Here is a 72,089-nt window from a genome sequence, read left to right as displayed (position 1 = left end):
CACAAAATTTTGATGTGTTGTAAACCCACACGGCAGGAATAACAATGTCGTAATCTCTCACTAAAAAGCTGTAGATTCGAGTGATAGAATTCCGTGTTGTGTCGTAAGCTCACACGATAAAGCCCTGTTTGTTGAGTTGTCACGGGACCAATGGAAGCTTCATTATGAGCAGCAGGCGAGACAGAGGGCTGGTGGTGGTGGTATACGCCCTCACACCCCATCACCAACCCTCCCGGGATGAAAGCCGAAGCAATTTCCGTTTTGTAAGCGACGACTAAATTGATGTCTGTTCTGTGCTTGCATGCATGTGTCACTCCAATTTACCTCTCTGTGCGTGCTTGTGTGCGTGTCTTGCCAATTTTGCCTTTGTGTGTGCTTGTGTGTGCGTGTGTTCGTGCGTGGTTTACCAGGTTTACCTCTCTGTACGTGCTTGTGTGCGTGTCTTGCCAATTTTTCCTTTGCATGCGCTTGTGTGTGCGTGCTTAGTCAGGTTTACCTCACTGTATGTGCTTGTGTGCGCGTCTTGCCAATTTGCTGTCTCTGTACGTGCTTGTGTGCATGACTGTCTGGGTAGGCCGCTTCTCTGTAGTGCTTGTGTGTTTGCCTCAGCATTCTGCCCCGATGACCGTGCCTTTAGTGTCACTATAACAACACCGCCATGTACTGGACGTGCTTGTATGTCTCACTAATCTACCTCCATGTACGTGTTTTCGTCATTCTTCCTTCACGTACAGTACGTATTTATGTGTGTTTGTCTCAACGTGCTTGCGTGTGGGTCTTTCTAGGTGCTGTGATTCCTGTAAATCTCTGTGCTTAATACTTTTACTAGTGATTTATTTACTGTGCTTGCATGCGCAGGAATCACTGGGAGTGACTGTATTCGTGGTGCGTGATATATAAATGCGTTAAACATGCTTTGATAAGAACGCCTGTGAATACTCTCAGTTCTTGCTTGTGCTTGAATGCGCATGAATGCTTGGCTGTACTTCCTTGCGCTTCCATACCTATGAGTGCTTGCTGGTGTATGCAGTTCAAGGCTAACGGGGTTTATTTATGTTCACATGCGCATGAGTAGTTTCATGTGTCGGCAAGCAAACAATCAACTGTCAGCACTTGTATGCCAATGTCACTGATCACACACACACACACACACACACACACACACACACATGTTCTTGCACGCATAGGTAATTAATCGCATGGCAGTTATACCCCATGCATGCGTGTGTACCTGCATGATTTACCTATAGAGGTGTGTGCGTGTGCTTGCATGCTTACACAATGCATGAGGCCTCAAGGGTGAACAGAGAGCGGAAGGACATCACCCAGGGGTCACGTAGTTATGTCGTCTGTGTCAACACGTTCAGCAGTGTTACAGCTAAAGTGAGATATATATATAATGCAAGAGAGGGAGGAAAGAGGGAGAGAATGGAATAGAGAGGAAGGAGAAGAGAGGGGGGAAAAGAATGGAATAGAGAGGAAGGAGAAGAGAGGGGGGGAAGAGAAGAAAGAAAAGAGAGAGACTGGGGGAGAGAAATGAGAGAGGGGGGAGGAGAGAGAAGAGAAAGGAGAGAATGGAGGAGAGAGGACAGGAGAGAGAAAAGGGAGATGAGGGAGAGAATGGATGAGAGAGAAGAGGGAGAGAGAGAATGGAGAAGAGAAGATAGAAGGAGATAATGGTAGAGAGAGTCGAGGGATAGAATGGAGAAGAGAGAGGGAGAGAGAATGGAGAAGGGATAAGAGAGAAGAAGAAGAAGAAGAAGAAGAAGAAGAAGAAGAAGAAGAAGAAGAAGAAGAAGAAGAAGAAGAAGAAATAAATATTAAAAAAGGTAAAAATTCAGAAAAAATGAACGCAGGACCAAAAGAACTTCTCCCACACCCAAAAAACAGCTACTTTTATGTAACTAACAAATTCTTTTCCATAAAAAAATAAAAAAACTCAACAGAAAAGAACTCAAGGTAATAAACTCCTCACCTTAAAAACTTATTTAACTAACAAATTAATAAAAAAAGAAAAGAAAATCTACCCTGGATAAAGAGCTTTCGAAAAGTAAAAACCACAAGCTTTTATTTAACTCTCATTAAAAAGTTTTCATTATGAGTTTAATAAAAATTCTTAGTGAAAAAGACAAGAAATTCCGAAATCAAAAACAAATCGAAGGAAAAACTTTTAACATTATTTCGGCTAATATGGAGGTTAAGTTATACTGGGTTAGGTTAGGTTAGGTTAGGTTAGGTTAGGTTAGGCAGAGGAAAGACAGAATAGATGACAGGTGCGTCGTCAGGGACCAAAATGTCTGAGTTAATTAAAGGGAAGAAATACTTAATGACTCTTATTAGTTTTAATGGCAACATCAGACTTAATGGCGGTGATCTGTTGTGTGGCGCCAACCACCAGGAAGAAGTAAATATTCTGGTTTATAAAGTAACAAATATACCAACACTCTTTAGATGTATGTATGGATGTATGTATGTATGTATGTATGTATGTATGTATGTATGTATGTATGTATGCATGTATGTATGTATGTATGTATGTATGTATGTATGTATGTATGTATGTATGTATGTATGCATGTATGTATGTATGTATGTATGTATGTATGTATGTATGTATGTATATATGTATGCATGTATGTATGTATGTATGTATGTATGTATGTATGTATGTATGTATGTATGTATGTATGTATGTATGTATGTATGTATGTATGCATGTATGTATGTATGTATGTATGTATGTATGTATGTATATATCATCTACCTTTAAAAAAATCAACCAACCACAAGCATAGACCAAACACTGACCCTCACCTTAGTTTACATTCAAATATATTCCCACTCTTCACTCCTCCCCCTCAGCAGGTGACCAACACCGTGGATGGATTCAATGGCCACCCTCCTACACTGACCTGAACCCTTAACACGAAGCTTCGATCAGTTTAGTTATAATAGACAGTTTGTATAAATCGTTTACCTCATCAGAGAAGATTTTGTTTTTAGCAGAAAGTTTATTGATTTTTTTTTTTATAATACAAGATTTGCATATTGTCTAGTACTTGTGTGTGTGTGTGTGTGTGTGTGTGTGTGTGTGTGTGTGTGTGTGTGTGTGTTTTATTAGTCGATGTTACAGGGTGCCTCATAGATGCTTTACCTGGGGATAATTGAATAATATTTCCTCAACCTAAAAAATAAGAAAATGTCTGATCTACAAAAAAACACACATACACATCGGGCCTCTACCACAGGTCACAGCTCCACCACAGGTCACAGCTCTACTCCACATGTCACAGCCTGCACTTCCACAGGTCACAGCTCTACCACAGGTCACAGCTCTACCACAGGTCATAGCTCTACCACAGGTCATAGCTCTACCACACAGGTCACAGCTCTACCACATGTCACAAAGCTCACCACAGGTCACAGCTCTACCACAGGTCACAGCTCTACCACATGTCACAGCTCTACCATTATGCTAAAGCTCTACTCACATGTCACAGCTCTACCACAGGTCACAGCCTCCTACCCACAGGTCACAGCTCTACTCACAGGTCACACAGCTCTACCATAGGTCACAGCTCTACCACAGGTCACAGCTCTACCACAGGTCACAGCTCTCACCACAGGTCACAGCCTTCCCACCACAGGCCTCAGCTCTAACACAGGTCACAGCTCGACCATAGGTCAAGCAGCTCGACCACAGGTCACAGCTCTACCACACAGGTCACAGCTCTACTCACAGGTCATGCCTACCACAGGTCACAGCTCTACCACAGGTCACAGCTCGACCATAGGTCACAGCTCGACCACAGGCTTACATTACCATAGAGGGAGACAATGAAGAATTATAATCCTCACACCCCCCTACATATGACCACAGCACCTCCCACCCCTACATATGAATCACAACCCCCCCTTCCCTCCCTCTCTACCAAGACAGGCTCAGGTATTAAACAAACAAACACATTAATGACTTATCTCACCTGTGCAAGATACTATATAAAACAGGTGAGAAAAATACCTGTAATTTATTTCCTTGAGTCATATTCTTCTAACATAGAGACAGTAAACCACCACGAGACGTCGAGGAAGTTAGGTTAGGTTAGGTTAAGTTAGGTGAAGTTAGGTTAGGTTAGGTGAAGTTAGGTTAGGTTAGGTTTGGTTAAGTTAGGTGAAGTTAGGTTAGGTTAGGTTTGGTTAAGTTAGGTGAAGTTAGGTTAGGTTAAGTTAGGTGAAGTTAGGTTAGGTTAGGTTTGGTTAAGTTAGGTTAGGTTAAGTTAGGTGAAGTTAGGTTAGGTTAGGTTAGGTTTGGTTAAGTTAGGTTAGGTTAGGTCAGGTCAGGTCAGGTCGAGGAGGTTAATCTGTCAGAAAAAGGTAAAAGAGAGACTCAGCTCACACAGTATTAGGACACTAAACCATCAGGTACAGGTAGCGTCACGAACCTACCTGTGCCTGGCCTGTCTCCCCCCTTACTAACTTGAGTTTTTGTCGTGCTGAAACGATAATGGTTCTTGTGTACGACAGACAGACAGACAGACAGAGACAGACAGATAGATAGATAGATAGATAGATAGATAGATAGATAGATAGATAGATAGATAGATAGATAGATAGATAGATAGATAGAAAGACATATAGATAGATAGATAGATAGATAGATAGAAAGACATATAGATAGATAGATAGATAGATAGACATATAGATAGATAGATAGATAGATAGATAGATAGATAGACAGACACAGACAGATAGATAGATAGATAGACAGACAGACAGACACAGACAGATAGATAGATAGATAGATAGATAGACAGACAGAGATGGATAGATAGATAGATAGATGGATAGACAGACAGACAAACAGACACAGACAGACAGACAGAGAGACATAGATAGATAGATAGACAAATACATTTTTTACCGTGAACGTAAATATCTCTCGCTGGTAAAAATCGTCAGTACACGTCCCAATATTTATCAAAACCTCTCTGAGTTAGACCATGACATCAATCACCTGTGGCCGCCCCCTCACCCAACACACACACACACACACGCATACATACATACATACATACATACATACATACATACATACATACATACATACATACATACATGCCCTTGCCTGACCCCACTTAGGTACACCCACTTTAGCGCCTGGATATTTGTATATGAAGTTCACACGGGTGGGTGAACTTGTTGCTGGTACTTGGTGGAGGTGGAGTGGGTGGAGGGAGGTGGAGTGGGTGAGTGGAGTGGGTGGAGGGAGGTGGAGTAGGTGAGTGGAGGTGGAGTGGGTGAGGGAGGTGGAGTGGGTGAGTGGAGGTGGAGTGGGTGGAGGGGTGGGTGGGTGGTGGGTGGGTGGGTGGAGGGTGGGTGGGGAGGTGGGGAGGGGTGGGAGGGGAGGGGAGGGGTGGGAGGGAGGTGGAGGGGTGGGGAGGGAGGGGAGGGGTGGGAGAGGGGGAGGGGTGGGGAGGGGGAGGGGTGGGAGGGAGGGGGGAGGGGTGGGAGGGGAGGGGAGGGGGAGGGAGGGGGAGGGGTGGGAGGGGAGGTGAGTGGGGTGAGTGGAGGGGAGGGGTGGGAGGGGAGGGGAGGGGTGAGGGAGGGGAGGGGTGGGAGGGAGGTGGGGAGGGGTGAGGGAGGTGGGAGGGGTGGGGAGGTGAGGGGTGGGGAGTGGAGGTGGGAGGGGTGGAGGGTGGTGGGGTGAGTGGAGGTGGGAGGGGTGGGAGGGAGGGGAGGGGTGAGTGGAGGTGGAGGGGTGGGAGGGAGGTGGGAGGGGTGAGGGAGGTGGAGGGGTGGAGGGAGAGGTGGAGGGGTGGGGAGGTGGAGGGTGGGGAGGGAGGTGGGGGGAGGGGTGAGGGAGGGGGAGGGTGGGAGGGAGGTGAGGGGTGGGGAGGGAGGGAGGGGTGGGAGGGAGGTGGGAGGGGTGAGGGAGGGGGAGGGGTGGGAGGAGGTGGTGGGTGGGAGGGAGGGGAGGGTGGGAGGGGAGGGGTGAGGGGTGAGTGGGGAGGGGAGGGGTGGGAGGGAGGTGAGGGGTGAGGGAGGGAGGGTGGGAGGGAGGAGGGGTGAGGAGGGGAGGGGTGGAGGGAGGGAGGGGGTGAGGGGAGGGGAGGGGGAGGGAGGTGGGTGGAGTAGGGGGAGGGGGTGGGAGGAGGTGAGGGGTGGGGAGGGAGGGGAGGGGTGGAGGGAGGGGAGGGGTGGGAGGAGGGAGGGGTGGGAGGGAGGTGAGGGGTGAGGGAGGTGGGAGGGGTGGAGGGAGGGGTGGTGGGTGAGTGGAGGTGGAGTGGGTGGAGGGAGGTGAGTGGGTGAGTGGAGGTGGAGTGGGTGGAGGGAGGTGAGTGGGTGAGTGGAGGTGGAGCGGATGGGTGGTAAAGTAGAAGTGAATTGGGTGGATGGATGTGAGGTAGGTGGAGTGAGTGGTGGAGTGGGTAGGTGGAGGTGGAGTGAGTGGTGGAGTGGGTAGGTGGTGGTGGAGAGGGTAGGTGTACTCAGTAGCAGGTGGATCTCTGCGCTTGTGGTGGCCGTTTAGTGCTGTATGTACCTTAAGTCACGGTATTCTAGTGTGACACCTGAGGCATCTCTCTCTAATCGTCCATCCCTCCCATCATTCCTCCAATACCCTCCCCCCACGCTGTTCCTCCCTCCCACAACGTCCATCCTTTCAGTTTTTCCATATCTTTTTAACAGGGTCCGGACAAACCAATTTCAGGACAAAACCCCCTTGGACAAAACCCCCTTGGACAAAACCCCCTAGGACAAAAAACCCTTGGACAAAACCCCCTAGGACAAAAGCCCCCATTTGTCTTTTTTCAGACTTTAAGCCCATTTTAATAATTTTGGGTTAGGTTAGGTTAGGGGCTTTTGTCCTATTTCTTTACTCTAAATAAGGGGGATTTGTCCTACTTTGCACTTTACTTGAGGGGGGGGGGGTTGTCCTACACTCCTTTTAGCAACCACCATCTTCCATCTTCCGTCCCTCCCTTCTCTCCACCTTTTGTCCCACCATTCACTCTTTTCTTCCCTATCGTCCCTCTTCCATCATCCATCCTTCCCTCCCACAACGTCCACCACCACCACCACCTCCATGCCTCTCCCTTGCAGAATCCTATCCTTCCGTCCGTCCCTGTACCCTAACCTCCTAACATCCTATCCTCTTCCCTCCCACCCTCCCTTCCGGCATCCCACCCCTTCCCTACCTCCCTCCATTCCAGCATCCCCTCCTTCCCTCCCGATCCCCTTCCATCAAGCCTTTGCGCGTCAGCTTCAAGATGATTGATGGCGGTGCGCTACCTGCGATATGGTTAGCGACCTGAAGAAGGAAAATAAGACTAATCTAACAATTTTTTGCTTAAGCTGCCAGTAGAATTTTTCCCCTTAAAGATGTTACTATGATTTAACTTTTCTTGAAGTTGAGGGAATAATATTTGTTTTAGCTCTTCATCAAAAAGAGATTCATAGGATATATATATATATATATATATATATATATATATATATATATATATATATATATATATATATATATATATATATATATATATATATATATATATATATATATGCAAGCAAATCATATATATATATATATATATATATATATATATATATATATATACATATATATTTGTGTGTGTGTGTGTGTGTGTATGTGTATAACTTTTCTGTTCTCTCTTGTCTGTCTGTCTGTCTTTCCTTTCTCTCATAATTCTCGTTTCTTTTCTCCCACTCTTGTTACTAGTTCTCTCTCAGGGTGTATCACCCCTGAGGTATATATTATCTTAAATCTATTTTCAAATGATGAAGGAAAACGACCGAGAATAAGTAGGTGTTTACGATATGTAGGTGAAGTTGGGAGAAAAGTACCAGACAGACAGACAGACAGACAGAAACTAATTCTATCTCTACAATCTATAAAAAGCTAATATTACAAAAAAAAGGCATTCTCATTATATATTTCTGCATACTACAAAAAAAGTTCAATAAAATAAAAATAAAAATAACCAAATAAATAAAAATCAACAATTATTAAAATTCTATTATTTGCTTTTACAACACGGAAACAAACAATAAAACAAGTATATTTTGTTATGCTCCCCCGAGTCATATTTTCGAGTTTAAAAAAGAAAATGGTTGGGAGGCGCCGGGGAGACTTGTGCATTTTTTTTTCTTCAATTTACATATGAATTTTGAGAATGCCAAGAGGTGCGGTGTGATGGCGCCTAAGATGATGGCACAAGACGTTTATTTAAATATATATTTATGTACTAGGAGTTAAGGCTGGGAATGGTGTGTAGGAGAGAGAGAGAAGAGGAGAGGCGTAGGTAAGGAAGGACATGTGTGTGTGTGTGTGTGTGTGTGTGTGTGTGTGTGTGTGTGTGTGTGTGTGTGTGTGTGGCTGGCACTTATTTTGCCGCCTTTGAATGCTTCTATGAGAGCTTGTACGAAGTTTTGTTAGTGAATGAGTCAGTAAGTGAGTGAATGAGTAAATATTATCAATGCTCACGGGATTAATTATATCTTCCTTGTGTGGAAGTCTGTATGAATATTTGTGTGTTCATCTCATTCCCTGACCACAGTCTCTCTCTCTCTCTCTACCACATCATAAAATAATGTCTTACGGGTCACCTGAAGATTAGCCTCCCTAAGGTTATTTTACTTTAACATTAACCACCCTAATGCTATCGTAGGTAAGATAAAGCGAGGTTAGGTTAGGTTAGGTTAGGTTAGGTTAGGTTAGGTTAGATTAGGTTAGGTTAGCTATAAGATAGATTCAATTGGGATAGGTTAGGGGAGGTTACGTCAGCTTTCGGTTACGTTGGCATTACGTTAGGTTAGTTTAAGTTCAGTTGGGTTAGGTTACGTTAGGTTAAGTTAGCTTTAGGTTAGATTAAGCTAATTAGCTTTGGTTATATACACTTTCGTCTAGGTTGGCTTTACATTAGGTTAGTTTAACTTCAGTTAGGATAGTTTAGGCTTGGTTAGGTTGGCTTTAAGTTAGGTCAGTGTCAGGGTGATTAATCTTAAGGAGAAACAAACAGGGGGCCTAGTCCTCAGGTAATACAACTTATTTTCCACATAATTAAGCAAAACATCCATACGAATTTGTGTTATTGGGTCGGTCGGTCGGTCGGTCGGTCGGTCGGTCGGTCGGTCCGTCCGTCCGTCCGTCCCTTTCCCCCAACATGACATGAGCAAACCTACGGACGTTGCCAGTCGCTGATGGTAAACAGTTGGTATTGAGCGATGAGTTACGAGCCAAACAGGGGAGTGGGGCCAGGGGTGTGGCAGAGGGGTGTGGCAGAGGGGTGTGGCAGGAGAATGAGGCAGGGGGGTGTGGCAGGGGTACGTGGCAATTGAGTGTGGCAGGAGTCAAGCAGGGAGGTGGCAGGAGGGTGTGACAGGAGGGTGTGGCAGGGGTGTGTGGCAAGAAGGTGTGGTAGAGGAATATGGCAGGAGTGTGTGGCAGGGGAATATGGCAGGGGATGTGGCAGGAGAATGAAGCAAGGGTGTGGTAGGGTGGGTAACAGAGTGTGGGTGGGTGTAGGAGGAGAGGATGTGGCAGAGAAGTGAAGCAGGGAGTATGGCAGGAAGTGTGGGAGAGTATGACAGGAGGGTGTGACAGGAAGGTGGTGAAGTGTGGCAGGATGTGGCAGGGGGTGGCAGGAGAGTTTGGCAGGAGCATGGCAGGGGTGTGAGATAGAAAAGTGAGGCAGGAGACTGTGGCAGCAGAGTGTGACAGAGGAGTGTGGCAGGGGTGTGGCAGAGGAGTGAAACAGGGGAGTGTGGCAGTTGTAATGATTGTCTATCAGACAAAGCTTACAGCCCAGACAAGAACAACACATAACAGTAACCAGATGAGCAGGTGTACAGTACACCACCTAAGGTGATACACCATATAGTAATTAAAGTGAGATTAAGACATGACGGTCAAGAAGTGGAAAGGAGTTCTCACCGCCGTGTGATGAGAGACCGGGCGACATGATCTTGTTAATTCAAGAAACTGGCCTCCAGCCAGTACACTGACACCTGACCAAACACACCTGGCCAGATACACCCAGGGTGGTAATAATTAGGAAGCATTACCGACCAGTGTAGCACACTAAGCGACATGACCATGTGACCCACCAAGCACCTGATGAAACTCACCTATCTAGACACTCCCAGATTAGTGATAATTAGGAGACGACACCTGCCGGCTGGAGACCTCTAATAAAAGGGCCCTACAGCTCCTTCCAGGAGTGAGACAGAGAGAGAAAAAGAACCCAGAACCAGATGGAGTCTCACTCAGTCACAAGTCGAGGTCGGGAGGGGGGACTTCCCTTCCAAGCACCGTGTCCCCAACTGGCTGAGTCTCCCACAGGAGACAGAGTCCAGTCCCCACTCTCACCGGCAGTACCAGCCCCTGCAGACAGACTCTCAGCCACTGGGCCTCCCTCAGGTCATACGTGAGTCATTGTCAGAGCGATCCATAGGGTGAGTTACTTACGGTGGGATGTATATCCATGTCATGTTATTGTCTAGTAACGTCAATATAATGATCTATTAATGTGTTCATGCCATTCAGTTACAGTAACGGTTAAACAAGTATTCGGCCACACTACCAACTTTCATCACTTTACAAGCTATTACCAATAACTCTACCTATATCTTCTATAGGAGATTTTTCTCATTACACAGGAGATGTGGCGTGGGAGTGTGACAAGGGAGTGTGGCGTGGGAGTGTGACAAGTGAGTGTGGCAGGGGGTGGCGTGGGGTGTGACAAGGAGTGTGGCAGGAGTGTGACAAGGAGTGTGGGGGGGTGACAAAGGGGGTGTGAGGTGTGACAAGTGAGTGGCAGGGAGTGTGACAAGGAGTGTGGCGTGGGAGTGTGACAAGTGAGTGTGGCAGAGTGTGACAAGGGAGTGTGGCAGGAGTGTGACAAGTGAGTGTGGCAGGGAGTGTGACAAGGAGTGTGGCAGGGAGTGTGACAGAGGTGTGAGGGGGGTGTGACAAGTGAGTGTGGCAGAGGTGACAAGGAGTGTGGCATGAGTGTGACAAGTGAGTGTGGCAGGGGGTGACAAGGGTGTGGCGTGGGAGTGTGACAAGTGGTGTGGCAGGGGAGTGTGACAAGGGTGTAGCGTGGGGAGTGGTGACAAGTGGAGTGTGGCAGGAGTGTGACAAGTGAGTGTGGCAGAGGGTGTGACAAGTGGAGTAAGGAGGTGACAAGTGAGTAAGGCAGGGAGTGTACAGTGGGTAAGGCAGGGGAGTGTGACAAGTGAGTGTGGCAGGGGGTGTGACAAGTGGAGTGTGGCAGGAGTGTGACAAGTGAGTAAGGCAGGGGAGGGTGACAAGTGAGTGTGGCAGGGAGGCTGACAAGTGAGTATGGCGGGGAGTGTGACAAGTGAGTGTGGCAGGGAGTGTGACAAGTGGTAAGCAGGGGTGTGACAAGTGAGTAAGGCAGAGAGTGTGACAAAGTGGTGTGGCAGAGTGTGACAAGTGGTAAAGGCAGGGGAGTGTGATAAGTGGGTAAGGCAGGGGGTGTGACAAGTGAGTAAGGCAGGGGTGTGACAAGTGGTAAGGCAGGGAGGTTGACAAGTGAGTAAGGCAGGGGAGAGACAAGTGGTAAGGCAGGAGGGTGACAAGTGAGTGTGTGGGGGTGTGACAAGTGAGTGAGGCAGAGTGTGACAGAGAGTAAGGCAGAGTGTGACAAGTGAGGTGGCAGGGGAGTGTGACAAGTGAGTAAGGCAGGGGGTGTGACAAGTGGTAAGGCAGGGAGTGTGACAAGTGAGTGTGGCGGGAGAGCGTGACAAGTGTATGGCGGGGAGTGTACAAGTGGAGTGTGGCAGAGTGTGACAAGTGGTGTGGCAGGGGGAGTGTGACAAGTGGTAAGGCAGGGTGTGACAGAGTGAGTGTGGCAGAGTGTGACAAGTGAGTAAGGCAGGGGAGGGTGACAAGTGAGTGTGGCAGGAGAGTGGACAAGTGAGTGAGGCAGGGAGTGTGACAAGTGAGTGTGGCGGGAGAGCGTGACAAGTGAGTGTGGCAGAGTGTGACAAGTGAGTGTGGCAGAGTGTGACAAGTGAGTGTGTGGAGGTGTGACAAGTGAGTGTGGAGGGGGTGGTGACAAGTGAGTGAGGCAGGGGTGGGACAAGAGAGTAAGGCAGGGGAGGTGTGACAAGTGAGGGCAGGGGAGGACAAGGAGTGGCAGGGGAGTGTGACAATGAGTAAGGCAGAGTGTGACAAGTGAGTAAGGCAGGGAGTGTGGACAAGTGAGGAGCTGGGAGGGACAAGTGAGTGTGGCAGGGGAGGCATGTGGAGTGGCAGGGGAGGTGACAAGAGAGTAAGGCAGGGAGTGTGACAAGTGAGGGCAGTGGACAAGAGAGTAAGGCAGGGGAGGTGACAAGTGAGTGTGGCGGGGAGGTGACAAGGGTGGTGGGGGAGGTGACAATGAGTAAGGTGAGGGGAGGTGACAAGGAGTAAGGCAGGGAGGGTGACGTGAGGTGTGCTGGGGAGGTGACAAGTGAGGTGGCAGGGAGTGGACAAGTGAGTAAGGCAGGGAGGACAAGTGAGTAAGGAGGAGGGGACAAGTGGAGGGTAGCTGGGGGAGTGGACAAGTGAGTGGTAGGAGGTGGAAGTGAGTAAGGCAGGGGAGGTGACAAGGAGGTGTTGGGGGGTGGACAAGTGAGGTGGCAGGGGAGGCGACAAGTGTGTGTGGGTAGGGAGTGTGACAAGTGAGTGTGGCGGGGGAGTGTGACAAGTGAGTGTGGCGGGGGAGTGTGACAAGTGAGTGTGGCAGGGGAGTGTGACAAGTGAGTAAGGCAGGGGAGTGAAACAGGGGAGTGTGGTAGGGGAATATGGCAGGTGTGTGTAGCAGGAAGGTGTGGCAGAAGGGTGAGGCAGGGGAGAGCGGCAGGGGAGTGGTGTGGCAGGGAAGCAACAGTAAGTGGTCCCGTCAATCAACACTCAGTAAGTATCAAAATTATTCATGTCATTTATTATTAAAACTTTCAGAGACCAACGTCGACCAAAAGTTCTCGGAGAGCCTTGAGCAGAAGTTCACCACAGAGTCGGAGAACTAGAGTACACTATTATCTGGACGACACCTGCTACAGTAAAGCCCTTATTTAGCGGACTATATATTGAGAAGCGAGTTTGTTATATCGAGGGTCCGTTAGATGTGAATCCCCCTCTAACGGACTATACAGAGACGAAAATCCGTTATATAGAGAGTCCGTTAAATGTGAATCCCCCTCTTACGGACTATATGGAGAGACAAGGCCGTTATATGGAGGTTTCACCGTACACTATCAATTGTGACCCCTTTAATATGACGTGTTTTTAATGGGGTTCCGCCTTTAGGGGTAGAGGGAAGGGGGACCAGCAGAGCCAACCCCAAAGAATTTCTCCATCAGGTAACCTTCAAACAAACGAACAAACAAAATCTGTGGTCAACATGGCCTTCATACCAAGTTTAATTTAATTCAACCAAAAACTAAAAACAGTTACATTATGTATGGTAGCAGCTGTGTGTGTGTGTGTGTGTGTGTGTGTGTGTGTGTGTGTGTGTGTGTGTGTGTGTGTGTGTGTGTGTGTGTGTGTGTGTGTGTGTGTGAAGACAAAATCAAAAAAATTACTTGAGCAAAAATAAATCTTGGGTTGAACCAGTGAAGTAATAGAGGTTATTGGTTCATTAAACACTCACTTAGAGATCAAGATCAGTTCATTTACTCCCTTGTGGTTACAGGCAGGTGAGGAAGTGTGAAGGAATGCCTCATCAACACGGTGTATAAATATATCACAACCAAATTAGAGTTTGGAGCCTGTCGACGGCAGCAGAGAGAGAGAGAGAGAGAGAGAGAGAGAGAGAGAGAGAGAGAGAGAGAGAGAGAGAGAGAGAGATAGCACTCTTTTTTGCCTAGCTGCCTGCCTGTCAGTCTGTCTGCCTGCCTGCCTAGTTTCCTGCCTGTCTGCCTGCCTGCCCGTTACCTGCCTGCCTGTCAGTCTGTCTGCCTGCCTGCCTAGTTACCTGCCTGCCTGTCAGTCTGTCTGCCTGCCTGCCTGCCTGCCTGCCTGCCTGCCTGCCTGCCTGTCAGTCTGTCTGCCTGCCCTTAGTCTGTCTGCCTGCCTGCCTAGCTACCTGCCTGCCTGTCAGTCTCCTGCCTGCCTGTCAGTCTGCCTGCCTGCCTGCCTGCAGTTACCTGCCTGCCTGTCAGTCTGTCTGCCTGCCTGCCTGCCCTTGCCTGCCTGCCTGTCAGTCAGTCTGCCTGCCTGCCTGCCTAGGCCTGCCTGCTGCCTGCCTGCACCTGAGTCTGCTGCCTGCCTGTCTTGCTGGCTCTGGGTGTGTTGGTGAGGGACGCCTGGCACTGATAACAGGCCGCGGCTCGTGTATTTATACCAGGTGTGTCCTCCCTGGAACCACTTCTCCCTGAAATATGGTGAAAAGGACCAGCGTCTGTTGTGGTGTGTGTGTGTGTGTGTGTGTGTGTGTGTGTGTGTGTGTGTGTTGTGTGTGGACATTAGTGTTGTGATACAGCGGCTGTGTGGTCCAGGTGCTGAACGTCACTATACTGTGTTATAACTACAGTAGACCCTGGAAGGTGTTTAGGCATTCAAAAACCTTAGATAAATCAGGTGAATAGGCCAGAAAATGTGTTAATTTATAAGTAAAAAAAAAAAGACAACCCACCAAAAAGTTCTCATGAAAGAAGAACGCAAATTACATCACTATTATCATCTATCGAATAAATTATTGTTTCGTTATTTTCTCAATTGAAGTTTTTTGCCTCTTAGAACCCTGATGTGAACAAAACAGTAGACAAGGCAAATATACGCGGCAATTAGCATTTGGTATTATTTTTTTTAATTTCCAAAACTCAAACATCATCATCATCATCACCATCATCATCATCATCATCACCATCATCATCATCATCATCATCATCATCATCATCATCATCATCATCACCATCATCATCATCATCATCATCAACGGTCAGGAGGTCATTTTGCACACCTGTCTGAGTCACCTGTAATTACCTGATGGCTCGGTATCCAGGTTGTCAAGAGGCAAATTTGAGGCAAGATTTACGGCTCGTTGTCTTTCCTTCCTAACACATAAGAAGCATACATGTGTGTGTGTGTGTATTTATTTTATATTACCTACATATGTGTGTCTGTTTATCCATAAATCTAGTGAACTCTACACAGGTATTTTTCTCTCCGTTCTTTCATCATTTACTTAATAATGGAGTCAGGTGAAGTCAGCAGCGGAGGTATTCATCTGGTACAGCGGACGGACATTGACATTAAACTATTGAGACAAAACTAATTCCCAGCCAGCGGGCCTTACTAAATATTTAAGCTCCCTCCCTCCCTCCCTGACTCCCTCCCTTACTCCCTCCCTTACTCACTCACTATCTCCCTCTCTCACTTCCTTACTCACCCCAGCACACTCCCTCCCCTCCCTTACACCCTCCTTCACTCAGTCTCTCACTCACAAACTCCCTCCCTCCCTCCCACACTCCTTCCCTCTCTGACGTCATCACTCTCTCACATTCACGGCCTTTATCAATACCAGGAAAAAAATAACTTTTATTATTGTACACATTCTGGAGTTGGGTTGAGTGTGTAGGAATGTGTCTGTCTGTCTGTCTGATTATATATCATATTGTCCATTTGTTTATTTGCTCGTTTATTTGTCTGTATGTCTTTATTTATCTATATTTTAGTTTGTGTGTGTGTGTGTGTGTGTGTGTGTGTGTGTGTGTTTTAGGTTAGGTTAGGTTAGGTTTTGTCACGTAAGAAAAAAATAACTTGTTGAACTCCCTAAATTGAATTAAAAGTTTATAATGACACTACGAGATAGACTAAAGTTCTGAATTACTATTAACATTTTTTCTCTCGGCTAAACCTTCCCCCTCGTTATTAAGACTCGTGTGTGTGTGTGTGCGTGTAACTAACGCACTACCCTCCCTCCCGTCACTTAAAACACAGTAACTAACGCACCCCCCACCCTCCCGTCAGTTAACACACAGTATCTAACGTACTTTCCTCCCTCCTTCCCTCCCCTGTCACTTAACACACAGTAACTAACGCACTCTACCTCCCTCCCCGTCACTTAACACACACAGTAATTAACGCACCCTCCCTCCCTCCCGTCACTTAAAACAGAGTAACTAACGCACCCTCTTTCCCTCCCTCCCGTCACTTAACACACATTAACTAACGCACCCTCCCTCCCTCCCTCCCGTCAGTTAACACACATTTACTAACGCACCCTCCCTCCCGCCACTTAACACACAGTAACTAACAAAGGGAAAATCTTGTCTAACAAATCTGCTGACGTTTTTTAGGAAAGTCTTCGAGGTAGTAGATAATGACGAAAATTACGGTGTTATTTACTGAGACTTTAGCAAGGCGTTTGACAGAGTACTGCATCAGAGGCTTCTGAGAAAAGTTAAGGCTCATGGTATCGAGGGGAAAGTTTTAAATTGGATAAAATCATGGCTCACCGATAGGACACAGAGGGTCAGCGTAGATGGTGTTATATCTGAGTGGGGCCGTGTAACCAGTGGGGTTCCCCAGGGGTCAGTACTGGGCCCACTCTTGTTCATAATCTACATAAACGATGTAGATACTGGGATCAGCAGTGACATAAGCAAGTTTGCGGATGACACCAAAATAGGGCGGCAGATTAATTCAGGGCAGGATGCAAATGCACTACAGGAGGATTTAAATAAACTGCAGGAGTGGTCAGAAAAATGGCAAATGAAATTCAACACCAGCAAGTGCAGCGTACTTAATATTGGAAAAACAAATACTGTCAATGTATACAGCCTTAACAACATCAACCTAGAGAAGTCGACTTGTGAAAGAGACTTAGGGGTATTCGTAAGCCCGGACCTACGGCCTAGAAAACAGTGCGTTAATGTTCGAAATAAGAAGCAATTATGGTTTATATCAGAAGAATAATATAAAGTGCGAAGATCGTGCAACTTACACTTTAGTCAGGCTACGCACCTCGATTATGCGGTTCAGTTCTGGTGCCCTTATTATAGAATGGATATCAATTCACTGGAGTCGGTGCAGCGAAGAATGACAAAATGATTCCGGACTTAGAAACCTTCCATATCAAGATAGATTAAAATCTAAACTTTTCATTCCTAGAAAGACGAAGAGTGCGGGAGATATGATAGAAGTATTTAAGTGGGTGAAAGGAATCAATAAAGGAGATATAGAAAAGTTCTTATAATATCCGGGCAGGACAGGATTCGTAGCAACAGATTTAAGTTGGATAAGTTCAGGTTTAGGAGGGAGATAGGAAGGAACTGGTTTACAAATAGGGTGGTGGACGAGTGGAACAAGCAACTGTAGTAAGTGCTGGAACGCTTCAAAAGGAGGCTAGATAGATTCATGGATGATAGAGAGTAACTCTCGACAGGAGCTGCCATGCACAGGCCAACCGGCCTGTGCAGACTCTTATTTTCTTTTTCTTATGTAACACCTCTTTCCTTCCCTCCCTTCACTGAACACACAGTAACACACCCGCCCTCCCTCCCTCCCTCCATCACCTAACACACAGTAACTAACGCTCCCTCCTCCCTCCCATCACTTAACACACAGTAACTAACACTCCCTCCCTCCCTCCCATCACAACACACAGTAACTGGCCTCCTCCTCCTCCATCACTTAACACACAGTAACTAACGCCCTCCTCCCCCTCCCATCACCTAACACACAGTAACTAACGCACCCCTCCTCCTCCCTCCCATCACAACACACAGTAACACGCACCCTCCCTCCCTCCCTCCCATCACTTACACACAGTAACTGCACTCCCTCCCTCCCTCCATCACTTAACACACAGCCAGCACTCCTCCCTCCCCTCCCATCACTTAACACACAGCTAACACCTCCCTCCCTCCCTCCCATCACTTAACACAGATACTTTAACACACCTTCCTCCCTCCACATCACTTAACACACAGTAACTAACGCACCCTCCACGCCAATCAACTAGACACAAACCATCGACCTACAGCCAGACTAAGGCGTCAGCTGTGAGGTTAAACTTTATATATAAAAATTAAATAATAATCAGTTGGGTTTCATAATCATTAACACTTCCTTAAGATTAATCCCCCAGATATAAAGGATCGTATAGGATTAATTTATATATTATATCTTATACGAGTCTTTGATATACCATGTAGAGTATGGTCAGTTAGCGAGTCAGGTTAAATAACGGGGTCTTACTCTGCTAGATATCTGACACACCACACACACACACACACACACACACACACACACACACACACACACACACACACACACACACACACACACACACACACACACACACACACACACACACACACACACACACACACACACAAGAACCAGGGAACACCATGACCCATAAGGCACAAATCATCATGACAGACGAATTCCACCTGTGACCTCGCTCCAATGTTCGAGCTCAATTTCACACGTATCTTTCCTCTTGGTGTGATTTTGAGGAGGGAGGAGGAAAGGTGGCTGAGGAGGAGGAAAGAGGATTGGGGAAAAGAAGGAGGAAACTTAGGAGGAAAGGAAGAGATTAGAAAGTTTGGGGGTTTGAGGAAGAATTTAGGAAGAAGAAGAGGATTTGGAAGAAGAAGAGAAGGAGGAGGAGAGGTCTGGGGAGGAGCCTACGTCTTCTTCCTCATCTTCTTGCCTTATCTACGTTTCCTTACCTTTCTCTCACTTCCTCTCATCTTCCTAACTATCCCTCCTTCTAACTCCCTCCGTCTCTCCCTCACCCTGCCTTCCTCCCCACCTCCACAGTTTATCGCCCCAGGGTCAATCACTCTCCCCACACACCACGATCAACATCTGTTAATGTGACTCATGATGAAGGGTGGGAGGGAGAGGAAAGAGGAAGAGGGAGGAAAGGAGGAGGAGGGAAGAGAAAGGAGGGTGGGAGGAGGAAGAGGAGGAGGGAGGAAGAGGAAGGAGAAGGAGAAAGGAAAGAGAAGGAAGAGAAAGGAGGAGGGAGAGGGAGAAAGGAAGGAGGAAGGAAAGAGAAGGGAGAGAGGAAGGAGGAGGAGGAGGTCAGTGTTGCGACGGACGGTTTAATAATTGTCTCACTTCGTTTGGATATGATCGTCAAAAGGGAGAAAGGGAGGGAGGTGGAGGAGGAAGGGGAAGGGAATCAAGAAGGGAGAGGAAGGACGAGAAGATTGAAAGGGAAGGTGAAGGGATTGAGTGTACAGGAAGAAGAGGCAGGTGGAGGGACAGAAAGAAGGGAAGAAGGAGGGGGAGGGGATGAGGTGGAGAGTTGAAAGAGGAAAAATGGAAGAAAAGAGGAAAATTAAAAGGGCAAGAAGGAAGAAGAGTTAGAGGAAAAAAGGGGAGGAGGAGGAGGAGATGAATGGTAAGAGATGAATTCACCCCTAAACTATTACTCTGTGTTAGTGATCGAAAACCCATTGGAGTCCTCTCAGGACACCCTCATTAGCCACTGTGTCTAGTAATTATGTTTGTCACGTCGCTAGATTTACAGGATTGGGAGGAGGAGGAAGGAGGGAGAGGGAAGGAGGAGGGAGGGAAAAGGAGGGAAGGAGGGGGAGGGAGGGAGGGAGGGAGGGAAGGAGGGGGGCAGGGGAAGAGGAGGAAGGAGGGAAGGAGGGAGGAAGGAGGGAGGGGGAAGGAGGAGGGGGAAGGAGGGAAGGAGGAGGGAGGGAGGAGGGAGGGGAAGGAGGGGAAGGAGGAGGAAGGAGGGAGGAGGGAGGGGAAGGAGGGGGAAGGAGGGAGGGAAGGAGGGAGGGGAGGAGGAGGGAGGGGAGGAGGGAAGGAGGGAAGGAGGGGAGGAGGGAGGGAAGGAGGGAGGGGGGGAAGGAGGGGAGGGGAAGGAGGAGGGAGGGAGGGAGGGAGGGGAGGGGAAGGAGGGGGAGGAAGGAGGGAGGAGGGAGGAGGGAGGGAGGGGGAGGGAAGGAGGGGGGAAGGAGGAGGAGGAGGGGGAGAGGGAAAGGAGGGAAGGAGGGAAGGAGGGAGGAAGGAGGGGGAAGGAGGGAGGAGGGAGGGGAAGGAGGGAGGGAGGGAGGGAAGGAGGGGAAGGAGGGAGGGAGGAAGGAGGGGGGGAAGGAGGGAGGAGGGAGGAAGGAGGAAGGAGGGGAGGGAAGGAGGGGGAAGGAGGAAGGAGGAGGAGGGAGGAGGAAGGGGAGGGGAGGGGGAGGGAAGGAGGGAGGAGGGAAGGAGGAGGGAAGGAGGAGGGAGGGAGGGAGGGAGGAAGGGGAAGGAGGAAGGAGGAAGGAGGAAGGAGGGAGGAGGAGAGTGTATTAGATGATCGTTTAATCATAATTGTCTTTGTATTTCTGACCTATCAAACAGAGACAAAGTTGACTACTTGTCAATAGTCAAATGAGATTCTTCCATTGTCATTTGTGTGATTTTCCTTGTGGTCAAATAAATATCCTCCCTGGGTCAGGTGAAGGTTAGGCACCCCAGCTTACTTCACCTGATAATTAAACACCTATCGCTACCTGGGGGTTAGGTTAAGGTAGGTTGGTTACGCGATATGGTAGGTTGAGTTAGGTTAGGTTAGGTTAGGTTGCGGTTAGGTTAGATTGGGTTATGTAAAGATGGGCTAGGTTAGGTTAGATTAGGTTGCAGTAAGGTGAATACGTTAGGTTAGGTTAGGTTGGGTTGGGTTGGGTTACATTAGGTTAGGTTGCGGTTAGGTTAGGTTAGGTTATGTAAAGATGGGTTGGTTAGATTAGATTAGGTTAGAGTTGGGTTACATTAGGTTAGGTTGTGGTTGGTTTAGGTTAGGTTTGTAAGATGGAGTTAGGTTAAGTTAGGTTAGGTTAGGTTAGGTTACATTAGGTTAGGTTAGGTTAGGTTAGGTTAGGTTAGGTTACATTAGGTTAGGTTACGGTTAGGTTGCGGTTAGGTTGGGTTAGCGTCACAGTCAGGAGGTGTGTGAGTGAATGTTTCCTCTTTAGCGTCTGGATAAAAATACTTCCAGAATTAAGTTAGAGTAAAAGTTATTATTCACACCTTCAGACCCACTGGCCTGACCACCATCATCACTGTCTCGTTTATAAGTGGACGAAGTAGAGTGAAAAATACAACTCAAATCTATTTCTTACTACTGAAAATAAGAGAAACTAAGTTAACTGAAATTTAATCCAATCTATTTCACTATAACTAAAAAACATATATATAAAAAACAATAATAGAAAAATAAATAATTGGGAGTTATATTTAATTTAATAATAAAATTACTTGGTGGTGAGATTATTATTGGTAGTCTTTTTTTTTCTTCCTTCCTCAACCTCTCCTCCTCCTTCTTCCCTTCTCCAATCCTCCTCCTCCTTCTTCCTTCCTCCAACCCTCCTTCCTCCTTCTTCCCTTCTCAACCCCTCTCCTCCTCTTTCCCCCTCACTTTCTTTTATCTTCTCCTCCTCCTCCTTCTTCTTCCCTTCCTCAACCCTCTCCTCCTCCTTCTTCCCTTCCTCCAATCTCTCCCCTCCTCCTTCTTCCCTTCCTCAACCTCTCCTCCTCCTTCTTCCCTTCCTCAATCCTCTCCTCCTCCTTCTTCCTTCCTCAACCTCTCCCTCCTCCTTCTTCCCTTCCTCAACCCTCTCCTCCTCCTTCTTCCTTCCTCCTCCCTCTCCTCCCTCCCCGTCGTGGTCATAATCCGACTAATGCAGCCACCTCCGACCTCTGAGTTGTGCTTTAATATTTTTGCCAACACCGACCTCCAGCCTTCATATCTTCCCTTGCCTCCTATATCACCTCTCTCTCTCTCTCTCCTCTCTCTCTCCTCTCCTTCTCTCGTTATCCTTCTCTTCCTATTTTTCTATGACTTTCTGTCTCTTTCTCTTTTTTATGTTTCTCTCTGTCTCTCTCTCTCTCTGTCTTCCTCTCTCCCTTTCTCTTTCTCTCACCTTTTATCTCTCTTGATCTTTCTTATTGTTCTATCTCTATTTCGCTCTTTCTTTCTCTGTTTATCCCTTTCGTAATAGTTTTCTCTCTCGTTCTTTCTTTAACACTCTGTTTCTTTATCTTTTCCTCAACCCTCTCTTATTCCTTCTCTCTCTCATTCACTCTCCCACGTTCCTCTCTCTCTTTGTCTCCCTCACCATCTCTCCTGCCTTTATCATAACTCTTCATCACTCGCTCCACATATAGTCTCTTTTTTATCTTTCTCTTCATCTCTTCTCTTCAAGGTCTAACTATCCCATTGGAAGCCTCACTATCCCACTCGAAGCCTCACTATCCCATTGGAAGCCTCACTATCCCATTGGAAGCCTCACTATCCCATTGGAGCCTCACTATCCCATTGGAGCCTCACTATCCCATTGGAAGCCTCACTATCCCATTGGACCTCACTATCCCATTGGAAGCCTCACTATCCCATTGGAAGCCTCACTATCCCATTGAGCCTCACTATCCACTCGAAGCCTCACTATCCCATTGGAAGCCTCACTATCCCATTGGAAGCCTCACTATCCCATTGGAAGCCTCACTATCCCACTCGAAGCCTCACTATCCCATTGGAAGCCTCACTATCCCATTGGAAGCCTCACTATCCCATTGGAAGCTTTACTGTCACCTTTAACTAGTGAGGCGAAACTTAACTACCACGAGCCTCCCACAGTCACTCGCTGGCAGGGGGAGAGATGACAGTGAGAGTTATATATGCAGGGAGGAAGAATAAATGTGACAAGTGAGGACAGACGAACAGACAGACAGACAGACAGACAGACAGACAGATAGACAGATAGACAGATATATACCTAAACAAAGAATCTAGACGAACACACAGACACCAAATACACACAGGAATCATTAACTATAATACATAAACAACTATTTAATTAACACCTAACTACATAATGTCTCTCTCTCTCTCTCTTGTTTGGGTTTAAATAAGGTCCTGTATTTGTGGTCACTAAGGCAGGTAAACTCACTCAGGTGTTGGTCACTACCTCCTGTGACGTAAGTAGCCTTCTGCAAGTGGGTCGTGACGTCAGTAGCCTTCTCCAGGTAGGTCGTGACGTCAGACAGGTAATGATGAAACGTCTTCCTTGTGTCGGGAGAGTATGCGATATTCTTCTTCCTTCGTCTTTTTATCTTCCCTTTTTTTCAATTCTTCTTCTATTCCTTCTTAGTATCTTCTTTCCTCTTCGTTTTCTTAATTTTTTTGCGATTCTATCAGTTTTCTTTCTCACTATCTTCTTATTTTTAATACATTTCTTCTCTATCGTATTCTCTTTCTCTTCCATATTTCTTCATCTCTCCTATTCTTCCTTCATTCATATCTTCATTTCTCTTCTTAGCCTTACCCATATTATTTAATTTTCTTGTTCCTCTTTTCTTTATCCTTCTCTTCCTCTCATTCCTCTCCTCCCTTCTCCTTATCTAACTTCTTTCATCTCTCCTTCTTTTCTAAACCCATCCTTTACTCTCCTTCCCTTTACTCTCATTCGTTTATCCCCTCTCACTACTTTTACTCCTTACTCCTTTCTGTCCCTCCATTTACTTTTCTCTCTCCCTCTCCACTTACTCTTCCCTCCTTTATCCCTCTCTCCCCCTTCCCTTATTCTTTGCCTCTCCCCTCCTATTCTTCTCCCCTCGCGTGTGTGTGGTGGGGGAGTGGGGAGAGTGGGAGTGAGGTGGGGGTGAGGGGGAGTGAGAGTGGGGGTGAGGAGTGGGATTGGGAGTGGGGGGGTTCAGGTGTGTCGTACACAAAGGCGGTGGCGTCGGGACAAATGCCTGGCGTTAAGGGTTGACCGAGAGGGATGGGTTCGTCCCTTACTAGGTCTCCCCCTGATGATCAGTGGCTCTCTCTCTCTCTCTCTCTCTCTCTCTCTGTCTGTCTATCGCCCTCTCTCCTTCCCCATTTCCCCCTTCAGCCAACTCCTCTCCCTCTCCTCTTCCCTCTTCCTCTACTATAGTATAAGCCTCAGGTCAACACACAGTGACATGTCATCATCCTCTCCTCCTCCGTAAACTCATGTCCTCATTACCACCTCAGGTCAACACACAGTGAACATGTCATCATCCTCTCCTCCCCTTAAGACTCATGTCCTCATTCCACCTCAGGTCAACACACAGTGAACATGTCATCATCCTCTCCTCCTCCGTAGACTCATGTCCCCATTACCACCTCAGGTCAACACAATGACATGTCATCATCCTCTCCTCCTCCGTAAGACTCATGTCCTCATTACCACCTCAGGTCAACACACAGTGAACATGTCATCATCCTCTCCTCCTCCGTAAGACTCATGTCCTCATTCCACCATATTACCTACACCTGTACACTGCTTACCTGCTGGTCTGTATACATACTGAACCAATTGTGACCTTATGTCTGTCTGTCTGTCTGTCTACCTGCCTATCTGTCTGTCTGTCTGTTTTACCTTCCTTTCTGTAATTAATGCTCTCGGTATGGTGGATTATGTTGGAGTCACTCACTGTCCGGCTTCCAGTACACACACGGTAAAGAGCAAAAAGATAGCTGACAGTCACTCCCTGTTAAACTGACAGTCCTCCCCTGTTAAACTGACAGTCACCCTGTTAAACTGACAGTCCTCCCGTTAAACAGTGATCCTCCCCGTTATATTACTCCCCCTGGCCAGACTCAGAGACTTTATATTAACCATCTTGTTTTGTTTACCTTCACCTCCTCTTGTTTATCTTTTGTTTACTTTTAAAACTCATATCTTCACTACATCTTCGAGGCGTGTGAACCATGACGTCAGTACCTCTTGTGTTATTAGGTAAGATGAAACAGACAGTGACAGTGACAGTGACAGTGACAGTGACAGTGACAGTGACAGTATACAGCCTGAGTGGATGTCATGTTGAGGTCAGTGGTGGTGTTGTGAGGCAGTAGACAACAGGTGAGGTAGTAGACAACAGGTGAGGTAGTAGACAACAGGTGAGGTAGTAGACAACAGGTGAGGTAGTAGACAACAGGTGAGATTGAAGACAACAGGTGAGAGTAGAGAACAGGTGAGGTAGTAGACAACAGGTGAGGTGAGGCAACAGGTGGTGGTAGACAACAGGTGAGGCAGTAGACAACAGGTGAGGATTAGTAGACAACAGGTAGGGGTGAAGAGTAGACAACAGGTGAAGTAGTAGACAACAGGTGGGGTAGACAACAGGTGAGGGTGGTAGACAACAGGTGGTGGTAGACAACAGGTGAGGTGGTAGACAACAGGTGAGGTAGTAGACAACAGGTGAGGTAGTAGACAACAGGTGAGGTAGTAGACAACAGGTGAGGTGAAGTGGACAACAGGTGAGGGTAGACAACAGGTGAGGTGGTAGACAACAGGTGAGGTAGAGACAACAGGTGAGGGTGAGTAGACAACAGGTGAGGCAGTAGACAACAGGTGAGGTAGTAGACAACAGGTGGTGGTAGACAACAGGTGAGGCAGTAGACAACAGGTGTGAGACAGAGGACAACAGGTGAGGTAGTAGATAACAGGTGAGGTAGTGGACAACAGGTGAGATTAGTAGACAACAGGTGAGGTAGTAGACAACAGGTGAGGTAGTAGACAACAGGTGAGGTAGTAGACAACAGGTGAGGTAGTAGACAACAGGTGAGGTAGTAGACAACAGGTGAGGTAGTAGATAACAGGTGAGGTGGTAGACAACAGGTGAGGTAGTAGACAACAGGTGAGGTAGTAGACAGCAGGTGAGGTGGTAGACAACAGGTGAGGTAGTAGATAACAGGTGAGGTAGTAGACAACAGGTGAGAGTAGTAGACAACAGGTGAGGTAGTAGACAACAGGTGAAATTAGTAGATAACAGGGCAAGTGGTAGATAACAGGTGAGGAGTAGACAACAGGTGAGGGGTAGTAGACAACAGGTGAGGGTGGTAGACAACAGGTGAGGTGAGTAGACAACAGGTGAGGTGGTAGACAACAGGTGAGTGTGTAGACAACAGGTGAGGTGAAGTGAATCAGGTGAGGTGGTAGACAACAGGTGAGGTGGTAGACAACAGGTGAGGTAGTAGACAACAGGGTGGAGTGTGGAGCAACAGGTGAGTAGTAGATAACAGGTGAGGGAGTAGACAACAGGTGGGGTAGATGTGTGGGTGGGGTAGACAACAGGTGAGGTAGTGAGCAACAGGTGAGGAGTAGACAACAGGTGAGGTGGTAGAGAACAGGTGGTGTGGTAGACAACAGGTGAGGATTAGATAACAGGTGAGGTAGTAGATAACAGGTGGGAGTAGTAGACAACAGGTGAGGTAGTAGACAACAGGTGAGGTAGTAGACAACAGGTGAGGTAGTAGATAACAGGTGAGGTTGATAGACAACAGGTGGTGTTAGATAACAGATGAGGTAGACAACAGGTGAGGTGGTAGACAACAGGTGAGGCAGTAGATAACAGGTGGTGTGGACAACAGGTGAGGTAGTAGACAACAGGTGAAATGGTGAAGTAACAGGTGGGGTGAACAACAGGTGAGGTAGTAGACAACAGGTGAGGTAGTAGACAACAGGTGAGGGTAGTAGACAACAGGTTGAGGTAGTAGATAACAGGTGAGGAGTAGTGAAAACAGGTGAGGGTGGTAGATAACAGGTGAGGTGAGACAACAGGTGGTGATAGAAACAGGTGGGAGTGTAGACAACAGGTGGGAGTAGTAGACAACAGGTGGGTAGTAGATAACAGGTGAGGTGAGACGCTGGGTGAGGTGGTAGACAACAGGTGAGGAGTAGACAACAGGTGAGGTGTAGACAACAGGTGAGGTAGTAGATAACAGGTGAGGTAGTAGACAACAGGTGAGGTAGTAGACAACAGGTGAGGCGAGTAGACAACAGGTGAGGAGTGGTAGACAAACAGTGAGGTGGTAGACAACAGGTGAGGGTAGTAGACAACAGGTGAGGGGTGAGTGAACCCAACAGGTGAGGAGTGAACCAACAGGTGGGGAGTGTGGGCAACAGGTGAGGTAGTGGAGCAAGGTGGGAGTGGTAGACAGCAGGTGAGGTAGAGAACGGTGTGAGGGTAATAGACAACAGGTGAGGTAGTAGACAACAGGTGAGGGAGTAGACAACAGGTGAGGTAGTAGACAACAGGTGAGACAGTAGACAACAGGTGAGGTAGTAGATAACAGGTGAGGTAGTAGACAACAGGTGGTGTAGTAGACAACAGGTGAGGTAGTAGACAACAGGTGAGGGTAGTAGACAGAGGTAGACAACAGGTGAGTGTGTTAGACAACAGGTGAGAGTAGACAACAGGTGAGTTATAGACAACAGGTGAGTGAAGTAGACAACAGGTGAGGGCAGTAGACAACAGGTGAGGTAGTAGACAACAGGTGAGTAGTAGACAACAGGTGAGGTAGTAGACAACAGGTGAGGTGGTAGACAACAGGTGGTGTAAGACAACAGGTGAGGTAGTAGACAACAGGTGAGGTAGTAGACAACAGGTGAGGTGGTAGCAACAGGTGAGGCAGTAGACAACAGGTGGGAGTAGAGAACAGGTGAGGAGTAGTACAACAGGTGAGGCAGTAGACAACAGGTGGGGAGCAGTAGATAAACAGGTGAGGTAGTAGACAACAGGTGAGGTGAAGTAGACAACAGGTGAAGTAGACAACAGGGAGTAGACACAGGGGTAGACAGCAGGTGAGGTAGTAGACAAAGGTGAGGTAGTACAAGGTGAGGGAGTAGACAACAGGTGAGATTAGACAACAGGTGGGGTAGACAACAGGTGAGGAGAAACAGGTGAGATAGAAAAGGTGGGTGAAGGGTAGACAACAGGTGAGGCAGTAGACAAATGCAGTGTAGCAGACAACAGGTGAGGTAGATAACAGGTGAGGTAGACAACAGGTGAGGTAGACAACAGGTGGGGGTAGTAGACAACAGAGGTAGTAGATAACAGGTGAGGTAGAACAGGGAGGTAGTGACAACAGGTGAGAGATGAGTCTATACCAGGTGACCCCCCTGCTCCCTAAATCGGACAGCAATGATACGGTTAATGACACCATCGCCTGACGAACTCCATCGCCTGACGAACGTACGCACATCTTTTACGTCACGGAGTATTAGTTCTTCACGTATATATCTGATGTTACAGCTTGTGGTGGTAGTGGCTGTACTATATGGGTACCTCGTCAGTCAGTACCCCTGTCACTGTACCACCACAGCTACCACCACTGCCACCATCACCATCACCACTGCCACCATCACCACCGCCACCATCACCACCACCATCACTCACGCAGCCACCTCCTCCGGCGCTGCAAAGCCCGTCAAGTACCTTGTAATTCCCACAAATTAGTCCTTACGCTGATTACTAATTGAGTGGAGGAGCGACACTCATGCGGATCACCTCATTACCGCTAACTACCTCCAGGCCTGTCCATCAACCATCTTAGGTCACGGCAGGAACTGTACCTGTGACCTGTGTTATGGGTCTCATTCACTGTGAGGGGAGTGAGGAGGAGGGGTAAGTGAGTGGGGTGAGTGGGAGATGAGTGGGTAAGGAGTGGGTAAGTGGAGGGGTGAGGGGGTAAGGACTGCAGGAGTGGTGAGGTGAGGGTGGGTGAGGGAGAGTGAGTGAGTGGTGGGTGAGGAGGAGGGTGAGGTAAGTGAGTGAGGAGTGGGTGGGTGAGTGGGTAGGAGGAGTGGGGTGGATGAGGTGAGTGAAGGAGTTGTTGAGTATGTTACGTTTCCATCCCTACGACTCCTTCTTCCTCCTCCTTCTCTCCTCCTTTCTCCTCTCCCTCCTTCTTCCTTTCTCCTACCCTCACCCCCTGTGTAGAGTTATGCCTTGCCCCTTCCATGTCACCTCCACCCAGCCACTCCACTGTAGCTAATCCTCCAACCTCCACCACCTCCTTCACTGTAATGCCATATAAGAGGCTACCTTCACACTCTGCTCCTTCACTACCTCCTCCTCCTCCTCCTCTTTCTTTTCCCTCACACCCACTACCCCCCCACACCCATCTCTCACACGTCACCTCCTGACTACTCACCTCTCACACTGCCACCCCCTGCAAACCCATCTCACACCACCTCTCACATCCCCACCCCCACACACCACTCCCACCCTCCATCTCCTCACCCTCACCCCCCAGACCACCACCCTCACACCACCCCACACTCTGTCTCCTCACACCTCACCTTCCTCACACCACCACCCTCATCGTCTCTCACACACCCTCACCTCCCCACACTCCATCTCCTCCACCTTCACCTCCCACACCCATTTCCTCACACCCCACCTCTCACTACCACCTCACACCCATCTCCTCTGGCTAACACTAATTTTCGATCACTTCTCCATACCCCCCCTGACAAAGAAGGCCCTTCTACAGGTATAAATAATATATAGACAGACAGACAGAAATAAAGACAGACAGACAGACAGACAGACAGACAGACAGGCAATTTGACGTCGCCCTCCAGAAACTTAATTGTCTTGGATTCTCTTGTTTTTCACTATTTGAATTTTTTTGTGAGAATATAATTAATAATAAGGACCGTTTAAGGTTGTGTGTGTGTGTGTGTGTGTGTGTGTGTGTGTGTGTGTGTGCAGTGAGACAAAACTGCAAACTACGTAAGAATGATAAATAAGCAAATAATGACAAATGGAAAGATAATGAATAAATTGATATGAATAGATAGATATAATAAATGAATGGATAGATACAGATAATAGCTCTTGGTCTGTAGTCTTAACTTTGGCTTAAATGTAATTCAACCAGATTTATTTGTGTTGGGAAAGTTGATCAATTATCTGATGTTTTGTGAGAGGTGGGGTAGAGTCTGGCGAGGCTCTTGAATTTATGAAGGACGAGATATTATTGTATTTTGTTACGATAACTCCTATCCGGAAGTAATGAATATCGTCGATGAGCATATTTATACCCTACTGTAATGATGTTAACCTCCTGCTGTGGAAGATAACTTTCCTCATTGAAATTTAAATCTCCCCTACTGTACAATAACTTCTCCTACTGTACGATAACCCCTCCCTGTACGATAATTCTCCCTCGTTGTACGATAACTTCTCCTTACTGTACATAACTTCCCTCACTGTACGATAACTTCCTCTGTGAACGATAAACTTCTCCTCACTGTACAATCTCTCCCTACTGTACAATAACTTCTCCACTGTATGATAACTTCTTCCTTACTGTACGATAACTTCTGCTGTACGATAACTTCTCCCTACTGCGTTAAACTTCCTCCCTGTACAGAACTTCCTACTGTAATGATAACTTCTCCTACTGTACGATAACTCCTTGTCAGAATACATACAATCCTCCTACTGTACGATAACTTCCTCTACTGTACGATAACTTCTCCCACTGTACGAACTTCTCCTTACTGCATGATAACTTCCCCACTGTACATAACTTTCCCCTGCTAAAATGATAACTTCTCCTCATTGTAATATAATCCTCCCTACTGTAATGGATAACTTCTCCCCACTGTACAATAACTCTCCGCCAAGTGATAATCCCTCCCTACTGTACGATTCTGTAAGATAATCCTCCTACTGTACGACAACTTCTCCCTACTGTAAGATAACTTCCTACTGTACGATAACTTCTCCCTACTGAACTGACATAACCTCTCCTACTGTAATAACTTCTCCTACTGTACGATAATCCTTCCCGCACATTATAATCCTCTCACTGTACATAACCCTCCCAGCTGTAATAATTCTCCTACTCAGCTGATAATCTCCCTACTGTAATGATAACTTCTCCCCACTGTACGATAACTTCTCCTGCTGTACGATAACTTCTCCCACGCCAATGATAACTTCTCCTACCAATGATAACTTCCCTGCTGTACGATAACTTCCTACTGTACGATAATCCTCCCTACTGTACGATAATCCTCCTACTGTAATGATAACTTCTCCTACTGTACGATAACTTCCCTACTGTACGATAATCTCTCCCTACTGTACGATAATCCTCCCTACTGTACGATAACTTCCCTACTGTACGATAACTTCTCCTCACTGTACAGATAATCTCTCCCTGCTGTACGATAACCTCCCTTATTGTACGATAACTTCTCCCTACTGTACGATAACTTCTCCCTACTGTACGATAACTTCCCTACTGTACGATAACTTCTCCCTACTGTACGATAACTTCTCCACTGTACGATAACTCTCACTGTACAATAACTCTGCTGTACGATAATCCTCCCTACTGTATGATAACTTCTCCCTGCTGTACGATAACTTCTCCTACTGTACGATAACCCTCCTCACTGTACGATAATTTCACTGTAATGATAACTTCTCCTTACTGTACGATAACTTTCCCTACTGTACAATAATTTTCCCTGCTGTACGATAACCCCTCCTCACTGTAATGATAACTTCCCTACTGTACGATAATCCTCCCCTACTGTACGATAACTTCTCCCTTACTGTACGATAACTTCTCCATTGCATGATAACTTCTCCTTACTGTAATGATAACTCTCTACTGTACATTAATCCTCCCTACTGTACGATAACTCCCCGTACGATAACTTCTCCTACTGTACGATAACTTCTCCTACTGTACAATAACTTCTCCCTACTGTACGATAACTTCCTACCTGTACGATAACTTCTCCCTACTGCAATAATCCCCTACTGTACATTAACTTCCCCATACGATAATCCTCCCTACTGTACGATAACTTCGCTGTAAGATAACTTCTCCCTACTGTACGATAACTTCTCCCTACTGTACGATACCTCCCTACTGTACGATAACTTCTCCTACTGTACAAATAACTTCTCCCATTGTACGATAACTTCTCCCTACTGTACGATAACTTCCCCTACTGTACAATAACTTCTCCCACTGTACGATAATCCCGCTGTAAGATAACCTCCCACTGCACAATAACTTCCCTACTGTACGATAATCCTCCCTACTGTACGATAACTTCCCTACTGCACATTAACTTCCTACCATAATCCCCTGCAATGATAACTTCCCACTGCACGATAACTTCTCCCTGCTGTACAATAACTTCCTACTGTACGATAACTTCTCCCCTGCACGATAATCTCCTCACTGTACAATAATCCTCCTACTGTATGATAACTTCTCCTCACTGTACGATAACTCTCCCTACTGTACGATAACCTCCCCACTGTACGATAACTTCCACTGTACAATAACTTCTCCCCACTGTACGATATCCTCCTGCTGTACGATAACCTCCCTACCGATAATCCTCCCCACTGCACTGATAACTTCTCCCTACTGTACGATAACTTCCCCTGCCAGATAACTCTCCTACCATAATAGATAACTTCCCACTGCACTTGATAACTTCTCCTCACTGTACGATAATCTCTCCTACTGTACGATAACTTCTGCTGTACGATAACCCTCCTACTGTACGATAACTTCTCCTACTGTACAATAACTTCTCCCTACTGTATCAACTTCCCACTGTACGATAACTTCTCCCTACTGTACGATAACTTCTCCCTACTGTACGATAACTTCCCTACTGTACGATAACATCTCCCCTGCTGTACGATAACTTCTCCCTACTGTACAGATAATCCCCCTACTGTACGATAACCCTCCCACGTACGATAACTTCTCCTACTGTACGATAACTTCCCACTGTACGATAATCCCCTACTGTACGATAATCCTCCCACTGTACAATAATTTCCCCACTGTACATAACTTCCCACTGTAATGATAATCCTCCCTACTGTACAATAACTTCCCCTACTGTACGATAACTTCTCCCTACTGTACGATAACTTCTCCTCACTGTACGATAACCTCCCTGCTGTACGATAACTTCTCCTACTGTACGATAATCTTCCTACTGTACGATAACTTCTCCTGCTGTACGATAACTTCTCCTCACTGTACAATAATTCTCCCTACTGTACGATAACTTCCTGCTGTACTGATAACTTCCTACTGTACGATAACTTCTCCTACTGTACAATAACTTCCTACTGTACGATAACTTCTCCCTACTGTACGATAACTTCTCCCTACTGTACGATAACTTCCCTACTGTACGATAACTTCCTACTGTACGATAACTCTCACTGTACGATAACCTCCTACTGTACGATAACTTCTCCCTGCTGTACGATAATCCTCCTCACTGTACGATAATCTCTCCCTACTGTACAATAACTTCTCCCTACTGTACGATAATCCTCCCTACTGTACGATATTCTCTGCTGTACGATAACTTCCTTACTGTACGATAACTTCTCCCTGCTGTACGATAATCCTCCCTACTGTACGATAACTTCCCTACTGTACGATAATCTCTCCCTGCTGTACATTAACTTCCCTACTGTACAATAACTTTCCTACTGTACGATAACTTCCCTTACTGTACGATAACTTCTCCTACTGTACGATAACTTCCCTACTGTACGATAACTTCTCCCTACTGTACGATAACTTCTCCCTGCTGTACGATAACTTCTCCCTACTGTACGATAACTTCTCACTGTACGATAACTTCCCCCTGCTGTACGATAACTTCTCCCTCAGATCACACATGTAAACAAAAGTATCTAATTAACAATAGCTACAATAATATCTTCGATTAACAGTACAGGTAAATACTGATATGTTGGTTAGGTTAGGTTAGGTTAGGTTAGGTTAGATTAGGTTAGGTTAGGACTCGAGGCTGTGATTACAATATCCATGACGTAGAGAGTCATGTAATAGAGGTAATTATTCCTAATATATTGTAATTGTATTGTAATTAAACCGAGCCATTACATAACAATGGCCTAGTACAGTGTGTCCCTAAGTCCTCAGGTAATATCCAGGTAAGTAACACCCAGGTAACATCCAGATAATTAACAACCAGGTAACGTCCAGGTAAGTAACACGCAAGTAACATCCAGATAATTAACTCCCAGCTAACGTTGAGGTAAGTAACTCCTAGGTAACCCACGTAACTTCCAGGTATTTAATCCCCAGGTAACATCCAGTCAAGTAGCTCCCAGGTTAAATCTAGTTAAGTGATTCTGTAACATCCAAGTAACACCCAGGCAACATCCACATAATTAACACCCAGGTAACATCCAGATAAGTACTTCCTACGTAACCCAGGTAATATTCAGGTAAGTAATACCCAGGTAACACCAATATAAGGAACACCCAGGTAAGTAACTCCTAGGTAACCCAGGTAATATTCAGGTAAGTAGCACCCAGATAACACCAATATAAGTACCAGCCAGTAACACCAATATAAGTAACACCCACGTAAGTAACTCCTAGGTAACCCAAGTAATATCTGGATAAGTAACACCCAGGTAACACCAATATAAGTAACACCCAGATAAGTAACTCCTAGGTAACCCAGGTAATATCCGGATAAGTAACACCCAGGTAAGAGCAATATAAGTAACACCCAGGTAACACCAATATAAGTAACACCCACGTAAGTAACTCCCAGGTAACATTAAGAGTGAGAACCGCCGCCCTAAATGTTAAAAAAACACAAAGAAATGCTTTGTTTAATTTTTTTATCGTCAACTTGACCGAAAAGTTTGAATGTTTGAATTTCTTCCTCCTAACTAATGCAAGACCAAGATAACTTTACACTTACGGTCTTTTTCGTGTCTGTGAAGTAAAGGAATCAATTGGCTGATATTAAAGGATATGTTAATGTTAATTTGTTGAATTTAACCCAAGATTTACTGTGTAGTGTTTTGTTTGTGTGAAAATGTGGCGAATTTATTGTTGTATTTTACGAAAGAATTAATTAGGGGATTATAAGGAGTAAAGTTTTCTCTAATTATAACGGAACTGTAGTGTATGAGTGACGTTAGTGAAAGAACTGTAGAACACATACATATATACATAGAAAACCCAAAACACACAAATCTCTCCAAAAACAAACTCAACACACAAACACCTCCCCCCTCCCCCACATACACCACTCATACAGCAGCTCACACTATCACGACCCACCAAGCACCTCCACCTCCTCACCTGCTACACCTACACACACACACACACACACACACACACACACACTCACACACACTTTCCATCGCCTCTATTTCTTATCACCAACTAGTCCCCCAACTACTGAACTGGCGAGTCTCATCGGAACACAAATTAGTTTTCCCAATAATACCGACAGACTTGGGTTTAAATCCTCTCTAATTCATTGAAATCTGATGGAAATCCCTTTAAATAATATTATTGAAAGGGGGGTTTAACTGATTATAAACTTAAATAGGATCTAATCTGTTGCAATTGAAGGGGAATTAGTGTGCTGTTTTTTATGAAAGTCTTTTACTATGGGTTCAGAAACTATTGAAATGGGGTTTGATTGTTTATGGACTAGATGGTTATGTTGCTTGAGGACGATCCGAACCTATTCTTGTTTTGTTTCTCTGGCTAAACACAAGATGGAGACCGTGAGGATTATACCAATTATTTCTCCTTCTATGAGATGTACCTTAGTTTATATGAAGTGTGTGTGTGTGTGTGTGTGTGTGTGTGTGTGTGTGTGTGTGTGTGTGTGTGTGTGTGTGTGTGTTTAAAGATGTACGTCCAGTGATCTCTCCACACTCAATGGTGTATTCAGCCACCAATCTTTCACATGGTTCTGATTCCAAGCGTTGATATTCAGTTACAACTCACTGAACGGTAAATCAGCGATGCAATCTTCTGTCACCTCCACACACACACACACACACACACACACACACACACACACACACACACACACACACACACACACACACACACGAGGTAAATCTATTTTGCAGGAGTTGTCAATCATTCACGGTAGCATTAATACATATTTGGGGGTGAATGTTGGTCGCGTATTGAGTTAACCGCTGGAAAATCGTCAGGTAATTACAGGTGTGTTAACTTGGGGGGGTATGTAGGTGTACGTACAGGAAATTTCAATATTGATGGATATGTAGTAGATGGTGATTTGGGGCTTAAAAACATGCGTACACACACACACATACACACTCACACACATACACACACACGCACACACACACTACACACGATACACACACACATACACACACACACACACACACACACACATACCCAGTTAATAGAAGAACGATATTATACGCATAGTGTGTGTAATTAAGTTAGGTAAGCTTTAAATATAACACACAGTCACCCAAGTATTAGAGGCGACGTTGGTGGGAGGATGGAGCGGTACATCACAGATCACAGATGACAAAAACATGGGCTGGGGTAATGTGGTGGAAAGGGAGTCCGTCTGTGAGAATATTTTTTGTACTAGTCGCTCTAAAAGATTTCTCATTCGGGTGATATTTGAGGTTTAAAGGAATGGATGGTTGTAGTGTGTGTGTGTGTGTGTGTGTGTGTGTGTGTGTGTGTGTGTGTGTGTGTGTGTGTGTGTGTGACCTGCATTTCTTCCCTTCTATATAATTATTACTTCATTCTTTTAATTCCTTCATTTTCTCTACATTCCTTCCCTTCCTTTTCACTGCATTCCTTCCCTTCCTTCATCCTTCATCAATCCTCCTTATTCCTCCTCTACACCTCTCTATCTTCCTTAAAACACTTTTCTTATACATCCTCCTTCCTTCCTTCCGTCTCTAATTACTCCTTCCTGTCTTTTTACACTTTTATTCTTCTTCTCTATACACCTAATCTCTCTTGCTGTCCTCTCTATTTCCCTCTTCCGCTTTTTTCTGTTGGTCCTCCCCTTTCTCTTCTCTTTTCCTTTATCTTCCTCCTAACCTTCCTTATCTTTTTCTTCCTGCTTTTTTCCCCTTTCTCTTCTTATTTTCCTTTATTTTATTCGTTTTCCTTACCTCCTTCTCCATCTTCGTCCTACTCATTTTTTTTTCCTCTCTCCATCTTACTCCCTCCCCATGTCCTCTTTTCCACCTCCCTTTCTACTCTTTTCCCACTTCTCCCTTCTTCCCACACCTCCTCTCTATTTGCCATCCTCCTCTTTCTGTCTTCTTCCAACTATCCCATTCCCTACCAATTCCCATACGCCTCCCACCACCACCCCACACCTCCTCCCACCCCCACACCCTCCCCCCCCACACCCCACACGCCTCCCCACCACCCCACACCCTCCCCCACCACCCCACACCCTCCCCCCACCACCCCACACCCCCTCCCCACCACCCCACACCCTCCCCACCCCACACCCCCACCACCCCACCCTCCCCACCACCCCACACCCCCTCCCCACCACCCCACACCCTCCCCAACACCCTCCACCTCCCCACCACCCCACACCTCCCCACCACCCCACACCTCCCACCTCATCTACACTCACAACCCACCCCCCTCCTCACCACCCCACACTCCCCACCACCCCACACCTCCCACCACCCCCACACCCCTCCCCCACCACCCCACACCCTCCCCACCACCCCACACCCCTCCCCACCACCCCACACTCCCTCCCACTCACCCCACACCTCCTCCCCATCACCCCACACCCCTCTCCACACCCCTCACACCCTCCCCCCACCACCCCACCCCCCTCCACCACCACCCCACACCCTCTCACCCACTCCACACCCCACACCTCCCCACACCCACACCCTCCCCACCACCCCAACCCTCACCACCCCACACCCCTCCCCACCACACCCCATCACCCCCCCACCACCCCACCCCCCACCACCCACACCTTCACCACCCCACACCTCACCACCCCACACCCCCTCCCCCACCCCCATACCCCTCCCCACCACCCCACCCTCCCACCACCCCCACACCTCCCCCCAACACCCTCCTCCACCACCCCACACCCCTCCCCACCACCCCACACCTCCCCACCACCCCACACCTACCACCCCACACCTCCTCACCACCCAACACCCCACCACCCCACACCCTCCACCACCCCACACCCCTCCCCCACCACCCCACACCCCCCACCCTACACTCTCCCCACCACCCCACCCTCCCCACCCACCCCACACTCCCCACACCCCCACACCTCTCCCCACCACCCCACACCCCCTCCCCACCACCCCTACCCTCCACCACCACCCCACACCCTCCCCACCACCCCCACTCCCACACCCTCCCCCATCACCTCCCACACCTCTCCCCAACACCCCACACCTCCCCACCACCCCATACCATTTCCCACCCCACACCTCTCACCACTTCCACACCCCACCAATTCTAACGCTCCCCATCACCCCACACCCCTTTCCACCACCCCACACCTCCCACACCCCACACTTCCCCACAACCCCACACCCTCCCCACCACCCCACACCCCCTCCCACCACCCCACACCCCACCACCCCAACGCCTCCCCACCACCCCACACCTCCCATCACCCCCCATTCTCCCACCACCCCCACACCTCTCACACACTTCACACCCTCCCACCACCCCACACACTCCCCACCACCCTCACACCTCCCCTCACCCCACACCCTCCCCCACCACCCCACACCCCCACCACCCCACACCTCCCACCACCCCACACCCCTCCCCACCACCCCACACCCCCTCTCACCCCACACCCCTCCCCACCATCCACACCTCCCACACACTCCCACACCCCCACCACCCCACACCTTCCACCACCCCACACCTCCACCACCCCACACCCCTTCCCACCACCCCATTCTCCACCACCACACCACCCTCCACCACCCTCACACCCTCCTCACTCCCACCCCTCCTCCTCACACCCTCCACACACTCAACCACCCTCCACACCCCACACCCCACCACCCCACACCTCACCACCCACACCTCCCCACCACCCCACACCCCCACCACCCCACACCCTCCCCACCACCCCACACCCTCCCCACCACATCCCACACCCTCCCCACCACCCCCACACACCTCACTACCCCACACTCCTCCACCACCCCACACCCTTCACCACCCCACACCTCCCACCACCCTCCACCACCCCACACCCTCACCACCCCACACCCTCCCCACCACCTCACCCTCCCCACTCACCCCACACCCTCCTCACCCCACACCTCCCCTCACACCACACCCCACCACCCCACACCTCCCCCACACTCCACACCTCCCCCACCACCCCACATTCACCCACCACCCCACACTCCCCCTCACCCCCACACCCTCCACCACCCCACACCTCCTCACCTCCACACCCCCACACACACTCCCCACCACCCCACCCTCACCACCTCCCTCCCCACCACCTCACACCCTCACCCTCCCCACACCCTCCACCCCACACCCCTCCTCACCACCCCACCCTTCACCTCCACCCCACACCTCCCACCACCCCACACCCTCCCCGACCAACCCATCACCTCCCCACCACCCCACACCTCTCCCCACCAATTCTTCACACTCACACTCACAACACCTCCCCACCACCCCCCATCACCCCCCACCACCACCCCACACTCCCCCACCTCTACCTCCTCCCATCACCCCACTTCCTGCTATTTCTCATAGTTAATTCCTCACTCAACGACACTCATTGACAAAGACTTGGGATCGTTGGTGCCAGAGCCAGGGCCAAAACCAGAGCCAGGGCCACACTAAGGAGACGCCACATGGACATAGTGTCATCCCCCCATTATGATCGCGTCATTCATAGTAACATGGTTGGGATATTTGATCTCTTGAAATCAGCGGATAAGATGGTTTGCCTTCTCAGTAATAGGGAAGGAAATGGAGGAGAAATAGGGAGAGAGATTGTTGGAGGATGAGGAAGAGAGAGAGAGGGAGGGAGGCAGGGAGGGTGAGTGAGGAGTGAGGGAGGGGGGATGGTGATGGATGAGGGAGGAGGGCGAGGAGGGGATGGTGGAGGATGAGGGAAGGAGGATGGAGGGAGGAAGGGGAGGAGGTGGTTGGTTGAAGAGAGAGAGAGAGAGAGAGAGAGAGAGAGAGAGAGAGAGGAGAGAGAGAGAGAGAGAGAGACTTCAGTGTTCCTCCTCAAGTAAATCATTCAGGTAAGACGCCCATACCCACCTCCTGAAGGACACTCCAGCCAAGTATTACCTGATGAACAGTAAAGGCAACAATATCCTGACCCTCACACACACACACACACACACACACACACACACACACACACACACACAAAGTAATATTATTTTGTCCACGTAATACACACTAATACCTTGAGTTTATGACACGTTAGAGATAAAGAGAGAGATAGAGAGAAAGAGAGAGATAGAGAGAAAGAGAGAGATAGAGAGAAAGAGAGAGAATGAGACAAACATCTTAAAACTACACTAGATAAACGTTTTCTCTCTCCATTAGTGGCATTAAACACGACTGTATAGATAGGTGTGTTTATACATCCGAATGGACTATAAGTACCTGGGTATCGAACGAGTGGCCTTTAGGATGGTGTTGAGCGTTGTCATCGTCGACGGTACACGCAGCGCCATCTTCAGCCATGATATAAACCAACTTTTAGTTCAGGTGATGGTGGTCGTCTTACAAAGCTGTGTACCATTAATTCTTTCTTGAGTTCCTTCCAACACGATATTGACGACCTTGTCACCACATACCCTCCAGGTACGAGAGAGAACGTTATAGAGTGAGAGAAAGAGGGATAAACAAGAGAGAGAGAGATAATGAAGAGATAGGCAGACAGACAGGTGACAACAATAAAACACACAGCCGAGGAGGACGCGCATGACGCCGGCAATATGAGCCATTAACACACACAAAGGATATGCAAATAAGTGTTGCAAATGATCTTGGTGAGGATGGGAGGACGCGTGTGGCGGCGGCTACATCAGACAGGCACTTGGAGGACGTGGTCTGGTGGACAAGTTAGTCGAGGAGGGAGGAGGGAGGAGGAGGGTGAGGAAGTGGTGTGTGTGTGTGTTAATGTGCGATAGTATGTGTGTGTCTGTGTGAGTCTGTATCTATCTACCTGTTTGCGTGTATATGCCTATACTGTATGTGCGTGTATATGTATGTGTTAGTATGAGTGTACCTTCAACATTTACCAGGTATATACAACACTAGTAGTACAGCAGACAAAACTAGCCACCACGAGCCTGCAGTTATTACCACCACAACACATGAGCTGACGAGACTCACCTGACGCCGCCATCACTCAACAGGTAATTGACCAAACACTCCAGTATTACCTGCATTACTCAACACACATTTTACCTCCTGGTGAAGAAGAATGTCATGACGGGGACACACTGCCTTCATCTACTAAATCCTGACCACCCTCTCCCACCTCTTCCCCCACACACGATTTCATCACCTCCTCCCCACAACACACCATCCTCTCCCTCACTCACACATCACTTCCCTCCCTCCACACGATCCCATCCTCCCTTCATCTATTCCCCCCACACACACCCCACCTCCTCTCACAACACACCATCCTCTCCTCACCCCTCACATACCTCTCCCCACACACGATCCCATCCTCTCTTCATCTATCCTCACACACACACCTCACCTCCCTCACAACTCACCATCTCTCACTTCACACACCTGCCCTCCCCACACGATCCCATCTCTTCATCTTACCCCCCACACACACCCCACCTCCCCCACAACCCACCATACTTCTCACCTCACACACTCGCCCCATTCCTCACCAACACACTGTGAGGAATGAAAGATGGAAGGAAGAGAAATGAAAAATAAATAAAAAAAGGAATGAATGAAGTAAAGAAGGAAGGAATAATGAATGAATGAATCAATAAATGAATGAATGAATGAAGGAAGGAGGAATGAAGGAAGGAACAACAAGGTCAAGGTATACAAGATATCTTGATGAGTCAATAACGGCAGGTAAGGTTTTTGAGTGCTGAGAGAGAGAGAGAGAGAGAGAGAGAGAGAGAGAGAGAGAGAGAGAGAGAGAGAGAGGGGGGGGGGGGGGGGAGAGAGAGAGTTAGCCTGACGCAACAGGTAACGCGGACTAGAGGGTGGTGATGTGACAAGGCAGGAGGGGGGGGAGGGGGGTCAGGGAGAGAGGGAGAGAGAGGGAGGGGAGGGAGGAAGGGAAGAAGAGAGGAGAAAGAGAAGAGGAGGGAGGAGCTGTCTGGTGAGGAGAAGGGCAAGAGGAAAAGATAAGGGAGGAAAAAGGGACGAGAGTTAGGTGGGAGAGATAGGCCCGTGAGGGAAAATGGGGAGAGAAAGGGAGGAGATAGGGGGTGAAATGGAAAAGGAGAGAAAGGAGGTGATAAGGAGGGTGGAAGGGGAAATGATGGGTGAAGGGGAGAAGAATGAGAGAGGGTTGGGGGGAAGAGAAGGGAGGGGGATGCAATGAGGGGAGGGGACGAAGAGGGGAGAAAGTGCCCTTAGTGGGGAAGAGGAGGAGAGGGAGGAGGGAGGAGGAGGAGGAGGAGGGAGGAGGGAGGAGGAGGTGGTGGTTGTCATGGTGACGGACACGCCATTCAAGGGGTATTCGCGGGGTGTGAAAGAGGGGAGGGAGGGGGGGGAGGAGGAGAGGAAGGGAGTTGTTGTAACAAGGCCTGGTCGAGCTGTAGTGTCTGTGACGCTTGGGGAGTTGTCTTTGTGTCTATTGTTAAAAAGCTGTATGCTCAGCCCAAAGTTAAAAAGGTATGTCTGTGTGTCTGTGGTGCTGGGGTGTGTTGTGGCGTCTGTGGCCTATGGAAGTGTGTGCTGTATGTCTGTGTGTGTCTGTGGTGTTGTGTGTGTTGTGTATGTCCAAAGGTGGTGCTGGTACAAGGTCTGTGTGTGTGTCTGTGGTGCTGGGGTGTGCTGTATGTCTGTAGGTCTTGTGGTGCTGGGGGTGTGCTGGGTGTCTGTGCGTCTGGAAGCGTTGGGGTGTAAAAGGCACTGTGGTGTTGGGAAATATAAGGTCTGTGTGTCTGTGGTGTTGGGGTGTGCTGTATGTCTGTGTGTCTGGTGGTGCTGGGGGTGTGCTGTGAAGTCTGTGTGTCTGTAGTTGGGGTGTGTGCTGTAAGTCTGTGTCTGTGGTGCTGGGGTGTGCTGTATGTCTGTGTGTCTGTGCTGTATGTCTATGGTGTTGGGGTGTGGCGTCTGTGTGTCTGTGGTGCTGGGGGTGTGTGGCTGCATGCCCAGGTGCTGGGGGTGTGTGCTGTATGTCTGTGTGTCTGTGGAAGTTGGGGTGTGTGCTGTAAGGCCTGTGTGTCTGTGGAGCTGGGGTGTGTGCTGTATGTCTGAAAGTCTGTGGTGTTGGGGTGTGGCCAAGTGTCTGTGTGGGGTTTGTGGTGTTGGGGTGCAAAGTGTATGTCTGGTGGTGTGTCTGTAGCTGGGGTGTGTGCTGTATGTCTGTGTGTCTGGTGCTGAGGTGTGCTGCAGCGTCTCAGTGTCTGTGCTGGGGTGTAAAAGGTATGTCTGTGTGTCTGTGGTGTTGGGGCTTGCAGGTCTGTGTGTGTCTGTGGAAATAAAAAAAGTTGTATGTCTGTGTGTCTGTAGGTACAGTGTGTGCTGTATGTCTCTGTGTGTCTGGGGAAAGGTGTGCTGTATGTCTGTGTGTGTGGTCTGTGGTGCTGGGTGTGTGTATGTCTCTGTGTGTCTGTGGTGCTGGTGTGTGCTGTGGCGTCTGTGTGTCTGTAGCTGGGGTGTGTGCTGTATGTCTGTGTGTCTGTGAAGGGGTGTGTGTTGTATGTTCAGTGTCTGTGGTGCTGTGTGCTGTGGTTCAGTGTCCAGGAAAAGGTGTGTGCTGTGGCGTCCAGCGTCTGTGTGGTGCTGGGGTGTGTGGCTGTCCAAAGGCCTGTGGTGTTGGGGTGTGCCAAGCAACCGTGTGTCTGGTGCTGGGGTGTGTGTGCTGTATGTCTGTGTGTGTCTGTGGTGTTGGGGGTGTGCTGTAGTTCAGGAAATAAAAAGCAGGCGTCTGTGTGTCTGTAGTTAAAAGGTAAGGTTCTGTGTGTCTGTGGTGCTGGGGTGTGCTGTATGTCTGTGTGTCTGTGGTGTTGGGTGTGTGTCAGCAAGGTTCAAATTGTAATTAAAAAAGTGTCTGTGTGTCTGTGGTGCTGGGGTGTGTGTGCTGTGTGTCCAAAGGGTCTGTAGGCTGGGGGTGTGTGCTGTGTATGTGTGTCTGTGGTGCTGGGGGTGTGCTGTGAAGGCTCAGTGTGTCTGTGGTGCTGTGTGCAAGTGGGCGTCTGTGTGTCTGTGGTGCTGGGGTGTGTGCTGTATGTCTGTGTGTCTGTAGTTGGGGTGCTGTATGTCTGTGTGTCTGTGAGGCCAGTGCTGTATGTCTGTAAGAACTGTGGTGCTGGGGGGTGTGTGCTGTGGCGTCTGTGTGTCTGTGGTGTGCTGGGTGTGTGTTGTATGTGTCTGTGGTGCTGGGGGTGCAAAGGGCGTCTGTGTGTCTGTGGTGCTGGGGTGTGCTTTATGTCTGGGGAGTCTGTAGCTGGGGCATGTCGTCTGTGTGTGTCTGTGGTGCTGGGGTGTGTGCTGTATGTCTCAGTGTCTGTGGAAACAAAAAAGCAAGGTGTCTGTGTGTGTCTGTGGTGGCTAGTGGAAGCAGTATGTCTGTGTGTCTGTGGTGCTGGGGTGTGTGCTGTGGCGTCTGTCGTCTGTAGTTGGGGTGTGGGGCAAGGTCTGTGTGTGGTCTGTAGTTGGGGTGTGCCGTGGCGTCTGTGTATGGTGCTGGGTGTGCTGTGTATGTCTGTGTCTGTGGTGCTGGGGTGTGTGCCAGAAGTCTGGGGAGTCTGTAGCTGTGGGGTGTGTGCTGTGGCGTCTGTGTGTCTGTGGTGCTGTGCTGGGGCGTCTGTGTGTGTCTGTGGTGCTGGGGGGTGTGTGCTGTGGTGTCTGTGTGTGTCTGTGGAAGGAAAAAGGTAAGGTTCAGTGCCTGTGGTGTTGGGTGTGCTGTGGGCGTCTGGGTGGTCTGTGGTGCCAAAGCAGTATGTCTGTGTCTGTGGTGCTGGGGTGTGTGCTGTATGTCTGTAAAGCCTGTGGTGCTGGGGGTGTGTGCTGTGGCGTCTGTGGCCGCAGCTGGGGGTGTGCCAGGCGTCTGTGTGTCTGTGGTGCTGGGGTGTGCTGTGGCGTCTGTGAGTCCAGAAGCAAGGTGCTGTGTCGTCTGTGTGTCTGTGTAGTTGGGGGGTGTGCCAAAGTGTCTGTGTGTGCTCTGTGCTGGGTGGTGTATGTCTGTGGTTCAGGGGGGAAGGTGGCGTCTGTGTGTCTGGGGTGCTGGGGTGTGTGCTGTGTATGTCTGTGTGTCAGAAAGGTGTGTAAGGTTCATGTCTGTGGTGCTGGGGTGTGTTGTGTGTGTCTGGGGGTGTGTCTGTGGTGCTGGGTGTGTGCTGTGTGTCTGTGTGTCTGTGGTGCTGGGGTGTGTGCTGTGTGTGTCTGTGTGTCTGTGGTGCTGTGCTGTGTGTGTGTCTGTGTGTGTGTCTGTGGTGCTGGGTGTGTGCTGTGTGTGTCTGTGTGTCTGTGGGGTGTGCTGTGTGTCTGTGTGTCTGTGGTGCTGGGTGTGCTGTTGTCTGTGTGTCTGTGGTGCTGGGGTGTGTGCTGTGGCGTCTGTGGTGCTGGGGTGTGTGCTGTGTGTCTGTGTGTCTGTAGTTGGGGTGTGTTGTCTGTGTGTTGTGGTGGGGGTGTGTGCTGTGGTCTGTGTGTGTCTGTGGTGCTGGGGTGTGTGCTGTGGCTGTGTGTGTCTGTGGTGCTGGGGGTGTGCTGTGTGTCTGTGTGTGTCTGTGGTGCTGGGGTGTGTGTGTGTGGTCTGTGTGTCTGTGGTGCTGGGGTGTGTGCTGTGGCGTCTGTGTGTCTGTGGTGCTGGGGTGTGTGCTGTGTGTCTGTGTGTCTGTGGTGCTGGGGTGTGTGCTGTGTGGTCTGTGTGTCTGTGGTGCTGGGGTGTGCTGTGGTCTGTGTGTCTGTGGTGCTGGGGTGTGTGCTGTGGCTGTGTCTGTGGTGCTGGGGGTGTGCTGTGGCGTCTGTGTGTCTGTGGTGCTGGGGTGTGTGCTGTGGCCCTGTGTGTCTGTGGTGCTGGGGTGTGTGCTGTGTGTCTGTGTGTCTGTGGTGCTGGGGGTGTGCTGTGTGTCTGTGTGTCTGTGGTGCTGGGGTGTGTGCTGTGGCGTCTGTGTGTCTGTGTGGTGCTGGGGTGTGGTGTGCTGTGGGTCTAGGTGCTGGGGTGTGTGCTGTGGCGTCTGTGTGTCTGTGGTGCTGGGGTGTGCTGTGGGTCTGTGTGGTGTTGGGGGGTGTGCTGGGGTCTGTGTGTCTGTGGTGCTGGGGTGTGTGCTGTAGGCTCTGTGGTCTGTGGTGCTGGGGTGTGTGCTGTGTGTCTGTGTGTCTGTGGTGCTGGGGGTTGTCTGTGTGTTGTGGTGCTGGGGTGTGTGCTGTGTGTCTGTGTGTCTGGTGTTGGGGGTGTGTGCTGTGTCTGTGTGTCTGTGGTGCTGGGGTGTGCTGTGCGTCTGTGTGTCTGTGGTGCTGGGGTGTGTGCTGTGGCGCTGTGTGTTGTGCTGGGGTGTGTGCTGTGGCCTGTGTGTCTGTGGTGCTGGGGTGTGTGCTGTGTGCCTGTGTGTCTGTGGTGCTGGGGTGTGTGTGGCTGTGTGTCTGTGTGTCTGTGGTGCTGGGGTGTGTGCTGTGCCTGTGTGTCTGTGGTGCTGGGGTGTGTCTGGTCTGTGTGTCTGTGGTGCTGGGGTGTGTGCTGTGTGTCTGTGTGTCTGTGGTGCTGGGTGCTGTGGTGTGCTGTGGTGTCTGTGGTGGGTGTGTGCTGTGTGTCTGTGTGTCTGTGGTGCTGGGGTGTGTGCTGTGTGTCTGTGTGTGTCTGTGGTGCTGGGGTGTGTGCTGTGTGTCTGTGTGTCTGTGGTGCTGGGTGTGCTGTGGCGTCTGTGTGTCTGTGGTGCTGGGGTGTGTGCTGTGGGCGTCTGTGTGTCTGTGGTGCTGGGGTGTGTGTGCTGTGGCGTCTGTGTCTGTGGTGCTGGGGTGTGTGCTGTGGCGTCTGTGTGTCTGTGGTGCTGGGGTGTGTGCTGTGGCGTCTGTGTGTCTGTGGTGCTGGGGTGTGTGTGTGCTGTGTGTGTGTCTGTGGTGCTGGGGGTGTGCTGTGGGTCTGTGGTGTGGGGTGTGTGCGGCGTCTGTGTGTCTGTGGTGCTGGGGTGTGTGCTGTGTGTCTGTGTGTCTGTGGTGCTGGGGTCTGTGTGGTCTGTGGTGCTGGGGTGTGTGCTGTGGCGTCTGTGTGTCTGTGGTGCTGGGGTGTGCTGTGTGCCCTGTGTGTCTGTGGTGCTGGGGTGTGTGCTGTGTGTGTGTGTGTGTCTGTGGTGCTGGGGTGTGTGTGTGTCTGTGTGTCTGTGGTGTGGGGTGTGCGTGTTGTGTGTCTGTGGTGCTGGGGTGTGTGCTGTGTGTCTGTGTGTCTGTGGTGCTGGGGTGTGTGTGCTGTGTGTCTGTGTGTCTGTGGTGCTGGGGTGTGTGCTGTGGCGTCTGTGTGTCTGTGGTGCTGGGGTGTGTGCTGTGTGTCTGTGTGTCTGTGGTGCTGGGGTGTGTGCTGTGTGTCTGTGTGTCTGTGGTGCTGGGGTGTGTGCTGTGTGTCTGTGTGTCTGTGGTGCTGGGGGTGTGCTGTGTGTGTGTGTGTGTCTGTGGTGCTGGGGTGTGTGCTGTGTGCCTGTGTGTCTCTGTGGTGCTGGGGTGTGTGCTGTGGCGTCCAGCCTGTGGTGCCAGTGTGTGCTGTATGTGTCTGTGTGTCTGTGGTGTTGGGGGTGTATGGCGTCTGTGTGTCTGTGGTGCTGATGTGTGTGCTGTAAGGTCTGTGTGACTGTGTGTTGGGGTGTGTGTGCTGTGGCGTCTGTGTGTCTGTGGTGCTGGGGTGTGCTGTGGCGTCTGTGTGTGTCTGTGTGGTGCTGGGGTATGTGCTGTGGCGTCTGTGGTGCTGGGGTGTGTGCTGTGGCGTCTGTGTGTCTGTGGTGCTGGGGTGTGCTGTATGCCTGTGTGTCTGTGGTGCTGGGGTGTGTGCTGTATGTCTGTGCGTCTGTGGTGCTGGGGTGTGTACTGTGGAGGTCTGTGTGTCTGTGGTGGCTGGGGGTGTGTGTGTGCTGTGGCGTCTGTGTGTCTGTGGTGCTGGGGTGTGTGCTGTGGCGTCTGTGTGTCTGTGGTGTCAGGGGTGTGTGCTGTGGCGTCTGTGTGTCTGTGGTGCTGGGGTGTGCTGTGGCGTTTGTGTGTCTGTGCTGGGGTGTGTGCTGTGGCGTCTGTGTGTCTGTGGTGCTGCGTGTGCTGTGTGGCGTCTGTGTGTCTGTGGTGCTGGGGGTGTGTGCTGTATGTCTGTGTGTCTGTGGTGTTGGGGTGTGTGCTGTATGTCTGTGGGTAAAATCTGTGGTGCTGGGGTGTGTGCTGTATGTCTGTGTGTCTGTGGTGTTGGGGTGTGCTGTATGTCTGTGTGTCTGTGGTGCTGGGGTGTGTGCTGTGGCGTTTCAGTGTCTGGTGGTGCTGGGGTGTGTGCTGTGGCGTCTGTGTGTCTGGTGCTGGGGTGTGTGCTGTATGTCTGTGTGTGTCTGTGGTGCTGGGGTGTGCCAGACGTCTGTGTGTCTGTGGTGCTGGGGTGTGTGCTGTATAACCAGTGTCTGTGGTGCTGGGTGTGCTGTATGTCTGTGTGTCTGTGGTGCTGGGGGTGTGCTGGTATGTCTCAGGCATCTGTGGTGCTGGGGGTGTGTGCTGTATGTCTGTGTGTCTGTGGTGCTGGGGTGTGTGCTGTATGTTCAAAATTGTGGTGCTGGGGTGTGCTGTGGCGTCTGTGTGTCGGTGGTGCTGGGGGTGTGCTGTGGCGTTCAGGTGCTGCTGGGGTGTGCTGTGGCGTCTGTGTGTCTGTGGTGCTGGGGTGTGTGCTGTGGCGTCTGTGTGTCTGTGGTGCTGGGGGTGTGCCAGGCGTCTGTGGTGCTGGGGTGTTGGGTGTGTGCTGTGGCGTCTGTGTGTCTGTGGTGCTGGGGTGTGTGCTGTGGCGTCTGTGTGTCTGTGGTGCCGGGGGTGTGTGCTGTGGCGTCTGTGTGTCTGTGGTGCTGGGGCAAAGGTATGTCTGTGGTGCTGGGGTGTGCTGTGGCGTCTGTGTGTCTGTGTGGTGCTGGGGTGTGTGCTGTGGCGTCTGGTGTCTGTGGCGTTGGGGTGTGTGCGCTGTGGTGTCTGTGTGTCTGTGGTGCTGGGGTGTGCTGTGGGCGTCTGTGTGTCTGTGGTGCTGGGGTGTGTGCTGTATGTCTGTGTGTCTGTGGTGCTGGGGGTGTGTATGTAGCGTTTGTGGTGCTGGGGTGTGCTGTGGCGTCTGTGTGTCTGTGGTGCTGGGTGTGTGTGCTGTGTATGTTCAGTGTCTGTGGTGCTGGGGGTGTGTGTTGTGGCGTCTGTGTGTCTGTGTGGAAAGTTGGGGTGTGTGGCCAGGCGTCTGTGTGTCTGTGGTGCCGGGGTGTGTGTCAGGTGTCTGTGTGTCTGTGGTGCTGGGTGCTGGCGTCTGTGTCTGTGGTGCTGGGGGTGTGTACTGTAGAGATTCAGTGTCTGTGGTGCTGGGGTGTGTGCTGTGGCGTCTGTGTCTGTGGTGCTGGGGTGTGTGCTGTATGTCTGTATCCCAGTGTACTGTGGAGAGATCTGTGTCTGTGGTGTGTGTGTGCTGTATGTCTGTGTGTCTGTGGTGCTGGGTGTGCTGGTGTGTGCTGTGGGTCTATGTGTGGGGGGTGCTGTGGAGAGTCTGTGTGTCTGTGTTGCTGGGGTGGACTTGCTCAGATGACAATGTAAATGTCATGCATTAGTGTCAGGCTTTGTGTCCAGTTTAATGGTCATAGTGTAATGTTCTACCACACACACACACACACACACACACACACACACACACACACACACACACACACACACACACACACACACACACACACACACACACACACACACACACACACACACACGTACTTACCCAAAAACCGAAGATACATTTTAAACTGAAAATTAATTCGCAGTTTCCATTGTTCATTAAGACAAAGGGACTGACAAAAGGGGCCGTAACGCAGGTTTGTCTAATTAATCTCTAACAGGTACTTACTGGGGTCTTAAAAAACTGTTTCTCCTGTTGGCTCCTGTTAGTTCTCTGATGTTAACCCCTTGAGTACGATGCCAATGCCGCCGATGCCTCTGAGTACTGTGATCGCTCCTTTGAGTACGATGTAAACGTTTTGAGCATGATGTTAGGTCCTTGAGTACGGTTTAAATGCCTTTGAGTATGGTGTTGGCGTCTTGAATACGGTACCTACCCTTAGAATATGGTGCCAACCCCTTGAGTACGGTGCCAACCCCTTGAGTGCGATGCTAACCCCAGAATATGGTGCCAACCCCTTGAGTGCGATGCTAACCCTCAGAATACGGTGCCAACCCTTGAGTGCGGGCAACCTGAATAGGTGCAACCTTGAGTCGGTGCTGCACTGAGTATGGTGCACCTAGTGTGTGATAGGCAACTTGGTAGGTCTTGAGTCGGTGCTAACCCTAGAATACGGTGCAACCACTGAGTACGGTGCTAACCCTGAGTATGGTGCCAACCACTTGAGTACGGTGCTAACCCCTAGAATACAGTGCCAACCCCATACGGTACCAACCACCTTGAGTATGGTGCCAACCCCTTGAGTACGGTGCTAACCCCAGAGTACGGTGTAACTCCTTGAGTATGGTGCCAACCACTTGAGTACGGTGCAACCCTAGAATACAGTGCAACCTTGAGTAGGTGCACCTTGAGTATGGTGCCAACCCCTTGAGTACGGTGTTAACCCTTAGAATACGGTGCCACTTGAGTACGGTGCTACTTTAGATGGTGCCCACTGAGTGGGTGCAACCTTAATACGGTGCAAACTTGAGTACGGGCCATTGTTGGTGAACCCCTGAGTATGGTGCAACCCCGAGTAGGTGCTAATTGTAGTGCTAACCTTAGTACGGTGCCAACCCTTGAGTACGGTGCTAACCCAGAATACGGTGCCAACTCCCTTGAGTGCGGTGCTAACCTCTAGAATATGGTGCCAACCCCTTGAGTACGGTGCTAACCCAGAATACGGTGCCAACCCTTGAGTATGGTGCTAACCCTGAATATGGTGCTAACCCTTGAGTACGGTGCTAACCCTAGAATACGGTGCTAACCCCTTGAGTGCGGTGCTAACCCCAGAATATGGTGCCAACTTCGAGTGCGGTGCTAACCTCAGAATACGGTGCAACCACTTGAGTACGGTGTCACCACGGAGTATGGTGCCAACCACTTGAGTACGGTGCTAACCCTTAGAATACGGTGCCACCCTGAGTACGGTGCTAACCCTAGAATACGGTGCCAACCACTTGAGTACGGTGCCAACCACTTGAGTACGGTGCTAACCCTTAGAATACAGTGCCAACCCCTTGAGTACGGTGCCAACCACTGAGTACGGTCAACCATGGAGCAGGAACCCTAGTGGTAGCCAACCCTTGAGTACGGTGCTAACCCTTAGAATAGTGCCAACCTCTTGAGTACGGTGCCAACCCCTGAGCATGGTGCCAACCCTTGAGAGCAGTGTTAACCTTTAGAATACGTGCAACCCTTGAGTACGGTGTAACCTAGTCGCAACCTTGAGTACGGTGAACCTGGAGTACGGTGCTAACCCTTGAGTACGGTGCCAACCACTTGAGTAGCCAACCTTTGAATACGGTGCTAACCCTTAGAATACAGTGCCAACCCCTTGAGTACGGTGCCAACCACTTGAGTATAGTGCCAACCCCTTGAATACGGTGCTAACCCTTAGAATACGGTGCCAACCCTTGAGTATGGTGCCAACCACTTGAGTATAGTGCCAACCCCTTGAGTACGGTGCCAACCCCTTGAGTACGGAGTGCCAACCCTTGAGTACGGTGCCAACCCTTGAGTACGGTGCTAACCCTAGAATACGGTGCCAACCCCTTGAGTATGGTGCCAACCACTTGAGTATAGTGCTAACCCCTGAGTACGGTGCTAACCTCTTGAGTACGGTGCCACCCTTTGTGTGGGGTGCAACCACTTGTAGTGCAACCGGTGTTAGTACGGTGCCAACCCCTGAGTGCGGTGCCAACCCTTGAGTACGGTGCCAACCCCATGAGCACGGTGCCAACCCCATGAGTACGGTGCCAACCCATGAGTACGGTGCCAACCCCGAGGGTGTACGGTGCCACCCTGGTAGGTGCAACCCATGAGTACGGTGCCAACCCCTTGAAAATGAGACTTAACACCTTGCGTACTATGACTTTTATCCTCTGAGTAAGATATTCTAACCCTTGACACATTCACGTCACCCACTGAGTACAATGACTTACTGGTAGGAATAGTACTGTAGTCTTGTTTTTAACTACCACCACTACTTTCGGCTGTAAATCACTACCCTTTCCCCACCCCAGCTACTAGACGGTGGTAGTAGTTGTGGTAGGGTGATGTTAACTAGTACTCCTTACTTCCCTGTACGGCCATTACTATACTACTACCATTACCATAACCTGTCTCTTATTACTATTATACTATACCACCATGGACTACCATATTCCACTACCATACACTACCTACTACTACCACCATACAATACCATCACTGCTATTTAATATATATCACCCATCCCATCTTCCTCCATCACTACACCCCTATCCCTCCTTCCACCCCTGAGTCCCTTCTTCCCCATCACCACATCCCCACCCCTTTACCCACCATACCCTCCTCCTACGTCCCCACTCTTCTACCCTCCCTTACCCTTCACCCACCACACCCTCTCCACACACCTCCCCCACAGTGTGTTCGACCCGGTCAAAGGAAGTTCATTATTGGCAGACAGTGTTGCCACGACTGGGAGGGGGAGGGGGGGAGTAATTGGGGTTCAGGTACCTGCCATTGTCACCCCTGATACAGGTATGAACACAATTAATCAACCTCATTTTACCTTTGCTCAATGAACCTGTAGCCACGCGGTAAAGAGAAACGAACGGACAAATAAATGAGTCTGTTGTCTGATTTCCAAAGTTAATGAAGCAAGTGTTTGTTCATGCATAGATGAGAAGGAAGATAATGAAGATTGTAAGAGTATTGGAGTAAATGGGGAGCTGGAATAAATGGGAATAAATAGGTAACAGGAAGATATTGATAACACTCATGGTTAACTGTCATCACAAGGACACGAGAATAACAAAATAAAAGGAATATTTAATCGATTAATTGACTCACCATTTTTTTTATCCCAGGATGATCTAAAGTATACCGTCTTATTCACTCCTCCCCACCCCTCCCACCCTACCAGAAATCTTTCAGAATTAACGAAATTAAGACTCCAATAAACACGAATTATACTACTATATTCGTTTTCTGGGAATTTTCGTTGTAAATTCACTTAGTTAAAAAGACTTTCCTTAAGTAGTTGACAGAAGAAGCAAAATCCCCCCACTAGATTACAATTTTTTTCCCCAGTCCCATCCTACTCACACTGTCACTATTCTTGGTAGGAAAAAAAAAAACACATCACCTTGGGCCATATCAGCTGACGCCATAGTGACGTCAGCAGCGTGGAATCCGGATAGGGGAAAAAACGTATATTAAACTGGGTGAGTCTAGTCCACCACCTGCCTGACCTAACACCATTTATGTTTGTTTATTTTACTCCAGGTATTGTCCTTGTCCGTGTTATTGTTCTTTGTCCGTGATACTATTGTTCTGTTCCTGTATTGTTTTGTCCAGATCTCAGTCCTTCTTCCTCCTGTCCCGTCCTCCTAGTCTCCCTCTGGCTTCCTACGTGTTCTCCAATCCACCCAACGACGTCCTTCCCCCTAACAACAATCTCCGCTTCTCAATATGAAATTTCACCCTGTTGTCCTCCTCTTTGATGTGTGTTGGAAGCTCGCTGCCGCCTCACCTCGATGTTCAATCAGTGCTAGGAACGTTGTCTGACATCACCTGGACAACGTTTAATCGACAACGTTGTCTGACATCACCTGGACAACGTTTAATCGACAACGTTGTCTGACATCACCTGGACAACGTTTAATCGACAACGTTGTCTGACATCACCTGGACAACGTTTAATCGACAACGTTTCCTGACCTCACCTGGACAATGTTTAATCGACAACGTTGTTCGACATCACCTGACAACGTTTAATCGACAACGTTGTCTGACCTCACCGACAATGCTTAATCGACAACGTTGCCTGACCTCACCTGACAACGTTTAATCGACAACGTTGTCTGACCTCGCCTGGACAACGTTTAATCGACAACGTTGCGACCTCACCTGACAGCGTTTAATCGACAACGTTGTCTGACATCACCTGGACAACGTTTAATCGACAACGTTGCCTGACCTCACCTGACAATGTTTAATCGACAACGTTGTCTGATCACCTGACAACGTTTAATCGACAACGTTGCCTGACCTCACCTGACAACGTTTAATCGACAACGTTGTCTGACCTCACCTGTACAACGTTTAATCGATGTTTCCTGACCTCACCGGACAATGTTTAATCGACAACGTTGTCTGACATCACCTGGACAACGTTTAATCGACAACGTTGCCTGACCTCACCTGGACAACGTTTAATCGACGTTGCCTGACCTCACCTGGACAACGTTTAATCGACAAGGTTGCCTGACTTCACCTGGACAACGTTTAATCGACAACGTTGCCTTGACTCACCTGGGACAACGTTTGATCGACAACGTTGTCTGACCTTCATCTGGACAACGTTTAACCAATACCAATAACGCTCGAAGACATCACCTATAAATCCTCAACAAATAATCAATACTAAACACAACAACACCTGAAGCATAAACATTTGGAAACGTTTGTGAGGAAGATTTAAACGTTTTGAGAAGATTTAAACGTTTGTGAGGAAGATTTAAACGTTTGTGAGGAAGATTTAAATGTTTGTGAGGAATATTTAAACGTTTGTGAGGAAGATTTAAACATTTGTGAAGAAGATTTAAACGTTTGTGAGGAAAATTTAAACGTTTGTGAAGAAGATTTAAACGCTTGGAGGAAGATTTAATCGTTAGTGAGGAAGATTTAAACGTTTGTGAAGAAGGTTTAAACGTTTGTAAAGTAAGATTTAAACGTTTGTCAGAAGATTTAAACGTTTGTCAGAAGATTTACACGCTTGTGAGGAAGATTTAAACGTTTGTGAAGAAGATTTAAAAGTTTGGGGGAAGATTTAAACGTTTGTGAGGAAGATATAAACGTTTGTGAGGAAGATTTAAACGTTTGTGAGGAAGATGTAAACGTTTAGGAGGAAGATTTAAACGTTTGTGAGGAAGATGTAAATGTTTGAGAGGGAAGATTTAAACGTTTGTGAGGAAGATGTAACGTTTTGGAGGAAGGTCTAAATGTTTGTGAGGAAGATCTAAACGTTTGTGAGAAAGACCTTAAAAGTTTGTGAGGGAAGATTTAAACGTTCGTGAGGAAGATTTAAACGTTTGTGAGGAGGATTAAATGTTTGAGAGGAAGATTTAAATGTTTGTGGGAGGAAGATTTAAACGTTTGAGGAAGATTTAAATGTTTGTGAGGAAGATTTAACACGTGGAGGGAAGATTTAACGTTTGTGAGGAAGATTTAAATGTGAGGAAGATTTAAAAGTTTGTAGAGGAAGATTAAACAAGTTTGTGAGGAAGATTTAAACGTTTGTGAGGAAGATTTAAACGTTCGGAGGAAGATTTAAAAGTTTTTAAGGAAGATTTAAATGCTTGTGAGGAAGATTTAAACGTTTGTGAGAAGATTTAAATGTTAGAGGAAGATTAAACGTTTCAGAGAAAGTTTTAAATGTTTAGAGGAAGATTTAAACGTTTGTGAGGAAGATTTAAATGTTTGTGAGGGAAGATTTAAATGTTTGTGAGGAAGATTTAAACGTTCGTGAGGAAGATTTAAAGTTTCTGAGGAAGATTTAAACGTTCGTGAGAAGATTTAAACGTTTGTGAGGAAGATTTAAAAGTTTGTGAGGAAGATTTAAACGTTTGGAGGAAGATTTAAACGTTGTGAGGAAGATTTAAATGTTTGTGAGGAAGATTTAAACGTTTGTGAGGAAGATTTAAAAAGCTAGAGGAAGATTTAAACGTTTGTGAGGAAGATTTAAAAGTTTAGAGGAAGATTTAAACGTTTGTGAGAAGATTTAAATGTGTCACTACCATCCTGCAGAGACCTGACGCTCAACAAAGGAATTCTAAATTAGTTGGAGACGGCATTGAGGCCTCACCCACAGCCACATTCCTGGAGAGAGAAATAGTGGTGAGAGAAATAGTGGTGAGAGAAATAGTGGTGAGAGAAATAGTGGTGAGACAAATAGTGGTGAGAGAAACTGCTACACATATTCCCTGAAGTTGTTGTTTATTAGGACATCAGGACGCTTGAACTTCCTGTATAGTTTGTTCAGAAGTTTGGTGAGAGGAATAAATTTGGGGCCGATTTTATATTATTGTCAAAAATGGATCACCTGAAGATTAGCCCTGCCACCTGCTTATTTCACCTGATATTCTTTTAAGATCCTATGAGTACCGAGTGGGGTTAGGTTAGGTTAGGTTAGGTTAGGTTAGATAAGTATGTTGAGGTAGTTGCGTTAGTTCAGGTAGGTGGGGTTACGTTAATGTTAGTTAAGGATGGTAATCCAGATAGGTTAGGTGTGGTTAGGTTAGATTAGGTTAGTTTAGGTATGGGATAGGTTAAGTTAGGTTAGCGTAAGTGTAGTTAATCTTAAGGTGATCCTCTAAACCTATTAATTATCTAATTTCTTTCAATAAAATTTCTTCAGTCGTGGGATCGTATAAGTACAAGTATTATTATCGAGAACCAAAACAAATAATATAACAATCAGACCAACATCAACAATAATAATAATAATAATAATAATAATAATAATAATAATAATAATAATAATAATAATAATAATAATAATAATAATTAATAATAATAATAATAATAATTAATAATAATAATAAATATTAATAATAATACAACAATAATAATAATGAATAATAATAATAATAATAATAATAATAATAATAATAATAATAATAATAATAATAATAATAATAATAATAATAATAATAATAATAATAATAATAATAATAACAATTAATAATAATAATAATAATAATAAATAATAATAATAATAATAATAATAATAATAATAATAATAATAATAATAATAACAATAATAATAATAATAATAATAATAATAATAATAATAATAATAATAATAATAATAATAATAATAACAATAATAATAATAATAAATAATAATAATAATAATAATAATAATAATAATAATAATAATAATAATAACAATAATAATAATAATAATAATAAATAATAATAATAATAATAATAATAATAATAATAATAATAATAATAAAAATAATAATAATAAAAATAATAATAATAATAACAATAATAATAATAATAATAACAATAATAACAAACAACAATATATAATAATAATAATAATAATAATAATAATAATAATAATAATAATAATAATAATAACAACAATAATAGTAATAATAATTACAATACTAATAATAATAATAATAATAATAATAATAATAGTAATAATAATAATAATAATAATAGTAATAATAATAACAATAATAATAATAATAATAATAATAATAATAATAATAATAATAATAACAATAATAATAATAATAATAATAATAATAACAATAATAACAATAATAACAATAATAGTAATAATAATTACAATAATAATAATAATAATAATAATAATAATAATAATAATAATAATAATAATAATAATAATAATAATAACAGTCGAACATCACCGTCGTCTTAAAGTCAATCTGCAGAACAACTTTCCTAAACTATTTGTTGACAACATCTGGTGAGACGACGTGTGTCCTCAGGTGAAGTTACCTGAGGGAGGAAGGATGACAATGGGTTCGGCTATTGTGTCTAAATTTGTTCTTATTTGTTCGAGCCAATGATGTGGGGGGGGGAGGAGGAGGGGAGGGGAGGTGAGGGGAGGAGGGGAGGAGGAGAGAGGAGGAGGAGGAGGAGGAGGAAGTTTTGTCGGGGCAGTAATTGTTTCTTCCCTGTCACTGGAGCAACAAACTTCACACGAGGATAAAAATCGTTGTTCATAAGGAGAAAATATAATTTGTTTATATGGTATTTAAGGAGATACAGACATTCATAGTGTGGGTACAGAGTGTTGTAAAGGACGGTGGTAAGCAAGGCTGTGTGTGTGTGTGTGTGTGTGTGTGTGTGTGTGTGTGTGTGTGTGTGTGTGTGTGTGAGGAGAGGAGAGGAGGAATTTTTAAGTGTTTTATGATCCCAAAGACAACAAAATAGAGTTTATTAAGTTCATAATGAATCTTTTAGTCATAATGAAACTGTTATGAAGCTTTATCAGATCATCATGAAGCTGAGGTGAATGAAGCCTGAATAGCCACAATGAAGCTCTGATACCATGATGAAACTCCATATAGACATACAAAGGCCCAGGTGCCCATGAGAAGCCTCGAGGTCATGCCCCCAGTAATAAACAGTGGTCCTCGCAGGTCCGCTTCATACGGGTTGTGTTGGACATTGGCAGCAATGTTATATTTCGCCAAAAATACTGCGCCCAACAGCTGATATTTTGGGGGAAATTGACCATTATTTATACTGCTCCAAGGAAACAAAGCACTCTACTGGTGGTCAGGAACTGGGTCAGGGACTGGGTCAGGGACTGGTGAGGATCCCAGTGATGCCAACCGGTTCGTTCTCAATTGTCGTAAATGCTAGTTTATTCAATGAAAAAAGTAATTGGCTGTTTGTGTGAAATAATATATGTGAGATTAGATGATGATTAAATAATTCTGTTTTGTCTCACCTGAAGATTAATCACCCTAATGGTAAAGTAACCTATGATAACATAACTTAGTGCTAACCTAACCTAACCCATGAATTAACTTGGGGTGGGGATTCATCAGGTGATCCATTTAATGCCTCTCACAAATATAACTAATGACTAAATGATAATTAGGGACATTGTAGAGCTTGTACAGTACAGTTCGCTTCCCCCTGAACCACGAGCCCCGTGATTCAGACTCATGAATCCGAAACATTTATGTATAGAATAATGTATCAGTCTACTGCTTCGGGTTCACGAGTTTGAATCTTGGGGTTTGTGGTTCAGGGAGAGAGGAGAACGAACTTTAGTAGCTGACTGTACCCACACAATGAACACAAAGACAGATTACGAGGGATTAGTCGTGTAAATGTTATTGTTTCCCTCCCTTGGCTGTTGTGAGGAGTGAGGACGGGTGGAGAGATATAACTTAATACACCAGCCAACTGTTGGACAAAACCCGAATTAGGATGTTTTTCAGGTATACATGAAACAAAGGCTCCCGTGTAGGGGTCTCTGGCCTCCACCACCCTCCAGTAGTAACAACAGGTGTACGTCACGACAGAGGTTGTTTTTGGACACCTGATGATTAGCCACCCTAGCTTATTTTACCTGAACATTTACCGCTCTGGTGCTAACTTAACTTAAGCTAACATAACCTACTCTAACTTAACCTAACCTAGCCTAACATAACTTAGCCTAATCTAACCTAACCTACCACAATTTAACCTAACGTAACCAACCCTAACCTAACCTAACCCCGTAAGGTAGCGTTAGGCAATTAATCTTCAAGTGAAATAAGCTGGGGTGTCTAATCATCAGGTGATCTCATTATAATATTCAGATATCATTAAAAAACACCTGAGATCTTTAACAAAAAACTGATAGACTATATATTACGGTAACACCTGAAGTTGTTGAGCATCAGGTGTTACTAATTAAAACCCACGAAATTATAAGTTACTAATGTTTCACTTTTATATATTAATCAAATTTTAGTTAAGGAAAATGATTTTATTACGTTTCTGGTGTAAATTATCACCAAGAGTTATTGTGTGAGAGAGAGAGAGAGAGAGAGAGAGAGAGAGAGAGAGAGAGAGAGAGAGAGAGAGAGAGAGTAACTGGTATCAACACGAGCAATGATCAAAGTAATTATTTTAAGCGCTTCATCAAAACTTAATTACGAGAAAATTATTACAAGCGAGAGGATTAATTCCCACTACTCTACCGCCGCTGTAGCCATTTTTGGGGGAATTCAACCGAGCGATTTTTAAAGCAGGTTTTTTCCAACTTTCAATCTTTGTTTTTATCACAAGTATTTTTCTCATTATCCTTACTTTTATTTTATTTTTCTTTATATTTTCATTTAGACTTTAATAACTATTCTGGTATTATCTTTTAGTTTATTTCTGAATTTACTTAGACTTTGATTCATTTTTTAAACCTTTCTGAAGGGATGTTGATTAGGAAAAGGCAATTTTACATCACTCTATTTTTGTTTTAGTTTTATGTTGAAATGAGCATTGATCATCGCTAGTTTTGGAAACGGGTTTATAGAAACGGAATAAAGTTTGATGATTAACATAATCGGGGATGGATAACACTGAGGATACGACCACAGTATAGTATAAATAAATACTACTATTAATAATAAAAACAACAACACAACAACAACAACAACAACACTAATAATAATAATAATAATAATAATAATAATAATAATAATAATAATAATAATAATAACAACAATAACACCAATAATAATAATACCCCCAAAACAGAATATTAAACCTTGGCTAAATATTTCCCTCACACAGGAGGCTCTTGAAGATATCTAAATATACAGTATTTTCTTTGAGGTCCACGTCAGCCCCGTAATCCGTCCTTGGTGGTGATGATGCGTTGACTCACCTCCATATGTCCGAGGTCGAGTGTAACCTTAGTTCGAGTGATTGCTGACTTTGCTGCCATTCCCTTCTGTCTGTCTGTCTGTCTGTCTTCGTCTTCTCTTTGGTGCTGTTTTTTCTTCTTTCTTCCACCTTTCTTACTCTTCCTCCTTCTCCCTCTCCTTCCCTCCCTCCCTCCTTACATTACATCCTCTTTTTTATTCTATAGCTTTATCGCCCATCTTTGCCCCTTCACCGCCATCCCTCCTCCCCCATCCATTCCCTCCAACCTATGCCCTCCATCTACCTCCCCTCCATCAGTCCCATTCACCTCCTCTACCACCCCCATCTACCCATTCCACCCCCAGCCCATTCCATCCCCTCCACCCCCATTCCCTACGAGCAATAAAAAGCCTCTTCCTACTCTCATACCTATTCTCCCCTTCATTATAGCTCATTACACACTCCCTTCATTGTCTCACGAAAGCTTAATATCTCACCGAGGTTCATGGAGCAGAATGGCGAGGCTGCTCATATATGCTCAGTTAAGTCATCGTACTCAAGGTTAAGTCATCGTACTGAAATGGTTAAAACATCGTACTCAAAAGGTTTAGTTATCGTGAACAAGGGGTTAAGTCATCGTACTCAAAAGTTCAGTCATCGTACTGAAATGGTTAAAACATCGTACTCAAAAGGTTTAGTTATCGTGAACAAGGGGTTGTCATCGTACTCAAGTTAAGTCATCGTACTGAAGGTTAAAAACATCGTACTCAAAAGGTTTAGTTACCGAACAAAGGGTTGTCATCGTACTCGTTAAGTCATCGTACTGAAAAGGTTAAACATCGTACGCAAAGGTTAAGTCATCGAACGGGGGTTAAGTCACCGTACTCAAAGGTTAAGTCATCGTACTGAAATGGTTAAAACATCGTACTCAAAAGGTTTAGTTATCGTGAACAAGAGGTTGTCATCGTAATTGGCTAAGTCATCGTACTGAAAAGGTTAAAACATCGTACTCAAGAGGTTTAGTTATCGTGAACAAGGGGTTGTCATCGTACTCAAGAGGTAAGTCATCGTACTGAAAAGGTTAAAACATCGTACTCAAAAGGTTTAGTTATCGTGAACAAGGGTTGTCATCGTACTCAAGAGGTTAAGTCATCGTACTGAAAAGGTTAAAACATCGTACTCAAGAGGTTTTAGTTATCGTGAACAAGGGTTGTCATCGTACTCAAGAGGTTAAGTCATCGTACTGGAGATGTTAAAACATCGTACTCAAGAGGTTTAGTTATCGTGAACAAGGGTTAAGTCATCGTACTGCTGTCATCGTACTGAAGAAGGTTAAACATCGTACCTCAAAAAGGTTTAGTTATCGTGAACAAGGGTTAAGTCATCGTACTGAATTGTTAAGTCATCGTACTGAAAAGGTTAAAACATCGTACTCAAAAGGTTTAGTTATCGTGAACAAGAGGTTAAGTCATCGTACTCAAAAGATTATGTCATCGTACACAAGAGGTTAAAGCTTTAGTAAGGAAGAATTTAATCCAAGAGACGAGAAGCTGGAATTTAATTCGTTTTTGTTTTGAAAAAAAAATGTAGATGTGGGTAAAATTAATGATGAACAACAACAACTACAAAGCAACATCAACAAGAACAACAGCAGTAACAACAACAACTACAAAAGCAACATCAACAAGAACAACAGCAGTAACAACAACAACTACAAAAGCAACATCAACAAGAACAAAAGCAAATAACAACAACAAACACACTCTTATCGACTATACATGGGGATCCCACCTAACCTAACCTAACCTTAACCCGATGTTATACCTGTGTTGAGCCACCAAATGATGTACAGTTTACAGGTGACTTCAGGTACATGGCTCAGGTGTAGAACTAAATTAACAGTATCAGGCGACTTGACTAAACATAGAGAACCTTGTCTGGTCTGTTGTGTGTCATCTAGATGGATTAGGAACACACACACACACACACACACACACACACACACACACACACACACCAAACAACCCTCACAAACACACACACACACACATGTACCTAACGTGTATACCTTCATCTCAACCCATGACCTTAATCTATGTCAAACCGTATCCGTGTCAGTCAGTGTGGTGCGCGTGTGCTTGTGTGCCAGTGCAGGCAAGTGAGGAGTACTGGTGGAGGAGCGCAGCTTAATGGTCAGCCCTCGCTCCCCACCCCCCACCCTCACCCCTGCCTGATAGAGTAATAAATTCCTCATGTTTGTTCGGGAAAAGAAATATGAGGCGAGGGGTACTGGTGGGTAGAGAGAGAGAGAGAGAGAGAGAGAGAGAGAGAGAGAGAGAGAGAGAGAGTCATCAGGACAATAACCTTACGTGTCAGAAATATTAAACAAGTTACGGGTCATTATGAAGTGAAACAATATATATAATTATACTCTTTGCTTCTTTCGTATGTTTATATCTCAATCTCTCACCTTTCTGTCTGTCTCTCTGTCTCTTTCTCTCTCTCTAAATGTTTCTATTGTTCTCTCTCTATACATACATACATACATAAATACATACATGTATTGTACTGTTCAAACATTAGAAGATAATAATCACCCCAATAAGCTATAAAATGCAAATATATATTTTGTTACTAAATCGAGATTATATTTTATTCCATGATCATAACTTGTATATAACATTATATTAGGCGACAAATCATCCATCACACCAATATATGATACCTGAGTCATCAATTTATACGATACCTGAGTTATCAATATTTTACGATACCCGGTCATCCATATAAGGATACCAGTCATCACTATACGATACCTGAGTCATCAATCTACGATACTGAGTCATCGATATATACGATACCCAAGTCATTCTAAATATGTAAGATACTGTCAACATATACGATATCTAAGTTATCAATATACAATACCTGAGCAATCAATGTATACGCTACTGAGTCATCAATATACATTACCTGAGTCATCAACATATATAATACCTGAGTCATCAATATACATAATTTAAGCCTTCAGTACAGTACACTTTACAGCAATACTCTAAAAGCGGTTTTTCATCGATTTTCACGCAAGTTATTCCCACACATCACCTACCAACCTCAACACCACGACACACCTTCGCGCACCCAAGACCACAACCATGCACCAACCACATACCTAAACCACAACCACAAACCACATGACCTAAACCACAACCATATGAATCAAAACTACAACCATACACCAACCTATATGGACCAAAACCACAACCATACAGCAACCTATATGATTAAACCACAACTATACATCAAACCATATGACCAAAACCACAACCATACAGCAACCATGACCAAACCATAAACCATACACCAACCATAGGACCAAAACTACAACCATGCACCAACCATATGACTAAAACCATCTACACCATACACCACAAATCCATACACCAACCATATGACTAAAACCACAACCATACACCAAACCATATGACTAAAACTACAACCATACACCAACCATATGACCAAAACTACAACCATACACCAACCATATGACTAAAACCACAACCATACACCAAACCATATGACTAAAACCACAACCATACACCAACCATATGGACTAAAACAACCATACACCAACCATATGACTAAAACCACAACCATACACCAACCACCATTGACTAAAACTACAACCACCAACCATGATAAAACCAACGTACCAACCATGATTTCAAAACCACAACCATACACCAACCATATGGCTAAACCACAACCAACACCAACCATATGGCCAAACCACAACCATACACCAACCATATGACTAAAACCACAACCATACATCACCATATGATCAAACCACACAACCATACACCAACCATATGAATAAAACTACCCATACACCAACCATATGACTAAAACTACAACCGTCACCAACCATATGACAAACCACAACCATACACCACCACACAACCCAAACCACAACCATCACCACCCACACCGCAAACCACAACCATACACCACCACACAACCACAGAAAGATAAAATTAAGAACCTTTTCAAATTCTATTCTCTCTCCCTCCATTCCCTTCCTCCATCACTCATTACATTCCTCTTCTCTTCTTCCTTCCTCCTCTCACCTCCCTTCTCCTCCTGTCTCCTCTCACCATCCTCACTCCTTCACCATCCTTCCTCCTTCCTCTCCTCCACCATCCCCTCACTCCCCTTACCATCCCCTCCCTCCCCTCACCTCCCTCACTCCCTCCCCTTCCCCTCCTCCTTACATCCCCCTCACTCCCTCACCATCCCCTCCTCTCCCCTCATAACCCCTCACTCCCCTACCATCCCCTCCTCCCTCACCATCCCCTCCTCCCCTCACCATCCCCCTCACTCCCCTCACCGTCCCACCTCACCCCTCACCATCCCCTCCTCCCTCACATCCCCTCACTCCCTTACCATCCCCTCCTCCCCTCACCATCCCCTCCTCCCTCACCATCCCCTCCTCCCCTCACCATCCCCACTCCCTACTGTCCCCTCTCTCCCTCCTCATCCCCTCACTCCCTCACCATCCCCTCCTCCCCTCTGTCCCTCTCCCCTCTGCATCCCCTCACTCTCCACCATCCTCACCATCCCCTCCCCTCCCTTCCCATCCCCTCACTCCTCACCATCTCTCCCTCACCATCCCCTCACTCCCTCACCATCCCTCTCTCCCCTCACCATCCCCTCACTCCCTCACCTCCCCTCCCTCCCTCACCTCCCCTCACTCCCTCACCATCCCCTCACTCCCTCCTCCCTCCCTCCCTCCCATCCCCTTCCTCCCCTCACCATCCCCTCTCCCCCATCCCCTCACTCTCCCACCTCCCCTCCTCCCCTCACCTCCCCTCCCTCCCTCTGCATCCCTCTCTCCCTCACCATCCCCTCCTCCCTCCCACCATCCCCTCACTCCCTCCCATCCCTCCCCACTCCCCTCACCATCCCCTCTCTCCTCCACCATCCCCTCACTCCCTCCCTCCCCTCCTCCCCTCACCATCCCCTCCCTCCCCTCACCATCCCCTCCCCTCTCCCCATCCCCTCGCTCCCTCACCATCCCCTCCTCCCTCCTCCCCTCACTCCCCTCCCCACCATCCCCCTCTCCCTCACCATCCCCTCCCTCCCCTCCCATCCCTCACTCCCTCCTGTCCCCTCACTCCTCCCCACCTCCCCTCCTCCCCTCACCTCCCCTCACTCCCTCACCATCCCCTCTCTCCCCTCCTTCCCTCTCTCTCCCTCCACCATCCCCTCACTCCCTCACCCTCCCCTCACTCCCTCACCCATCCCTCCTACCTCACCTCCCTCCTCCCTCCCCATCCCCTCCTCCCTCCCCATCCCTCTCTCCCTACCATCCCTCTCTCCCTCACCATCCCCTCACTCCCCTCCCCTTCCCCTCACTCCCCTCACTGTCTCCTCCTCTTCCCCTCTCTCCCCTCTCCCTCCTCCCCTCCCCTCCCCTCACTCCCTACCATCCCCTCACTCCTCCACCATCCCCTCTCCTCCTGTCCCCTCTGTCCCTCTCTCCCCTCCCTCCCTCCCCTCCCCTCCCCTCCCTCCTCCCTCACCATCCCCTCCTCCCCTCCCTCCCCTCCCTCCTCCCACCATCCCCTCCTCCCCTCACCATCCCCTCTCTCCCCTCCCACCATCCCCTCCCACCTCCCTCCCTCCCCTCTGTCCCCTCACTCCCCTCCCCTTCCCTCACTCCCTCACCATCCCCTCTCTCCCTCCCCTCCCTCTCCCCTCCTGTCCCCTCACCTCCCCTCTCTCCCCTCACCTCCCCTCTCTCCCCTCTGTCCCCTCTCTCCCCTCTCTCCCCTCCCTCACTCTCCCCTCACTCCCTCACCATCCCTCCTCCCCTCCCACATCCCCTCTCTCCCTCACACCATCCCTCCCTCCCCTCACCTCCCCTCCTCCCCTCTCCCATCCCTCACTCCCTCCCTGTCCCCTCTCTCCCCTCCCCATCCCCTCCCTCCCTCCCCTCTCCCTCCCCTCCCCTCCTCCCTCTGCATCCCCTCTCTCCTCCACCCTCCTCACTCCCTCACCATCCCCTCACTCCTCTCATCCCCTCCTCCTCACCATCCCCTCTCTCCCTCCCACCTCCCCTCCCTCCTCCTCCTCACTCCCTCACCATCCCCTCCTCCCTCACCATCCCCTCTCTCTCCCCTCACCATCCCCTCTCTCCCTCCCATCTCCTCCCTCTCCTCCCTCACTCCCTCACCATCCCCTCACTCCCTCCCCCTTCCCTCTCTCCCTCACCATCCCCCTCCTCCCCTCACCATCCCCTCCTCCCCTCTGTCCCCTCCTCCCCTCACCACATCCCCTCACTCCCCTCACTCCCCTCTCTCCCTCTCCATCCCTCCCCTCACCATCCCTCCCTCCCTCACCTCCCCTCCTCCCCTCACCATCCCCTCTCTCCCTACCATCCCCTCCCTCCCCTCCACCTCCCCTCTCTCTCCCCTCACCATCCCCTCACTCCCTACATCCCCTCTCTCCCCTCCTCCCCTCCATCCCCTCACTCCCTCATCCCCTCTCTCCCTCACCATCCCCTCTCTCCCCTCCCCTTCCCCTCTCTCCCCTCACCATCCCCTCCTCCTCACCATCCCTCCTCCTCCTTCTCCCTCCTCCTCCACCATCCCTCTCTCCCTCACTCCCTCACCATCCCTCCTCCCTCCCTTCCCTCTCTCCCTCACCTCCCTCTCTCCCCTCCCTGCCCCTCCTCCCCTCCCTCCCTCCCCTCTCTCCCCTCTGTCCCCTCACTCCCTCCTCCCTCACCATCCCCTCTCTCCCCTCTCCCCTCCCCCCTCCCTCCCCTCCCTGTCCCTCTCTCCCCTCCCCATCCCCTCTCTCCCCTCTGTCCCCTCCCTCCCCTCACCATCCCCTCTCTCCCCTCACCCATCCCTCCTCCCTCACCATCCCTCTCCCTCCTCCCTCACCATCCCCTCCTCCCCTCTCCCCTACATCCCCTCCTCCCCTCACCATCCCCTCACTCTCACCATCCCCTCCTCCCCTCCCTCCATCCCTCTCTCTCTCCCCTCACTCCCTCCCCCTCCCCTCCTCCCCTCCACCATCCCCTCCTCCCCTCTGTCCCCCTCACCCCTCACCATCCCCTCCTCCTCACCATCCCCTCCTCTCCCCATCCCCTCCTCCATCACCATCCCCTCACCTCCCTCACTCCCATCCCTCCTCCCTCACCATCCCCTCCTCCTCACCTCCTCCTCCCCTCACATCCCCTCCTCCCTCCCCATCCCCTCACTCCCCTCACCATCCCTCTCTCCCTCCCCCTCCCCTCCTCCCTCACCTCCCTCCTCCCTCACCATCCCCTCACTCCCCTCACCATCCCCTCTCTCCCTCACCATCCCCTCTCCCTCTGTCCCCTCACTCCTCACCATCCCCCCCTCCCTCCTCACCTCCCCTCCTCCCTCACCATCCCTCACTCCCTCTGTCCCTCTCCCTCACCATCCCCTCCTCCCTCACCATCCTCCCTCTCCCACCATCCCCTCACTCCCCTCCACCTCCCCTCCCTCCCCTCCCACCATCCCCTCTCCCCTCACCATCCCCTCCTCCCCTCCCACCTCCCCTCCTCCCTCCCCATCCCCTCCTCCCCTCACCATCCCCTCCTCCCCTCCTGTCCCCTCACTCCCTCCCATCCCCTCCCCTCCCATCCCCTCCCTCCCCTCACCATCCCTCTCCTCACCTCCCCTCACTCCTCACCATCCCCTCCTCCCTCTCCCTCCCTCCACCATCCCTCTCTCCCTCACCATCCCCTCCTCCCCTCCTCATCCCCTCCTCCCCTCACCATCCCCTCACTCCCTCCCACCTCCCCTCTCTCCCTCACCATCCCCTCTCCCCTCGTCCCCTCACCATCCCCTCCTCCCTACCTCCCTCTCTCCCCTCACCATCCCCTCCTCCCTCACCATCCCCTCCTCTCTCACCTCCCCTCCTCCTCCCACCATCCCCTCCCTCCCTCCACCATCCCCTCACTCCCTCCCCTCCCATCCCCTCCTGCCTCCACCATCCCTCCTCCCCTCCCCTCCCCTCCCTCCCTCCTGTCCCCTCTCTCCCCTCCACCATCCCCTCTCTCCCCTCCCCACCATCCCCTCACTCCCCTCACCATCCCTCCCCTCACCTCCCTGCTCCCCTCACCATCCCCCTCCTCCCCTCACCCTCCCTCTCTCCCCACCTCCCCTCTCTCCCTCCCACCATCCCCTCCTCCCCTCCCCCATCCCCTCACTCCCCTCCCCACCATCCCCTCCTCCCTCACCATCCCCTCTCCCCTCTGTCCCTCACTCCTCCACCTCCCTCCTCCCCTCCATCCCCTCACTCCTCCACCTCCTCTCTCCCTCACCATCCTCTCTCCCCTCCCCATCCTCCCCTCTCCCCTCACTCCCTCACCATCCCCTCCTCCCCTCCACCATCTCTCCCCTCACCATCCCTCTCCCCTCCCCCATCCCCTCACTCTCCCACCATCCCCTCCTCCCTCTGTCCCCTCTCTCCCCTCACCCATCCCTCCTCCCCTAGCTCCCTCTCTCCTTCCTCCACCATCCCTCTCTTCCCTCCACCCTCCCTCTCTCCCCTCCCTGTCCCCTCCTCCCCTCCCATCCCCTCTCCTCCCTCTGTCCCTCTCCCTCTGCTCCCCTCCCCTCACCCATCCCCTCTGTCCCTCTCCCTCACCATCCCCTCCCTCCCCTCCCTGCCCTCCCTCCTCCTGTCCCCTCCTCCCCTCCTGTCCCTCTCCCCTCACCATCCCCTCCTCCCTCCCACCTCCCCTCCTCTCCCCCATCCCCTCCCTCCCCTCACCCCATCCCCTCCCTCCCCTCACCTCATCCCCTCCTCCCCTCCCATCCCCTCACCATCCCTCCTCCTCACCATCCCTCCTCCCTCCACCATCCCCTCCCTCCTCCCTCCATCCCTCTCTCCCCTCCACCATCCCCTCCTCCCCTCCCTCCTCCTCCTCACCATCCTCACTCCCTCACCATCCCTCTCTCCCCTCCCCATCCCTCTCTCCCCTCACCATCCCGTCATTCCCTCTACCATCCCCTCCTCCCTCACCTCCCCTCTCTCCCCTCCACCATCCTCCTCCCCTCTCATCCCTCCTCCCTCACCATCCCCTCCCTCCCTCTCCCCTCCTCCTCCCCATCCCTCTCTCCCCTCACCATCCCCTCCTCCCTCCCACCTCCCCTCACCCCTCACCATCCCCTCACTCCCCTCCCCATCCCCTCTCTCCCTCCACCATCCCCTCTCTCCCCTCCCCATCCCCTCCCTCCCTCCCCACCATCCCCTCACTCCCTCCCCATCCCTCCTCCCTCTGCATCCCCTCTCTCCCCTCTTCCCCTCTCTCCCCTCACCATCCCCTCCCTCTCCCTCACCATCCCCCTCTCCCTCACCTCCCCTCTCTCCCTCTGTCCCCTCTCCCTCCCACCATCCCCTCACTCTCCCCTCCCCCTCCCTCCTCCCTCCCCATCCCCCTCCTCCCCTCACCATCCCCTCCCTCCTCCACCATCCCTCCTCCTCACCATCCCCTCTCTCCCCTCCCTGTCCCCTCCCTCCCCTCACCATCCCCTCCTCCTCCCACCATCCCCTCCTCCCTCCCACCATCCCTCCTCCCTCACCATCCCTCCTCCCCTCACCTCCCCTCCTCCCCTGTCCCCCTCACTCCCCTCCCACCCATCCCCTCTCTCCCTCCACCATCCCCTCTCCCTTCCCTCCTCCCTCACCTCCCCTCCCTCCCCTCACCATCCCCTCCTCCCCCTCCCTCTCTCCCTCCCTGTCCCTCTCTCCCCTCCACCATCCCCTCATCTCCCACCATCCCCTCCCACTCCCCTCACCATCCCCTCTCTCCCTCACCATCCCCTCACTCCCTAACATCCCTCTCCCTCACTCCCTAACCTCCTCACTTCCTCCACATCCCCTCTCTCCCCTCTCCATCCCTCTCTCCCTGCACCTCCCCTCCCTCCCCTCACCATCCCCTCTCTCCCCTCCTACCATCCCCCACTCCCTCCACCTCCCTCCCCATCCCACTCCCTTCCCTCACCATCCCCTCTCCCTCTCCATCTCCCCTCCTCCTCCATCCCTCACTCCTCACCCTCCTCCTCCTCACCATCCCCTCTCTCCCTCACCATCCCCCTCTCCCTCCCCTCCCCTCACTCCCTCTTCCCCCTCCTCCCCTCCCACCATCCCCTCACTCCTCACCATCCCCTCCTCTCCTGCATCCCCTCCTCTCCACCTCCCCTCCTCCTACATCCCCTCACTCCCCTCACCATCCCCTCACTCCCTCCATCCCCTCACCATCCCTCCTCCCCTCCTCTCCCCTCCCTCCCCTCCCACTGTCCCCTCTCCCTCCTCTCCCCTCCTCCCCTCCCACCATCCCCTCTCTCCACCATCCCCTCCTCCCTCACCTCCCCTCACTCCCCTCCACCATCCCCTCACTCCCCTCTCTCCCCTCTCTCCCTCTGTCCCTCTCTCTCCCTCACCATCCCGTCATTCCCTCACCATCCCCTCACTCCCTCCCTCCCCTCACTCCCTCCTCATCCCTCCTCCCTCCCATCCCTCACTCCCCTCCCCATCCCCTCACTCCCTCACCATCCCCTCACTCCTCCACCATCCCCTCTCTCCTCTGCATCCCCTCCTCCCTCTCCTCCCCTCCTCCCTCACCATCCCCTCTCCCTCCCCATCCCCTCTCTCCCCTCCCCATCCCCTCTCTCCCTCACCATCCCCTCCTCCCTCACCATCCCTCCCTCACCCTCCTCCCCTCTGTCCCTCTCTCCCCTCCCACCATCCCCTCTCCCCACCCATCCCCTCTCTCCCCTCCCACTCCCTCCTCCCTCTCCCCTCCTCCCCTGCATCCCCTCACTCCCCTCACCATCCCCTCCCTCTCTCCCACCATCCCCTCCTCCCTCTGCTCCCCTCACTCCCCTCCCACCATCCCCTCACTCCCCTCACCCATCCCCTCACTCCCTCTCCATCCCCTCTCTCCCTCACCATCCCCTCCCCTCCCCACCATCCCCTCACTCCCTCACCTCCCCTCCCTCCCCTCTGTCCCCTCACTCCCCTCCCCCCCACCTCACTCCCTCACCCTCCCTCTCCCCTCTTTCCATCCCCTCTCTCCTCACCATCCCCCTCCCCTCTCCTCCTCCCTCCCCTCACTCCCCTCACCATCCCCTCCTCCCCTCACTCATCCCCTCCTCCCTCACCTCCCCTCCTCCCCTCACCCCTCACTCCCCTCCCACCATCCCCTCACTCCCTCACCATCCCCTCACTCCCCTCACCTCCCCTCCCTCCCCTCACCATCCCCTCACTCCCTCACCTCCCCTCACTCCCTCACCATCCCCTCTCCCCTCCCCACCATCCCCTCTCTCCCCTCACCATCCCATCTCTCCCCTCCCCATCCCCTCCTCCCTCCCCACCTCCCCTCCCTCCCTCCACCATCCCTCTCTCACCTCCCCTCCCTCCCTCCCACCATCCCCTCACTCCCTCTCCATCCCCTCCTCCCCTCCTCCCCTCACCATCCCCTCACT

This window comes from Homarus americanus, unplaced genomic scaffold (genome assembly GCF_018991925.1).
Source record: "Homarus americanus isolate GMGI-L3 unplaced genomic scaffold, GMGI_Hamer_2.0 scaffold1613, whole genome shotgun sequence".
NCBI lineage: Eukaryota > Metazoa > Arthropoda > Malacostraca > Decapoda > Nephropidae > Homarus > Homarus americanus.
This window is presented reverse-complemented; position numbering follows the sequence as displayed.